Genomic DNA, 72,089 nt, shown 5'->3' on the forward strand with positions numbered 1-72,089 from the left:
TTTGTACAAGTTGTAGAAGATATTCAGCAGTGTGAGGTTTCCCTGATGTGTCTATTGTATCAACTAAATAAATCTGACTAGTGGATGGTGTTAGAGTGACACATATTATGGGCTCATTATGGATGTTAGACCACCCATCAATTGAAAGACATACAGTTTCATTATTTAGGTCATCTGCACACTTTTTATATTCCTTTTCATACACAAGATCCAAGTACTTATCAACAATATCTTTTCTGGATGGAGGAATATAACCTGGCCTCTGATTCTGAACCATCTTGAGAAACTGAGGATGATGAACTAGACGAAATGGTGAATTTATAGCAAATATAATTCTTGCAACTTCTTTGTCGAGATTTTCCTTTTGAGAGGCTGAAGTTTTTATGATAAACCTGTCCAGAGATGTTGATGACTTTCTTTTAGATAAAAATGATTTAGCAGAAGTGGCGCCTGTGGAGGAGTCTGATAGTGACCTTTTTAATGGTGGAGTCAGGTTTGCAGATAATTCAAGTGGAGCCGATGATGAAGGGATTGAAGCTGTTGATGCAGATCCTGAAATAGAAACAGAAAATTTTAGTATATTGCATAATTTATAAATGAGTAAATAAATGAATAAATACAGTGTGATTTAGGCTACTTATGAGTACAGTATTTATTTTTTTAGATAATGATCATATTCACACAAGCCACTAAATTGTTTGGAAATAATTAACAGGATATGAAATAGGTGGGCTTGGAATTCAGCCCACACAGGATTCAGTCCACTTTTGAATTCATTAAAAATAATGGGTTAGTTGGGTTAGGCTAGGCTAAATCCCTTTGGGCTGAATCCCATGTGTGCTGAATTCCAATGGAACCTATGAAATATATTACACAATGTTGAATGAAATGAATATCAATCATCTAGGCCCCAAAGTTGAGTGGATACAGTATATTATAGGAATATAGTCATTACCCAAATTTAGACGTAATGAAGTTGAATTATCATCCCTTTAGTCCTTCACATTTTATTGCACATGCTCTCCATTGTTCACCAAATTTATATAGTTGCGTATGAAAAGGGAGAAATGCACATAATATAAGTAAAATTATTTACCTAGGTCATCAATTTCTTCTGTATGCTGTGGGTGACCTTGGCATTTATCTCCTTGAGATTTTAATCTTGACACAATGCCCTATAGTTCCTGGCTGCAGTCATTGCATTTAGCTTGGTACCCTTAGCCAGAGGTTGTTAGTAGTTTTTCAAAATTATTCCAGACAGGATCATTTTTTATGCCTGAAGTAACCACTCTGCCAGGTACAGAAGACATCCTTCTTGGTTGATTCCAAAGCAGCAACTGACTCAGTGAGAAGCTGCTTACTTAGAACAAGTTTCAATAAGAATCTTGTTGAAACTTGTTGTGGGATGCACAGTGATATGTATACTACATGTAGGCTTATACCGTTCCTTGTATACTTGTGTTAAGTCTATATAACACTGCTCCTTATATTGATATGCTAAAAATGTCCTATAGCAATCAGATCGCATATCAGATAGCAATCCTACAATATCTAAAATCTATATAAAAAAATCTATTTAAATCAAATAAATCTGTTTTAAATTAAAAAAAATCGAATATGATTTTAATAAAAAAAATCGAATTTCTATATTCTTTAAAAAGATAAAAAAAAAAATCGCCAACACTGGTGTCCACTAACCTCATACAATAATACCTGTTAAGTCTGGATAAAATTGGCATTTCAAAGCATAATACTGCCTTAAAAATAGTTTCTTATTTCATAATAAAAGTTTATATTAACTTATACTGCATTGAATAAGTCAATAGTTGATATATTTGTCCTATATACAATGTTAGGTTTCTAGTTTTTATATATTTGTCCAATATGAAATGTCAGGTTACAAAGAAAGCAATGGCCTCCGCTGGCGGACCCAGGGATCTGGGTGCGTATGTCCTGTGTAATAGTAGTCCTTGATGTATATATATATATATATATATATATATATATATATACATATATATACATGTATATATGTATATATGTATCCATACATACATACACACACACACACACACACACACACACACATATATATATATATATATATATATATATGTGTGTGTGTGTGTGTGTGTGTGTTCACTTATGCAAAGTAGACCGCTTGGAAAAAAGAAACTAACGAAGCAGAGCGCTTTCGTATATTACATCTTCAGTGCAACAAGTACATAGTGATAGGAATACATAGACAATATATACATGATACAAAGGAACAAGGACAGTTTGAATAAGCGTAGCGACCAATTACCCCCTGGAGAGCGGAAGGTCATTGTCAATTATCCTACGATGGTCGGGCGACATCAGGTCACAGTCGCCAAGGGTCACTGTTTCTACTAATTATATAGGGCGATATTAAGTCAATTCGTTGGATTACATTTTACCTGATATTATCTTACTAATTTCTTGACAAATGAAATTATCAAGTTTGTACAAGCCTTTATGTAGGTTGGTATTTTGATTACTGGTGTTATGAATCAAACTGCACTCTATTAAATTTCTTGCTATTATGTTGTTGGTATAATAGATTGCCTGGGCATTACCCCAATCAACTGGATGATTATTTAATTCAATATACTTGAATATACCACTAGAATGATTGCCATCCCTAACATTTTTCTTGTGTTGTTCAATTCTAATGTTTAAGGGTTTGGCAGTTTGACCTATGTAAAATTGATTACACATTTTGCAAGGAATTTTATAAATGCATCCTTTTTTAATTTCAATACTATTATTGATAAGTTTATGTTTTACTGTACTATCATGTTTAAAAACTACCTTTACGTTAAATCTTTTTAATAATTCTGTGATACTTAACAAATTTTCTTGAAATGGTAAGATTAAAACATTATGATAATTGAAAGGTGATTTAGGCTGAGGAGTTAAAAATGATTTCCTTGCAAAATTGTAAGCAATATCAAGGAATTGCTTAGAGTATTTAAATTCTAGCCCAATGTTAAAAACATTTCTGATTTCTTCATCAATAAATTCAGGACTACAAATACGAAAAACTCTTAAATACATTGAGGTAAATACTGTACGTTTAATATTATTTGGATGAGAAGAATAATAATGAATATATGAACTTACATTGGTTGGTTTACGATATACTTTAAATTTAAGGCTATTGTCATGACGTAGGATAGCGCAATCTCATCCAAATAATATTAAACGTACAGTATTTGCCTCAATGTATTTAAGAGTTTTTCGTATTTGTAGTCCTGAATTTATTGATGAAGAAATCAGAAATGTTTTTAACATTGGGCTAGAATTAAAATACCCTAAGCAATTCCTTGATATTGCTTACAATTTTGCAAGGAAATCATTTTTAACTCCTCAGCCTAAATCACCTTTCAATTATCATAATGTTTTAATCTTACCATTTCAAGAAAATTTGTTAAGTATCACAGAATTATTAAAAAGATTTAACGTAAAGGTAGTTTTTAAACATGATAGTACAGTAAAACATAAACTTATCAACAATAGTATTGAAATTAAAAAAGGATGCATTTATAAAATTCCTTGCAAAATGTGTAATCAATTTTACATAGGTCAAACTGCCAAACCCTTAAACATTAGAATTGAACAACACAAGAAAAATATTAGGAATGGCAATCATTCTAGTGGTATATTCAAGCATATTGAATTAAATAATCATCCAGTTGATTGGGGTAATGCCCAGGCAATCTATTATACCAACAACATAATAGCAAGAAATTTAATAGAGTGCAGTTTGATTCATAACACCAGTAATCAAAATACCAACCTACATAAAGGCTTGTACAAACTTGATAATTTCATTTGTCAAGAAATTAGTAAGATAATATCAGGTAAAATGTAATCCAACGAATTGACTTAATGTCGCCCTATATAATTAGTAGAAACAGTGACCCTTGGCGACTGTGACCTGATGTCGCCCGACCATCGTAGGATAATTGACAATGACCTTCCGCTCTCCAGGGGGTAATTGGTCGCTACGCTTATTCAAACTGTCCTTGTTCCTTTGTATCATGTATATATTGTCTATGTATTCCTATCACTATGCACTTGTTGCACTGAAGATGTAATATACGAAAGCGCTCTGCTTCGTTAGTTTCTTTTTTCCAAGTGGTCTACTTTGCATATATATATATATATATATATATATATATATGTATAAGTATATATATATATACATATATATATATATATTCATATATATATTCATATATATATTATATATATATATATATGTATATATATATTCATATATATATTCATATATATATATATGTATATATATATATGTATATGCATATGTATATATATATATTGACTATATTATGACAAATAAAATTGAAGGTGAAAGAAGTTGATGAGGAGAAATGGGAGAATTTTACGCCTTAACGTTTCGACCCGCAGGGTCTTGGTCACAAAGCTTTGTGACCAAGACCCTGCGGGTCGAAACGTTAAGGCGTAAAATTCTCCCATTTCTCCTCATCAACTTCTTTCACCTTCAATTTTATATATATATATATATATATATATATATATATACATATATATGCATATATATATATATAGATATATATGTATATATATATATATATATATATATATATATATATATGTATATATATACACCCTATATTCCCAAGAAATACTCGTTAAGATCTGTCGACGAGGTTTTATATATCCTTAACAGTACAACACCCCCAAGGAATCATGTCACCTCTCGATATCAGTCCTTATTTACCCATGTCCCAATCCTTCCTACGATATATACCATTATAGATAATGTTTACCACCACCCCGCGAATATATATATATATATATATGTGTGTGTGTATATATTTATATATATATATGTTTATATATATATATATATATATATATATATGTATATATATCAAAGACTACTATTACACAGGACGTGCGCACCCAGATCCCTATGTCCGCTAGCGGAGGCCATTGCTTTCTTTGTAACCTAACATTTTATATTGGACAAATATATCAAAACTAGAAACCTAATATTGTACATGGGACAAATATATCAACTATTGACTTATTCAATGCAGTATAAGTTAATATAAACTTTTATTGTGAAATAAGAAACTATTTTTAAGGCAGTGTTATGCTTTGAAATGCCAATTTTAGCCGGACTTAACAGGTATTATTGTATGAGGTTAGTGGACACCAGGGTTGGCGATTTTTTTCATCTTTTTAAAGAATATAGAAATTCCATTTTTTTTATTCAAATAATATTTGATTTAAATATATTTTTTATAGATTTTAAATATTGTTGGATTGCTATCTGATATGCGATCTGATTGCTATAGGACATTTTTAGCATATCAATATAAGGAGCAGTATTATATAGACTTACCACAAGTATACAAGGAATGGTATAAGCCTACATTTAGTATATATCACTGGCAGCCCACAACAAGTATCAACAAGATTCTTGTTGAAACTTGTTCTAGGTAAGCAGCTTCTCACTGAGTTAGTTGCTGTTTTAGAATCAACCAGGAAGGATGTCTTCTGGACCTGGCAGAGTAGTTCCTTCAGGCAAAAAAAATATTCGTTCTGGAATTATTTTGAAAAACTACTAACAACTTCTGGCTAAGGGTACCAAGCTAAATGCAATGACTGCAGCCAGGAACTATAGGGCATTGTGTCAAGATTAAAATCTCAAGGAGATAAATGCCAAGGTCACCCACAGCATACAGAAGAAATTGATGACCCAGGTAAATAATTTTACTTATATTATGTGCATTTCTCCCTTTTCATAAGCAACTATATAAATTTGGTGAACAATGGAGAGCATGTGCAATAAAATGTGAAGGACTAAAGGGATGATAATTCAACTTCATTACGTCTAAATTTGGGTAATGACTATATTCCTATAATATACTGTATCCACTCAACTTTGGGGCCTAGATGATTGATATTCATTTCATTCAACATTGTGTAATATATTTCATAGGTTCCATTGGAATTCAGCACACATGGGATTCAGCCCAAAGGGATTTAGCCTAGCCTAACCCAACTAACCCATTATTTTTAATGAATTCAAAAGTGGACTGAATCCTGTGTGGGCTGAATTCCAAGCCCACCTATTTCATATCCTGTTAATTATTTCCAAACAATTTAGTGGCTTGTGTGAATATGATCATTATCTAAAAAAATAAATACTGTACTCATAAGTAGCCTAAATCACACTGTATTTATTCATTTATTTACTCATTTATAAATTATGCAATATGCTAAAATTTTCTGTTTCCATTTCAGGATCTGCATCAACAGCTTCAATCCCTTCATCATCGGCTCCACTTGAATTATCTGCAAACCTGACTCCACCATTAAAAAGGTCACTATCAGACTCCTCCACAGGCGCCACTTCTGTTAAATAATTTTCATCTAAAAGAAAGTCATCAACATCTCTGGACAGGTTTATCATAAAAACTTCAGCCTCTCAAAAGGAAAATCTCGACAAAGAAGTTGCAAGAATTATATTTGCTATAAATTCACCATTTCGTCTAGTTCATCCTCAGTTTCTCAAGATGGTTCAGAATCTGAGGCCAGGTTATATTCCTCCATCCAGAAAAGATATTGCTGATAAGTACTTGGATCTTGTGTATGAAAAGGAATATAAAAAGTGTGCAGATGACCTGAATAATGAAACTGTATGTCTTTCAATTGATGGGTGGTCTAACATCCATAATGAGCCCATAATATGTGTCACTCTAACACCATCTACTGGTCAGATTTATTTAGTTGATACAATAGACACATCAGGGAAACCTCACACTGCTAAATATCTTCTACAACTTGTACAAAATTCGATCAAGAAGGCTGAACAAGATTTTGGTTGTCACATTGGAAGTGTTGTGACAGACAATGCAGCAAATGTCACCAAGATGAGAAAACTCTTGGAGGAATCGAGTGAACCTGAGCATACTGTCCTCACATACGGCTTATGCCGTTCCTTGTATACTTGTGGTAAGTCTATATAACACTGCTCCTAATATTGATGTCCTAAAAATGTCCTTCAGCAATCAGATCGCATATCAGATAGCAATCCAACAATATTTAAAATCTATAAAAAAAAAAATTTAAATCAAATCTGATTTAATTAAAAATATATATTTTTTGTGTTTAAAAGATAAAAAAAATTCGCCAACCCTGGTGTCCACTAACCTCATACAATAATACCTGTTAAGTCTGGCTAAAATTGGCATTTCAAAGCATTACACTGCCTTAAAAATAGTTTCTTATTTCACTATAAAAGGATATATTAACTTATACTTCATTGAATAAGTCAATAGTTGATATATTTGTCCTATATACAACGTTAGGTTTCTAGTTTTGATATATTTGTCCAATATAAAATGTTAGGTTGCAAAGAAAGCAATGCCCTCCGCTAACGGACCCAGGGATCTGGGTGCGCACGCCCTGTGTAATAGTAGTCCTTGATATATATATATATATAGAAGACAACACCGTCATTCTCGCCAAGGAATCAGAAAAGTCTAGACTTTTCTTCCTGGAAACACTTATTATACGAGATATACAACCAACTATTAACAGACAAGTGGAAGCCCCTACATTACTCCCCAGCTTGAAGCCCCTCCCTAGGACTAGTAGCCCTCTCAACCACAACAACACACCTTCCAATCACACCGACACCCAAGTCCCTCTCCGACGTTCCGCCAGACTGATAGAGAGGACACTTGGCCCTCAACGGACATCTGCCCCACAGCAACAAAATCCTACACATGTATGTGACCTCTCCCCGTGTCTTACGTCGTGACCTCCCTCCGTGTCTTACGTTGTGACCTCTCCCAGAGTTTTCTTTCTATGTTTTTTATGTCCTGTACTCTCTGTCTCTATTACATTGAAAATGCTAACTGCGTTTAGCGAAACGTCTGTACATTCTTTCTCAACTAAAGTTCCTAATGTCTACTGGAAATCTATTATTCCGTCTGTCCTGCGATAACCAGAAATCCACGTTCAGAAGACTTGAAAGTCTACCTAAGAAGCTTTGTAGCGCCGAATGCGCAGTTGTTTTTAACAAAACATGTTTAAAAGAAAACCTGCTGCCAAGATTCACATATATATATATGTGTGTGTGTGTGTGTGTGTGTGTGTGTGTGTGTGTGTGTGTGTGTGTGTGTGTGTGTGTGTGTGTGTGTGTGTGTGTGTGTGTGTGTGTGTGTGTGTGTGTGTGTGTGTGTGTGTGTGTTTACCTAGTTGTATTTTACGGGAAAGGGAGCTATGCTCGTGGTGTCCCGTCTTCATTTCTCATTTTATCTAAACTATTTTTAATTTCATGTATTGTTTTTGCACATACCACTTTCTCATCTAACTTGTTCCAACTGTCTATTACTCTGTGAGGAAATCTGTTCTTTTTCACATCTCTTCTATAGCTGTCTTTCTTGATTTTCTTTCCGTGTCCTCTTGTATTTCTATCATCTCATTTTATCAGATTCTTTCTATCAATAATTTCTATGCCTTTCATGATTCTGTAAATAGCTATCAAATCTCCTCTCTCTCTTCTTTGCTCTAGTGTCTAGTTCAAGTTTTGTTAGTCTCTCTTCATATGATAGTTTTGAGAGTGTCGGTGACAATTTTGTAATTGTTCTTTGTATTCTTTCAAGTTTTGTTGTACATTTTTTTGTACTTGGTGACCACATCGTTGCTGCATATTCCAATCTTGGTCATATCAGAGTGATTAGAATTTTCTTCGCCATTGCTTCATCCAGGTATGTAAATGCCACTTTGATTGTTCTTATTAAATTATAAGTTTCTCCAAAAATCTTATCTATATGTTTTTCAGGTGACATATTATTCATAACAATGACTCCCAGGTCCTTCTCATTTTCTATTTTTTTTTTTTTTTTTTTTATTATTCCTTCTCCCAATTTATATGATCTTGTTATTCTGTTTTTGCTTTTTCCAAATTCCATTATACTACACTTTTTAGTGTTGAACTCCATCTCCCACTTCCTACTCCATTCCCATACCTTATTTAGATCACTCTGTAGTGACTCACAATCTTCTTCCGTGTTCACTTTTTTTAATAGTTTTGCATCATCAGCAAAGAAGCTCATATAACTTTCAACTTCTTCATCCATATCATTTATATATGTAGCAAACATTATTGGGGCCAGAATTGTTCCCTGTGGAACACCGCTTATTACTTCATCCCATTTTGAGTGTTTGTCTCTTATCACTACTCTCATTTTTCTTTCTTGCAAAAAGTCTTCCATCCATTTAAGCAGTTTGCCCTGTATTCCTCCTTCAGTTTCTAATTTCTTAAGCAACTTCTTATGTGGTACTTTGTCAAAAGCTTTTTTTAGGTCTAGAAATGCACAATCAGCTCATCCATCTCTTTCTTGTATTATATCTATTAGCCTTGAACAGAAACATATTAAATTGGTGACGCATGATCGTCCTTGTCTGAATCCAAATTGCCTTGGATTTAGCATGCTGTTTTTTTTTTTTTTTTTTTTTTTTTTTTTTTTTTTTTTTTTTTTTTTTTTTTTTTTTTTTTTTTTTTTTTTTTTTTTTTTTTTTTTTTTTTTTTACCATCTACTTTTGATCATTCTTTCACAAATTTTTGCTATTGTACTTGTTAGAGAAACTGGTCTATAGTTGGTAGGGTCTTCTTTATTTCCCCCTCTATATATAGGTATTATATTTGCTTTTTTCCAATCTTCTGGAACTTTTCCTTCCTTCAAGGAACTATTTATTATGCTATGTATTTTGTCTGCCAGTTCATTCCTGCATTCTTTCAAAATCCAGTTTGCTATTTCATCTGGTCCATGCGATTTTCTAACATCAAGATTACTCAAGTGTTTCATTATTTCATTCTTTGTTACTTCTATTTCTTTCATGGGGGGGGGGACTTTCTCTTCCGGTTGTATGTTCTCCCTTGTAAACACTGATTTAAAATGCTTGTTCATAATTTCCGCCATTTCTATTTCCTCTGTGTATTCAACTCCTCCTTGTCTTAATTTCTCCAAATCTTGTTTGTTTTTCAGTTTGTTGTTTACAAATCTGTAGAATAGTTTTGGTTGATCTTTACATTTTTCTATGACATTTTTTCATGTTTTCTCTTTTCCTCTCTGCACGCTTGTACATATTCATTTCTATAACAAGTATATATATATTTTCCATTTTTCAGGTCTTTTGTCTTTCTTCAATTTGGTCCAAGCTTTGCCTCTTTTGTCTTTTAACTCCCTACAACTTTTGTTGTACCAGCACTTTACATATTCTTTTTCTTGTTTTTGTCTTGGGACATACTTTTCCACTCCTTTTTTATAAATTTTCGTCAAAATATTCCATTTCTCTTCTACTGTTGTATCTTCTTTGTGTATTCTTTCCCAGTTTTCAATTTGAAAGAATTCTCTTATTTTATAAAAAAAAAAATTGCATACATCAATCTTCCCTTTCTATATTGTTCATTTCTTTTCATGTATTTTTTCTCATTTAGTTCTAGTTCAATCAATATGTGGTCACTTTTACTTATTGGTGCCTGGTATTCTATCTTTTCCACTATTTCAGGTTCTGATGTGATTATTAGGTCTAGTCTCGATGGTTCTTCTTCATTTCTATACCTACTGTTCTCTTGAATCCATTGTGTCATTGTGTGGTCAATAATCATCTCAAGTAGAACATTTCCCCATGCGTCTTCTCCACCCTTTACGGTCAACTCTTCCCAGCAGACTTCTTTGCAATTAAAGTCGCCCATCATAATTATTCTTCCTCCATCTTTCATTACCTTGTTTAATGTTATTCTTGTGTTTTCTAACATACTTTTATGTTCACTCTCTTCCCACGAGGCTGTTTTGGGGGCACGTAGTTTATTACAAACTTTCTGCTCTTCTTATCTCTGTCTTCTACTTCTATCATAATCATCTCTACTCTATTCTCTCCATATGTGACACTCTTCACGTTTATATCCTTCTTAGTCAGGAACATAACTCCACCCCCTTGTTTTATCTCTCTGTTTCTAATCCAATAATTATATGCATTGTGTCCCATGCTGTTGGATGGTAGTGGACCTTTTAATATTGTCTCTACAATTCCCATTATGTCCGGTTCTTTTTCCTTCAGATACTCGTTCAGTTCATTCAGTCCTGTTATTAACCCATCTATATTTGTGTAGGACACTCTTAACTTTCTGTTATTTCCATTGTATTTTCTGTTTCTTTTTTGTTTCTCTCTGTTATGGTCCATTTCCTCACTTTCATATTCACTACTCTCCAGTAAAATTCTTCTTTTTCTGACCCCGTTCTAGTCTCGTTTTTTTTTTTTTTTTAGCTTCTTTCCTTTTAATTTTTTCTTCCTCTCTTTCCTCTTTATTCATATCACTTTTTATCCATACCTTTTTATATTGTTCACTTGTTGCTAGCTTCCCTGTTTTTGCTAAGATATACTCTGCTGTTGTTTGTGACCTGAATTTAATCTTAATTGGTCTGGTTTTATCTGTACTATATTTTCCGAGCCTAAATATCTCTTCAATTTGTTTCATTATTTCAGGTTTATCTACCTGAACTAATTCTAGTAAACTGTTTACTTTTTCTTTTTCCTCTTTAATTCTTGTGGTTCTATTTTGGTTAAATTTCTCTTCCATTCCTAATATAATTATACATTTCCTTTTGTCAGCTAAGTCTCTTACTATATTCTCCTTCTGTCTCATCATTTTAATAACTGAGTCTTCAGTTTGTTCTTTCATTTGTTGTTTAATTATGTCAGTAAATGCAACTTTACTGTTTTCTTGGATTTTTTTACAGCCCTGTGCTTCCTTTGCTATGGCCTCTTTATTGTCTTTATTATTCCTCTTTAATTCCTCATTCTCTTCTTTGACTTCTTTTAACTGTCTTTTTAATTCTTCTATTTCTAGAGTTAAGTTTTTGTTCGCCTTCTCTAGTTCTTTCAATCTTTCAACTCTTTGTGCAATTTTGGCTACCTTACCGAACTTGTTTTCCCCAATGCTCGGTCATCTTATCAAATTTCTCCTCTAGTCTTGTCAATCGGGGGAGGTTGGTATCCCCCCCCACCCTCTTTAAATCCCTGGAAGCTATTATCATCACCTTCCACTGTGCTGCTCTTATCTATACTTCTAATCTTTACAATTTTGTTGATCCCGTCCTCTCCAAAGTCATTATCTTCAGTTCGCCTTTTGTTTACAAATCTCCTGGCCTCCTGGACCATGTCTCCCTCTTCCTCATTTCCCTCCATTTCCCTCAATATCCCTTCCCTTCTCCTTCTTTATCACTCCCCCACTACTCCACGAGCACTTCCCTTCCCTATAAATACAATAAGGCACTTCCTGGACGTTGAGATCCACGTAGATTTTCCTTTTTCTTCGGTACACCAATTCTCGCCGTCCATTCGACGAAAGTTTGTGTGTGTGTGTGTGTGTGTGTGTGTGTGTGTGTGTGTGTGTGTGTGTGTGTGTGTGTGTGTGTGTGTGTGTGTGTGTGTGTGTGTGTGTGTGTGTGTATGTGTTTGTATATATATATATATATATATATATATATGTACATATGTATATACATAAATATACAGTATATATATATATATATATATATATATATATATATATATATATATATATACGTGTGGTATGGATGTTTTTGGGGCTTTTATGCATCAGGAAAAGTCTTACGAAAGGGTAGACAGGAAGGCACTGTGGGAGGTACTGCAGATATATGGGATAGGAGGAAAGCTGTTAAGAGCAGTTAAGATTTTTACAAGAGTAGTAGAGCTCGTGTTAGGATTTGAAATGGAGAGAGTGAATGGTTTGAAGTAAAGGTGGGACTTCGTCAGGGATGTGTTATGTCGCCCTGGCTGTTCAATCTATACATGGATGGGGTGGTGCGAGAGGTAAATGCAAGGGTAGTGGGTCAGGGGTTGGAGATAGTTAAAGAAAATGGAGAAAAGTGGGAAATAAGCCAGCTGTTGTTTGCTGACGACACTGTGCTTGTGGCAGGATCAGAGGAGGGATTGAAAAATTTAGTGACAGAGTTTGAGAAGGTGTGTCAAAAGAGGAAGCTGAAGATAAATGTGGGCAAAAGTAAGGTGATGAGATATACAAGGGGAGAGAGTGACAGCAGACTGGAAGTGAGCATTAAGGGTGAGAGACTGGAGGAAGTGGATAGTTTTACATATTTGGGTGTGAATGTCGCAGGAAAGGGAGGAGTGGGGGTGGAGGTAGAATGTAGGTTGAGAGAAGCGAGTAAATGCCTTTGTGGATTAAAAAGTGTAATGAGAAATAGACATCTGGGAATGGATGCCAAGAGGACGTTATATGAAGGAGTGATCGTGCCGACAGCACTGTACGGGGCAGAAACATGGAACATAAGAGAGGAAGAGAGAAGGAGTTTGAATGTGTTTGAGATTAAATGTCTGACAAGTATGATAGGGGTTACTAGGCTAGATAGAGTAAGAAATGAGGAGGTGAGGAGGAGAACAGGGGTGGAAAGGGAGTTGGGAGATAGGGTTGATGAAAGAGTATTAGGATGGTTTGGACACATGGAAATAATGAGTGAAGAAAGATTAGTAAAAGAGGTGTGGAAGGCAGAGGTGGAAGGAGTGAATATGAGGGGGTGTCCTAGGATGAGGTGGATGGATGGGGTGAAAGGGGCATTACAAAAGAGAGGAATGTCTGTTGAGGAAGGACGGGAGAGGACAGAAGACAGGGGTGAATGGAGAAGGGTTGTGTATGGATGATGCTGTGATGCATGAGGGGGGGTGGTTGGGGGATGGGTGGTGAGGAAGTATGTATGAGAAAAAAAAAATTGACACAGCCCGAAGGGATTTCTCCCCGTCTTCTCATGTTCTGCATGAAGGGACGGAGAGGGGGGTCGCCGAATTTATGGAGCGGCCTTGCTGTGGATGTGCTGTGTCTTGAGACACTGCTTCTGACCCAGGGCAGTGTACAGGATCTATCTCCCTTCTTAAAAACAGGAACAACGTTTGCCTGCCTCCAAGCAGTTGGCACAAAACCAGTGTCTACCGATTTATTTAATATTTCAATTAACTGGTCGCAGGTTTCAAACTTACACTCCTTAAGCATTCTCGGAAAAAAAATCGTCTGGACCCAGGAATTTTGTAGCTTTAAGTCTTTCAGTCTGATTGACTACTTCTACTTTACTAATGCTGATACTAGATAGACCCCTTTCTTCATCCCCACTGAAAACCGGATCGCAATCAGGTACTTTATCTAACCTCTCATTATTAAACACCGAGAGAAAATATTTGTTAAACTCCTCACTCATTTTTCCCTCCGATTCTATCATGGCATTTTCATCGTTTTTAATTGGTCCTATTCCTTCTTTATTTTTTGTTCTATAGAGATGAAAGAAACCCTTTGGGTTGGATCTTGCTTGATTGGCAACCTTAATTTCATAATCACGTTTTGCTGTACGTGTATTCATTTTAACCAGCTTTGCCATTTCGTTATATCTTGAACTAAGGTGTGTCCCCCCCCCCTTTTTTTTTTAAGTAAAGTCCTCTTTTTATTTCGATCTCATGTTTCAATCTGTCCGTCATTCATTTGGGAGTATTACTATTCTTCCGTGTTGACTTCAGAGGGATAAATGTATTTTGTGCTTTAATAATCAAATCAGTTAGATTGCTATACATTTCATCCAAATCGCTGACCTGTCTGTTGAGCCCCCTCCCCCAAGTGACCTGGCCCAAGGTATGCATATTACCCTCCGTGACCCGACCCCTGGTCATGTACCGAGACCTGACTGCGCCGATAATGTCCGAAACGTCCGTAACGTCTGTATGACATTTCATATTCAATTTCAAATAGGTTTTTATATTGTCAAATTTTGCTCTCCTGAAGTCTGGTACTTGGACGTTATTCGTACTTTTTAATTCTTCCCAAATAATATTAAATCTTATTTCTTGGTGATCGCTAGAGCCTAGACCATCTCCCACTTTTTCGTTACTCATTAGGTGCTCCTTATTAGTTAAAACTAAGTCCAGAGTATTTACTCCTCTCGTAGGATCGGTAATCACTTCTTTTAGGAAATTGTCCTGCACCACATCTAGGAATTTCTTTGTTTCCTGATCTCCTATTAAAGTTTCCCAGTCAATGTTTCTATTATTAAAATCTCCCATGATCACATCGTTTTTGTACTGGGACGCTCTGTGAATTTCTTAAATCAGGGGGTCAGTCTGCTCAATGCTGAGGTTAGGAGGTCTGTACAAGACGCCAATAATAACTTTCTTATTCTTGCCTATAATCTCTACCCAAATGGATTCCGTACAGTCCTCTTCCTTAATCGAATTGTTGATAATACAGTTTATTGTATTTTAACGAAAAGTGCTACACCTCCCCTACTCCTGCCAACCCTATCCTTGTGAAAAACGTATATCCTTCTATTTCGATTTCCGGAAGGAAATGTTTATCAGCCATGTTGATCCAGGACTCAGTAATAGCTATGATATCGAAGTTCTCTACGCGTGCTTTACTTCGCAGCAATCAATTTTGTTAATTATGCTTCTGCTATTTGTAAACTTTAAGTTTATCTTCCCTCCACCTACTTTAGTGATTCTTTTCACAGTCCTTCTCTGAGTTGTTTCTATTGCCTAAACTATATTCCGATAATCCCCCTCCCCCATACTCCCACGTAATCTACCCGAAAAAAAACTATAGGATGCCTACTTCTCGCTCAAAGGATTCAGCAAGGAACCGAAATCCTCTGGGCGACAAGTGCACCCCGTCCCATGTATATAGATGATTCTTAAACAACGTTTTTGTACTGGGACGTTCTGTGAATTTCATGAATCAAGGGATCAGTCTGCTCAATGCTGAGGTTAGGATGTCTGTACAAGACGCCAATAATAACTTTCTTATTCTTGCCTATAATCTCTACCCAAATGGATCCCGTACAGTCCTCTTCCTTAATCAAATTGTTGATAATACAGTTTATTGTATTTTTAACGAAAAGTGCTACACCTCCCCCACTCCTGCCAACCCTATCCTTGTGAAAAAAAATATATCCTTCTATTTCGATTTCCGGAAGGAAATGTTTATCAGCAATGTTGATCCAGGATTCAGTAATGGCTATAATATCGAATTTCTCTACGCATGCTTTACATCGCAGCAAATCAATTTTGTTAATTATGCTTCTGCTATTTGTATAGTAAACTTTAAGTTTATCTTCCCTCCATCTGCTTTGGTGATTCTTTTCACAGTCCCTCTCTAAGTTGTTTCTATTGCCTAAACTATATTCCGATACCCCCCCCCTACTCCCACGTAATCTACCCGAAAAAAACCTGTAGGATGCCTACATCTCGCTCAAGGGATTCAGCAAGGAACCGAAATCCTCTGGGCGACAAGTGCACCCCGGCCCTTGTATATTGATGGTTCCTGCCGTAAAAGCTATCCCAGTTGTCGACAAATGCCCATCCATTGGCCTTACAATGTTTTGCCAGGCTGCAATTCATTGCAATAACCCTGGAATGCCACATGCCTCCAACTCTACGCCTCGGAAGGATTCCACATACAACAGGAACACCTCCTCTATTTCTAATCTTGTCTAGCGCATCCCGGAACCGCGCAAACAATTCCTCACTCCCTAACTTATCTATGTCATTGCCTCCGGCACTTAAGCAAACTACAGTGTCTTTACCTTCCCCTACTAAACACTCTTCAATCCTATCTCAAACATCTCCTATCCCCGCACCGGGGAAACACACCTGCGTCCAATGTTTCCTATCTTAATCGCAGAAAGCCCTGTCTAAGTACCTCACTTGACTGTCTCCTACAACAAAAATCTTACCTGTGGGCAGGGATCCAGCGTCTGCCCTTCCCTTCTCTTGAGTTTCATTTGCTTCTTCTTCCTGCAGATTCGCTAGAACTTCAAACGAGTTCTTGCAAGCGAGCGGGGCTGGTGAGGACTTTTTTCCACTAATCCGCAAAAAGGACTGGATCATTCGGTGCAGACGGCGTGAGTCATGGAAACCTGGATTGAAAGCAAAACTCTGTTCGAAACATTTTGAAAAAAAAAAATACACTCGGGACGCTGGCTTTGCCGAGTCACTAGGAATTAGCATGAAGCCCATTCTAAAAGAAGATGCAACATCGACAATTTTTGTCATCAAGTCAGGTTCGGCAAGCAAGCGCCGTCAAAGGAGCACTGTTATTGAAAAAAGACAACACTTGGAGGTAGGTGTATCAGTCTGTATCATGTGCAAAGCCCTTACATGCCTAAGTGCAGCCCCGGAGCAAAGTTCTCAGTGACGTCCCTCACTCCCCCATCACCACTTCCCACCTCCACCATCCCTTACAGACTGTTTTACTGATTGGCTTGCGAAATAATTTAAAATATATATATATATATTCAATGTCCCCACTGCAGAGAGGATAAGGTAAAATGTTTCATACTCTGTTAATTCTAATTCAAAATTCGTATATTACGGTAAAATATTCAGGACTCCTTTTATTTTTATTCTTTATTTTTATTTTTTTATCATTATGATTATTTTGACAGCTTTGTGGGTGGCATGTCCAGACTAGAATTGCCGCCCCCCTAAATAATATGCCGCCCCAGGGTATATGACCCCCCACTCCCATGTAAGGGCCCTGATCATGTGTATAGGTAGGCATGTGTTATCTACGCTGTCACTGACAATCGTTAACAAATCCGATCAATCTTCTTCACTCGATGTGACTCTCGTATTGCGTGGTCATCATGTTGAAGATTGTAAACAGCAGTCGTTACGTCATCAGTTGCCCTAACGGTGGAAAATGTAACTACGACATTGAAAAGTTCGTCTGCTATCAGACACTTTGATCCTGCTATTTGGATAAAACCAAGACTATAGAATGCTAGAAACGTACATTCTAATGTTCTAACTTCTAAGTTATATTTTCATACATGAAATAACAAAAAATAAAAAGTCCAAAATCTTTTCAGTTGACCTTTAAGGACAGACAAGGAGAACGACAAGAGAGCTAGTGAAAAATATTGTGGAGGACATAAATGAGTAGAATTTTAACTGAGCAGGGAACGTAGCCAGAAAGATGATGGGAAAAGGAGCAATTGTGTCATTGAATGGAAACCGCGAGATGTGAAGCGTGGTAGGAAACCAAGGAGACGTATTCGTGCAAACTAAGGAAATAATCAGGAGAAATCTTAAATCGGTAGTGGACTATGAATGGCTGATTGATATATTGAATGCGTTGTATTTTTATTAGTAAGAGTGGTTCAGCATCAAATGATTGATGGATTCGAATCTTTATTTACATCCTGACAGGTAACACAGGAACACGTTTGTTTACTTTCAAACTTCGAAAAGGAGTGTGTCTTCTGTTGTAAACGCGGAGAGGGAAATGGTAATAACTCCTATAATTTTCCATGGTATGATTTATGTATACTTAAAGTGGCGTAATTTATTACCGAGTAATTTTCAGAAGTCTGATTTTATGTAGACAGTATGAGTATTTGCCGTATGATAATCCCTATCAATTATAAAGTATATCACTTCGTCTTCGTAAGTAACAAATGTTTATTTTTGTCGTATGTCATGCTGTTACATATACACATAAGATTTACAACCATACAAAAGTATACTTGTGGAGAAAATAGAGTGGTTTTATTCTTCAGGTACTAGATTGACATTATGATCATCATCATGATTATGGTGATGCACTTTTGTGACTAGGCTTTTATTTTTAATGTACATTCTTAAAACTAGCATTCATAGGATGATAGGTACTGTCTTTTAAAATCCAAAGACAAAGTCCAAAGATCTATTTTGACAGATGTATAAGATATATAGTAGGGACCAATAATTGGATCTAGCAGGTGATGGGGACAATTTATGGATTCACACAAAAATACAACCGATTACCTGGCTCATCTGTTCCTGTGAACAATGTTGTGATATGAACGATGGTGTATTTCATTTCCTTCGGAAGTGTGTAGTTTTATAGATATTAATTGATAAAGTAATGAACTTTGGCCTACCTCTCTGGTCCTGTAGGGTAGACATAAGAGAATCATCTCCCAGGCCCAGCTGATCATCATCTGGTTCTTGGCTGGCAGTCAGCATTACTCCATTAGCAAAACTATAACAATGTTTATGTGTCATATGTGTACTGACTGGTATTACTCATGATTGTCTCTGGTCCCCTTAACCCCCTACATGTGTTGTCTGTGTAACTTAGTGTAGAATAACAATCTAATGACCACAATGGAAATAAGCGTTCATGCTTTTTTGTTATCCTCGGCAATTTGCAATTATTTCGAACCAAGTTACTATGTGTTCTTGTCATTATGTGCACTTCATGTATATTGATTCTATGCCAAATAATTTTTTTATTATCATAGCCTCTACTTAAAGTGCAGTCTCACTAATTACCAACTAAGGACGGTTTTTGCTCAAATGCACAATTTTATATAAAAAAAATTAGCATATGGTTACATTATTTGACTTATTTTCTTTAAAATTGTGATTTTCATGTAATTCGATCAAAGAGAAGTTATGTTTTTATCCTCTGGAAAATTACCGACCACATCCCGCTATGAGTACCGTCCAGTCTGCCATCTATGATCACTGGTGGTATGGATCAAACTATACTGTATTAAGTTTCTTACTATTATTAGTGTAATAGATTGCATATAGTTGAATTATTTGAACCATTTTCTTTAAAATGTGTGATTTTTCATGTAATTTGTTTACTTACCTGGTAGGGCCACCACTCAGCAACACAATTGGTACTGGATCAGCAGCTCAGCTTATAAATTTAAGATTCCAGCCAGGTTTAGAGATAGATTTTTCGGTAGTTTGATGTAATGGGGTTTGTAGTGTGTGTTGGATATGAGATCTTGGCTTTGTGTTATTATATGTAGGGTAGTAAATTTAATTTTGTGTAAGTTCAGATCAAGGAGTAATGAAGGTGTTGTGAAGGTTTTTGGTAAGTAGGGTCTTGAATTTAGTTAGAGAGGAGGCAATGTGAGGTGGTATAGAGTTCTAAGTGTGAATGATTCAGCTCGAGAATCACATGCAAGCTTCAGTATGAGTATGCGGCACAAATGTTTTGTATGTTTCCTCTGGTGTAGATTGCATATAGGTGTCCAGGCCTAAAATATAAAATCTCTCAGTTACAATTATCCCTCTGCCACATTTTTATATAAGTAGAGTTGACCATCAGTGACTGGCCCCCCACCTTTTCCTAGTTCTAACCCTCTATGGAGTATTGACTGCATAACTTTAATGCAGTCATTATTCTAATGACTAGTAACATTAGTTATACAGTGCTCTTTTATGATTAGAGGCTAATCTCCTCTCAAAAAAGAATTTAAGTCTCTTTTAATTTCTGCTGACCTGTCCTGTTACCCTCCATGCATCTTTCTTTTACCACTTCTTTGGTACAATATTGTCCCCAGTGATAGAAATATTGATTATTGCCAATGAAGTACTAATCCATTCACTAGCTGGTGACAGAAACCAACCCAGTCCAATACAGTACAAACAACAGTCCAGTGTTTTAATGTTTCTTCTTGGAGAGATACATGATTGGACCTGGGGACCACTGCTGACTGTTGCAGGGTTGTAGGTTTTCAGTTATTGAAACTCAAGGCAATAGTTTTCATGAGATATAATGTATATACATTTATTAACTGGTAGGGTAATTTGGATTCCATACCTGACCAACACCCTGTCTTTAACCACTTCAGTACAATGACACCTACATAGATCTCATGAGGCATGAGTGGGTACATGAGGATGCCAGTCTTGGCATCTTGATTATATATTTTCATTTGTAGTTGTACATGAGTTACCCCCAGATTGTGTGAACTGGTTTGATCATGTTTTCTGTGTTTATTATTACTCAGAGTAAAAGAGAATGAGTAATACAGCAGTGACTTTATATTTTATAATGCAAGCAGTGTAATGCAAATTACATATGGCACCTGATGCTGCACATGAGAAAAAAAAATATAAAGGCTTTTCAAAAATATAAACCTAATTTGGTTAGCTTGAATTGTATTATGGTATATAAAATTACATTAGGTTAGGTTGAATTATAAATAAATTATGATAGTGTTACTACTACAATGTGAATAATATGCCATGTTCACACACTAGTAGGATCTGCCATAATTTCATCCTATAACTGAGTGACCTTCTCCCTCCTGTCCTCTGGTGCATAAAAAGAGAAATATATACTCTAACCTAACCAGAGAAACAAACCTGATCTAACCTAACCAAATGACCTCATAAAATTCTCAAAAACACACAAACTACATATTCAACAAATGGAGGATGACTAATGCATGTCAGAACTCACCAGGTTTGAGTTTCAACAGTGAGATATTGAAGAATATTTATTAAAAAGGGGGCTAGAACTTCAGGCATGCCAGTTCATGTAGGATACGATTGTAGTGCAAGTAAATAGAGTACTGGTATGTAAAAAAAAACTGGATTGTGTGCCATATGCAATATATCTAGGTCTTTTAATCTAACACTTCCAACCACCTCTTGTGAAGACATTTGACCCCAGGACATAAATCCACTTCAGGAATTGGCCCAGGACATAAAACACCAATTCCCGAAGTAGGTTTGTCCTGGGCCCAAACATCCACACAAGTAGTGGTTGGTAAATATTGGATTAAGAGACCTAGGTGTATGTGTATACTTATTAGTTATGAATACTTGCACAACAGATTCCCAAGGTGGTTATAGAGGGGTGAGTAGAAAGTGACAATTCATAGCTCTGTTAAGTATGGAATTCCAGAGCCTTATTGTCCTTACTAAGAAAAATCTACATCTGACTTCTGTGTTATTGTAAAAAGCAAGTAATTTGTAATTGTATCCTCTGGTGAAGCGAGTCCTGTAGAGTTCAAACATCAGATATACACATTAGCTAGTGTGTATTTGCAGGTCCAGAAATAGCCAAACCGTACCTTATGATGTATGCTTTTGTCAGTTATACTGTAATTGCAATTGAAATCCTTGAACAACTCCTCCACTTAAAGAAATGTAAGCTCTATACTGAAAACTAGCAAGAAAAACATTCCTAGAAGCTACAGAAAATAATACAGCTCCAGTCAACCCTCCAGCCCTCCGGCACTCCGCCCTATTCCAGACAAACACCAAACAACCTCACCAGCCAGTCCAACATCACTGTACTTCCTTTTTTCAGACACCCTGCATGACACCCATCCAACCCAGGTGCCTTACCTGCTCTTATCATTTCAACAACCACTCCTACCTCATCCTTCCCCATTTCTCCTCCACTTTCCCCACTCACCACTGTCATTTTCCCAGCGCCTCCCACCGCATCCACCCATCCCTCCCCATCCTCCCCCAAACTTAGCAATTCCCCAAAATACTCTGCCCATCCTCCCCTCACTGCTGCCTCTTCCATAAACAACTCTCCATCTGCAACCCCAGCCTCTTTTTCTCTACTTGATTTGCCTCCCCCTCCTCTCTGAATTTCCTTCCAAAATATTTTTCCCCCTTACATGGGAGGTAGCCAAAAGAAAATGTCATAGAAACCACTCCCACCCATTCCATCCCCTACATACTCCTCTCCCCTCCATCCTCTTCCATCCCTCTTATCTTGGCACCTCGTGGATAACGGGTCATCCCTGCATCTTGTCCACTGCCCTGGGTCAGAAGCAGTGTCGCAAGACACAGCACATCCACAGTAAGGCCACTTCATTAATTCGGCAACCCCCCCTCTCTGTCCCCTCATGCAGAAAATGAGAAGACGGCGAGAAATCCCTTTGGGCTGCGTCAATTTATTACTTTTAAAAAATTCTGTCACATTCTCACCCCATTTCACATCTCTTCTCTTGGCCTCCTATATCTTATGCTTTACTTCTCTTCTTCCCTCTGTGCGCCTCTCACATAATTCTCTTGTCCTATTTTGTAACCAAACTGTAAATGCTCATTTCTTCTCTTCTACAACCTTTGCTTCATCCTCCCACCACTCACTACCCCTCCCCCAATTTCCCCCTGTCCTCCTCATTCCACACACCATCCCTGCACACCCTGTGACTCCCTCCTTGAAACATCCCCACTCCTCTCTCAGCTTTGTCTTGTATTCTTTTTCTTTCTCATTTAAGCAGTCCACTCCAAGCACCCCCTTCCATCCATCTTCCATTCCCAATACATCTTCCACCAAAAAATTATCCAACAAGAGGATAGGGAGGGAAAGGTAGTTGCACTAGGAAGCACTAAGAAAATGACTGTGATGAGTGAGGAAAATGGAGGACAAATAGGGAAAGATGAAGTGAAAGCAGCTGTTAAGATGATGAGAGCAGGTAAGCCACCTGGGTTGGATGGATGCCATGCAGAATGTCTGAAGAAAGGAGGTACAGTTATGGTGGACTGGCTGGTGAGGTTATTTAATGTTTGTTTAAGAGAGGATAGAGTCCCGGAGGACAGGAGGAGTGCCTGTATAGTTCTGCTTTACAAGGGAAAGGGGGACAAGTGTGAGTGTAGTGGTTTCAGAGGGATTTGTTGAGTGTAGTTGGGAAGGCTTATGGGAGGGTCTTGATTGAGAGGATTAGGAGAGGAACAAAGGGAGCAATTGGTGAGGAACAGTGTGCGTTTAGGACAGATAAGGGTTGTGTAGATCAGATTTTTGTGGTAAGACAGATATGTGAGAAAGCTATAGGAAAATGTAAGGATGTTTTTTGGGCTTTTATGGATTTGGAAAAGGTTTACGACAGGGTAGACAGGAAGGCACTGTGGGAGGTAATGCAGATATATGGGATAGGAGGAAAGCTGTTAAGAGCAGTCAAGAATTTTTATGAGAGTAGTAGAGCTTGTGTTAGGATTAGAAATGGAGAGAGTGAATGGCTTGAGGTAAAGGTGGGACTTCATCAGGGCTGTGTTATGTCGCCCTGGCTGTTCAATCTATACATGGATGGGGTGGTTTAAGAGGTGAATGCAAGGGTAGTGGGTCAGGGAATGGAGATGGTTAAAGAAAATGGAGAAAATTGGGAAAAAAGCCAGTTGTAGTTTGCTGATGACACTGTGCTTGTTGCAGGATCAGAGGAGGGATTGAGGAAGTTAATGACAGAGTTTGAGAAGGTGTGTGAAAAAAGGAAGCTGAAGATAAATGTGGGTAAAAGTAAGGTGATGAGATGTACAAGGGGAGAGAGTGACAGCAGGCTGGAAGTGAGCATTAAGAGAGAGAGACTGGAGGAATTGGATAGTTTTAGATACTTGGGTACGAATGTGGCAGGGAAGGAAGGAGTGGGGATGGAGGTAGAATGTAGATTGAGAGAAGTGAGTAAATGCCTTTGTGGATTAAAAAGTGTAATGAAAAATAGACATCTTGGAATGGATGCTAAGAGGAGGTTATATGAAGGAGTGCTTGTGCCAACAGCAATGTATGGGGCAGAAACATGGAACATGAGAGAGGAAGAGAGAAGGAGTTTGAATGTGTTTGAGATTAAATGTCTGAGAAGTATGATACGGGTTACTAGGCTAGATAGAGTGAGAAATGAGGTGAGGAGAACAGTGGTGGAAAGGGAGCTGGGAGATAGGGTTGATGAAAGAGTATATGGGTGGTTTGGACACATGGAAAGAATGATTGAAGAAAGATTAGTAAAAGAGGTGTGGAAGGCAGAGGTGGAAGGAGTGAATATGAGGGGGCATCCTATGATGAGATGGATTGATGGGGTGAAAGGGGCATTACAAAAGAGAGGAATGTCTGTTGAGGAAGGGTGGGAGAGGACAGAAGATAGGGGTGAATGGAGAAGGGTTGTGTATGGATGATGCTGTGATGCATGAGGGGGAGTGGGTGGGGGATGGGGGGTGAGGAAGTATGTATGAGAAATACTTTGACGCAGCCCACAGGGATTTCTCCCTGTCTTCTCCTTTTCTGTATGAGGGGATGGAGAGGGGGGGTGGTCACCAAAATAATGAAGCGGCCTTGCTGTAGATGTGCTGTGTCTTGCAACAATGCTTCTGACCCAGGGGAGTGGACAGGATGTAGGGATGACCCATCATCCAGGAGGTGCCAAGATGAGAGGGAGGGTGGAGGGGAGTGAAATATGTATGGGATGGAAAGGGTGGGAGTGGTTTCTATGCCTTTTTCTTTTTGGCTACCCCCTGTATAATGGGGAAAAAAGCTTTTGGTATATGTATGTATGTAATATTATTATTATTATTATGATTTTAGTTATCAATAGTGTTATTATCATCATTAGGATTGTTATAATTTTTGTTGTTGATATTGTTTCAGTTCTTTAATGTAGTTTTTGTTTGGTCTCATAAATCACTTAGGGTAATTCTAAACTACCATTTACCTAATTATATTATTGTATTATACAGGAAGGGAGCTATGCTCGTGGTGACCCGTCTTTGTATCTTTCAGCATCAAGTTTTTTCTTAAAATCTTAAATAGTGTTTGCACACACTGTTTCTTTATCTAATTTGTTCCAGGTATCTATCACTCTGTTGAAAGCTTTTTTTTTCTCTCTCTCTCCAGATCTCTCCTGTAATTATCTTTTTTGAGTTTCTTTCCGTGTTCTCTTGTTTTTCTGTTGTCCCATTTCAATATATCATTCATATCTAAGATTTCCATTCCTTTCATAATTCTATAGATAGTAGGTCTCCTCTTTCCCTTCTTTGTTCTAGAGTTGGTAATTCTAATTTGGATAGTCTTTGTTCATATGTCATTTTTGGAAGAGTTGGTGCCAGTTTTGTTGTTGCTCTTTGCATTCTTTCTAACTCTTTTATATTCTTTTTGGTACTGGGTGTCCATAGTGTTGCTACGTATTCGAGTGTTGGTCTTATTAATATAATTTTTTTTTTTACCATTTCCTCATCCAAATAGACAAACGCCACTTTTATTGACCTCAATAAATTGTAGGTTTCTCTGACTATTTTATTAATATGTTTGTAAAGGTGTCATGTCTTTGCTGATCATCACTCCAAGGTCTTTTTCCGAGTTTACTTTTTTGACCTCTTCACCAATTTTATAATCTCTCGATATTCTGTTTTTACTTTTTCCAAATTCCATTATACTACATTTCTTGATATTGAATTTCACTTCCCACTTTTGAGTCCATTTCCAGATCTTGTTCAAGTCTTGTTGTAATGAGTTGCAATCCTCCTCCATTCTTACTTTCTTTAGTATTTTTGCATCGTCTGGAAAGAAATTCATGTAACACTCTACTCCTTCATCCATGTCATTTATGTACAGTGAGACCTCTCATTAACAGACGTTAATTAGCTGTGTTTGCTGTGTTTTTGCTGTGTTTTCAGTGTTTTGGAGTGTTTTTTGGGTGGCATAGTGATTGCACGCACTAGACAACAGCACCAAAAACACTGAAAACACCGCAAACACAGCTAATTAACGTCCGTTAATGAGAGGTCTCACTGTATGTGGCAAACATGATTGGGGCCAGTACTGATCCCTGCGGGACACCACTAATCATTTTTTTTCCCAATTTGAGAATTTATCTTTGATTACTACTCTCATTTTCCTCCCAGTCAGGAAGTCTTTCATCCATTCCAACAATTTTCCTCTGATGCTACCTACTCTATTTTCCTTATTAGTTTCTTGTGTGGTACCTTATCAAATGACTTTTGTATGTCCAGAAAGGCACAGTCTGCCCAACCATCTCTCTCTTGTATTATATCTATTAATCTCGAGTAGAAGCAGATCAAGTTTGTTGTACATGATCTTCTTTGTCTGAATCCAAATTGATTTGGATTCAGTATAGTTTTTTCTTCCCACCTATTCACATCTTTTTTCTTCCCATCTATTTTATTGTCATAGTTTTTGTGTTTGTGGCAATTTGCATATAGTTTGTTTTGTTTCAAGTATGGTAATTGCTATTTACTCTGCATTACTATATCCCTAACCATGTTGAATTATATATTCTATCCATGCTTTCATAGTTGTGTAAAATCATAGAAAACCTTCAGCATTAGAAAATTACTCATGAGAGTAGAAACATTGTACTTTTATAGTTACACAGTTTTCCAAAATGGATCTTGGAATTTGTTTTATAATCTTCCAACTACTAAAGAAAGGTTTTTAGCTTGTTAAATTGAAAGGTTGTATAAGAAGCTTATATATATATATATATATATATATATACAAATATATATCATAAAATGATTATGAAAATTGGTTAACTCCATATTAACATGCAACCTATACCCCAGGTGAGGGTAATGTAATAGTAATGATAATAAATAATGTAATAGTAATAAAGTAAATATTCTTGATTCCCAAGGAATGTAATAGTTTGGACCAATGAAGGCAAGATCAGTGAAATGAAACGGCTAGAGGATGGCCTCTGATTGGTATAAAGGTAAGTCCAAGTGATACATGTTTCATCTCTACATTCTCTTTGCCTGTTTCTCTGCCTGTCTGAGAAGTCTCTTTAGGTCATGTCAATTTACCATCCCATCACAACCACTCTTCACTCACACCTGTCTCTTGCCCAGTTCCTTCCCTGCTTAACAGAAACTAAATTAATCCTGAATATTTAGGTCCTTGCACTCAAGCTAGGGGTGCTTTGAGAGAATATCAAATAAACAGCTTTCTTGCCATTTGTTTCAGACCTTGTGACCTTCTTTTTAGTAGTTACTGTGATTGGTATAGTGTCTGCTGAAATAACTGAGCATTCCAGTAACTGGAATGGAGAAGAAATTCAAACTGGAAATGACAAGATTAAGGAAGAAATAGTTGAAGAGAATGTTGAAGATAGGTCAGAGGACATTGTCACTGATGAAATTACATTGTCAGAAAGTGTTTTAGATTCATCAAAAGAAGAATTCGATGAAGAGGCACAAGATGAAGGCCAAGAAACTGTTGGGCACAGTGGCATGAATTTACGTCAAATATTACGACAGATCAAGGTAAGAAGACATTAGGGATTTATTTGAAAAAGTATTGATGCATTTCAGTAGCTATAGTTGTGCATCCTCCTCAGAGCATTTAAAGAATTGAAATTTATTTTCTTTTGACTTAAAAGATACAAATTAAATGAGTAACTTTTGTAGGTTTGGTGTCATTTAGTTACTGAATTAGGAAATTGTATATATATTTTTCATATTTGTAGTTTTCCTATTAACAGGCTGATGGATTCCATGATGAGGAGGAAATGGATGAAGCAGAGTTACAGGCCACAGACTCACTAGAAGAGCAGCAGCAGTCACAACCAGAAGAGGAGGTAGGACATACTTATTGTGCACCATTTATTTTTAGTGTAGCATTTTGGTCAGACTAATAACTTTCATAATTACTATTTGTATAATAGATTAGTTTTCTTTATTTGTTGGATAAATGGTAGACTAGATTGTCAAAGGCGAGAACCAGAAATTGTGGGTCTCACTTTTGGTACATGGCTTTCAGCCCACACATCAAAGATCTGACCGTGAAAATTAAAAATAAAATAAAAATATTAAAATAAATTGTAAGCACAGGCTTAAAGGGTCATTTACATGGTCAAACAATTTGTCCAACTCAGTTGTCCACTCTATTTGTTAAGAGGTTTGAAGAGGTGTCAGACAGTCAAACCAAACATACATCCAACCTCTGTGTTACTCATGCAGTTATTAAACAAAGATACCTCCTGACCAAGACACATTAATTGCCATTGGTTTAGCAGTGGCATACATACATATACCAAAGGCTTTTTCCCCAAAAAACAAAGGTATAAATCCACTCCCACCCATTCCATCCCCACATACTCCACTCCCATTCACCTACTTCCCCCCGCCCTCTTCTCTTGGCTCCTCCTGGATGGTGGGTCATCCCTGCATCACGCTCACTGCCCTGGAACAGAAGGAGTGTACCAAGACACAACACATCCACCGCAAGGCCACTTCATTTAATCTGCAACCCCCCCTTACCGTCCCCTCATGAGGAAAAAGAGAAGACAGGGAGAAATCCCTTCAGGCTGCATCAATTTATTATTCACACATACTCCTTCACCCCTCATCCCCCATCCCCTCCCTTCCATGCATCACAGCATCATCCATACCCAACCATTCTCCATTTACCCCTATCTACTGTCTTCTCCCTTCCTTCCTCAACAGACATTCCCCTCTTTCCCAATGCCCCTTTTATCCCATCCATCCATCTCATCCTTGGTCACCCCCCTTATGTTCACTCCTTCTACCTCTTCCTTCCACACCTCTTTTACTTATCTTCCTTCACTCATTCTTTCCATGTATCCAAATCATCCCAATACTCTTTCATCAACCCTATCTCCCAACTCCTTTTCCACCCCCCATTCTCCTCCTCACCTCCTCATTTCTCACTCTGTCCAGCCTAGTAACCTCTATCATACTTCTCAGGCACCTCATCAGATGTATAACAAAACAGACTTTGGGAAATTTAGAAATTTCTTTCAAAAAGCAAGTTGGGAAAAATTCTACAACAAAGAAACACAAGTGAAAGAGAAATGGAGTAATTTTGAAGTAAATCTATAATGAAGGAATGGATAAATATGTACCAAGACAAAAACAGGAAAAGGTGTATATTTAGTGCTGGTTTAACAGAAGGTGCAATGAAGTAAAAGATAGAAGAGATAAAGCTTGGGAAAGTGGCAAATATATGTCAATCTAAGGAACGAATATGTAAAAGTATGCAGGGAGGAAAAAAGAAACTATGAAAAAGACATAATAGAAAAATGTAAGGACCAACCAAAATTATTCTATAGATACATGAACAGTAAACTAAAACTTAAAAAAAAAAACAGGAAATAGTAAAATTATGCCAAGGGAATATAGAATACATAGAAGTAATAAAAAAAAAAAATTGGAGAGAAACTAAGAGAGGAAGAGGAGGCAAATCAAGTAGAAAAGAAAAGATAAAAGGTGTAGATGGAGAGATAATAATGAAAGAGAAAGCAGTAAGAGGAAGATGGGCAGAGTATTTTAGGGAATTGCTAAATGTGAAGGAGAATAGGGAGGGGAAGGTAGTTGTAGTGGGAAGCGCTGAGAAAATGACAGTAATGAGTGAGGAAAATGAAGAAGAAATAAGGAAAGATGAAGTGAAGGCAGTTCTTAAGATGATGAGAGCAGGTAAAACACCTGGTCTGGATGGGTGTCATGCAGAATGTCTAAAAGAGGGAGGTACATTGATGGTGGACTGGCTGGTGAGGTTATTTAATGTTTGTTTAAGAGAGGGTAGTCAGAGTACTGGAGGAATGCCTGTAAAGTTCCACTTTACAAGGGAAAAGGGGACAAGTGTGAGTGTAGTTGTTTCAGAGGGGTCACTTTGTTAAGTGTAGTTTAGAAGGGTTTTCATTGAGAGGATTAGGAGAGGAACAGAGGGAGTAATTGGTGAGGAACAGTGTGGGTTTAGGACAGGTAGGGGTTGCATGGATCAAATTTTTGTGGTAAGACAGATATGTGAGAACACTTTAGGAAAAGGTAAGGATGTTTTTTGGGCTTTTATGGATTTGGAAAAGGCTTATGACAGGGTAGACAGGAAGGCACTGTTGGAGGTATTGCCAATATATGGGATAGGCCAAAGTTTTTACGAGAGTAGTAGAGGATAGATGGAGAAAGAGGAAAGGGACAAAAGGTAGGGAGGTTCTTAGAGTCTCTTTGAATGAAAAGGGAAAGGAGAAGGAGTACGAAAAGAAGCTGAAGGAGGAGTGGGAGGGAGTAAAGGATAGAGTGGAGCTGGGTGTGGAGGAGGAATGGGGATGGTTCAAGGAGGGAGTCATAAAGTGTGCAAGGATGGTGTGTGGAACAAGAAGGACAGGGGGAAATAGAAGAAAGGGTAGTGAATGGTGGGATGAGGAAACAAAGAAGGTTGTAGAAGAGAAGAAGCGAACTTTCACAGATTGGTTACAAAACAGGACAAGGGAGTCATATGAGAGGCACAAAGAAAAGAAAAGAGAAGTAAAGCAAAAGGTAAAGGAGGCAAAGAGGAAAGCAGATGTGAAATGGGGTAAGAGTATGACAGAAAATTTTGAAAGTAATAAAAAGATGTTTTGGAAAGAAATTAAGAGAGGAAGAGGAGGCGAGTCAAGTAGAGAAGAAAAGGTAAAAGGTGCAGATGGAGAGATGATAATGGAAGAGAAGGCAGTAAGGGGAAGATGGGCAGAATATTTTAGGGAGCTGCTAAATGTGAAGGAGGATAGGGAGGGAAAGATAGCTGCAGTGGGAAATGCAAAGAAAATGAGAGTGAGGAGAATGGAGGAGAAATAAGGAAGGATGAGGTGAAGGCAGTTGTTAAAATGATGAAAGCAGGTAAGGCACCTGGTCTGGATGGATGACATGCAGAATGTCTGAAAAAGGGAGGTACAGTGAAGGTGGACTGGCTGGTGAGGTTATTTAATGTTTGCTGGAGAGAGGGTAGAGTGCCGGAGGACTGGAGGAGTGCCTGTATAGTTCCTCTTTACAAGGGAAAAGGGGACAAGTGTGAATGTAGTAGTTTCAAAGGGATTAGCTTGTTAAGTGTAGTTGGGAAGGCTTATGGGAGGATCTTGATTGAGAGGATTAGGAGAGGAACAGGAGTAATTGGTGAGGAACAGTGTGGATTTAGGACAGGTAGGGGTTGTGTAGATCAGATCTTTGTGGTAAGACAGATATGTGAGAAAGCTATAGGAAAGGGGAAGGATGTTTTTTTGGCTTTTATGGATCTGGAAAAGGCTTATGATAGGGTAGACAGAAAGGCACTGTGGGAGGTTATGCAGATATACGGGATAGGAGGAAAGCTTCTGGGAGCTGTCAAGAGTTTTTATGAGAGTAGTAGAGCTTGTGTCAGGATTAGAAATGGAGAGAGTGAGTGGTTCGAGGTAAAGGTGGGACTTCGTCAAGGATGCGTTATGTCGCCCTGGCTGTTCAACTTATACATGGATGGGGTGGTGCGAGAGGTAAATGCAAGGGTAGTGGGCAAGGGATTGGAGATGGTTAAAGAAAATGGAGAAAAGTGGGAGGTGAGCCAGCTGTTGTTTGCGGACGACACTGCGCTTGTGGCAGGATCGGAGGAGGGATTGAGGAAGTTGGTGGCAGAGTTTGGGAGAGTATGTGATAGAAGAAAGCTAAAGATAAATGTGGGTAAAAGTAAGGTGATGAGATGTACAAGAGGTGAAAGTGGCAGTAGACTGGAAGTGAGCATTAAGGGAGAGCGACTGGAGGAAGTGGATAGTTTTAGATACTTGGGTGCAAATGTGTCAGGAAAAGGTGGAGTGAAGGTGGAGGTAGAATGTAGATTGAGAGAAGCGAGTGAATGCCTTGGTGGATTAAAGAATGAGAAAAAGACATTTGGGAATGGATGCTAAGAGGAGACTGTATGAAGGAGTGATTGTGCCAACAGCACTGTATGGGGCAGAAACATGGAACATAAGAGAGAAGGAGTTTGAATGTGTTTGAGATGAGGTGTCTGAGAAGTATGATGGGGGTTACTAGGCTAGATAGAGTGAGAAATGAGGAGGTGAGGAGGAGAACAGGGGTGGAAAGGGAGCTGGAAGATAGGGTTGATGAAAGAATACTAGAATGGTTTGGACACATGGAAAGAATGAGTGAAGAAAGACTAGTAAAAGAGGTATGGAAGGCAGATGTGGAGGGAGTGAACATGAGGGGACGTCCTAGGATGAGGTGGATGGATGGGGTGAAGGGGGCTTTGGGGAAGAGGGGAATGTCTGTTGAAGAAGGACGGGAGAGGACAGAAGACGGGTGAATGGAGAATGGTTGTATATGGATGATGTGATTGCATGAGGTGGAATGGGCAGGGGGATGGGGAGTGAGGTAGTATGTGTGAGCAAAATTTGACGCAGCCCCAAGGGATTTCTCCCTGTCCTCTCCCTTTATGCAATGGGGGGGACGGAGAGGGTGGGGTCGCCGATTTAATGAAGCAGCCTTGCTGTGGATGTGCTGTCTTGCAACACTGCTTCTGCCCCAGGGCAGTGGACAAGGTGCAGGGATGACCCGTCATCCAGGAGGTGCTCAGATAAGAGGGAGGGTGGAGAGGTGTGGAGTGTATTCAGGGATGGAATGGGTGGAAATGATTTTATGCCTTTCCCTTTTTGGCTACCTCCCTTGTAAGGGGGAAAAAGCCTTGGTATATGTATGTATGTAGTAGAGCTTGTGTTAGAATCAGAAAAAGAGAGTGAATGAACACTGCACTTGTAGCAGGATCAGAGGAGTTGAGGAGGCTAGTGACAGAGTTTGGGAAGGTGTACAAAAGAAGAAAGTTGAAGATAAATGTAGGTAAAAGTAAGATAATGGGATGCACAAGAGGAAAAAGTGGCAGCAGACTGGAAGTGAGTATTAAGGGTGAGAGACTGGAGGAAGTGGATAATTTTAGATACTTGGGTGTGAATATGGTGGGAAAGGGAGGAGTGGAGGTGGAGGTAGAATGTAGATTGAGAGAAGCAATTAAATGCCTTGGTGGATTAAAGAATGTAATGAGAAATAGACATTTGGGAATGGATGCTAAGAGGAAATTGTATGAAGGAGTGATTGTGCCGACAACACTGTATGGGAGGGTCACCGATTAAAGGAAGTGGCCTTGCTGTGGATATGTTGTGTCTTGCAACACTGCCTCTGACCCAGGGCAGTGGGCAAGATCCAGGGATGACTCTGTCATCCAGGAGGAGCCAAGAAAAAGGGGAGGGAGAGGGGTGGAGTGTGTGGGGATAGAATGGGTGGGAATGGTTTTTATGCTTTTGTTTTTTGGCTACCTCCCATGTAAGGGGAAAAAGCCTTTGGTATATGTATGTATAATCTAAAAGTCAATTAGGAAAATTTGGGTTTGAAAATTGTGATCTGCTTATCCTTTATATATTAATCCTGTGGCTGCTGTTAGTTACCAACTGTGGGTCTCCTGGATGAGAAATCTGGGTAACATGAGGAATCAGTGAAGGATACCTGTAAGAGGTGGTTCTGCAAGATAGACAGTAAAACTGGCCATTTTCAAAACCTGTCAACCCCCTCATTTCCATCAGGAGGGTATGGCTCAAAGGGGCTGGCACTCATTTTCTGTACTGGGTCCAAGGTCTCTCTTTATCAACTTCAAACGTATATCTTATACTTTTTCACATATGGGCTGACAACTGGCAACTGTTCTTCTCTACCAAACACTTAGCCATTAATATAGAAACAGGACCACCCTGATACAACACAGACAACAATTGTGTGTTTTCCATTTAATGAAACTTGAGGCAACAATTGATTGATCAATTCAAAACTCTTCAATGCTGTCACCTCCATCCAGAGGTCCAGCCCCAAGGAAGTGACACTTAGTTACCAGATTGTGCCCAAGATCTCTGCATCAAATTTTTATTTCCTTTTTACATAAGGAGAGCTGAGAACTGGCAGCTGGTCATCTCCTGCTCCAACTGTAATCCAGTGACATTAAAGTAGTCCCACACTAATACAACATAGACATTAGTTGAAGGTGTCTTTCCAGAGAGGCTTATCTGAAGGTCTATGAACCATGACCAGCCAAGTTACCAGTTTCCAGTCTAATAAAACTGACTGGCAGAAAGAAGAATAAAGGTGTAACTTGTAAATGTTGTAAAATGCAATTTATTTAATTATTATTATTCCATTTCTCATTATTCAGCTTGAAGAACAGCTAGTCTCATCAGCAGACACTGGAGAAATACATAATGTTACAGAAGGAAATGTTACAGCCTTAAATGTGACAAACAATGTTACTACAAGCAAGAAAGCAGTTTGTCTTGAGATTAAGGAACGAGAAGCAATTACAAATGTTGAAGTAAGTTTTTACAAATATTCTTGTACCATGATGAAAATAAAGTATTTATTACAGGTTAAACAGTATTATAAGTAGTGTGTCAGGAGGCAAAGCAACACTATCCCCAAGTACTGAGTTGGGAGGGGTGATTAGATAATTCTTTCTTATTTTTTTCCTTCTTCCTGTCTTTCCTAGCTCTTCTTCATCATTATCTTCTTCTACTTCTTCTATTTCTACTTCTACTTTTACTTCTACTTCTTCTTTTTCTCCTTTATTTTCTTCTTTGTTTTCTTCTTCCTCTTTATCTTTTTTTTTTTTTCGTCATCTTTTTCTTCTTCGTCTTCTTGATCTTCATCATCCTCTTAAAAAAGGGGCCCTATCATAGAAGTTATGTTGGTACCTCTGTAATTTTTTCTGGTTGTTTCAATATCATGGCCACATGGCTTGGGGAAAATGGAGTGAGACAAGAAGCAGTAAAACAAAAGAAGATTCCAAACAAGCTAGAAATGACTACTAGAATTTGCAGGGAGGAAGAAAACAATTTTGAAAGAGGCATAGAAGATAGATGCAAAGATGAACCAAAACTATTTTACAGGCTTATAAAAGGTAAATTGAGACAGAGAATCACCAAGTTAATAGTGAATGGCAAGGTCTTTGAAGAGACTTCAGCTGAGGCAGAGATAATGAATGAAAGGGTCCAATCATTCTTCACAAAAGAGAGCAGTTTTTTGGAGGAAAGCTACAGGAACAAAAAAAAACAGGTTTTGAAGATATAAATGTAGAAATAAGGGAAGTACTCAATCTCTTAGGATCATTGGATATGACAAAAGCTTCAGGCTCTAACAGGATCTCAAAATAGATACTTAAAGAATGTAGGGATAACTAGTGGACAAGATTCACAGCCTTATTACATGTTTGTTGAAAGAAGGCATTGTGCCACTTGATTGGAAAAGGGCAAATGTGGTGCCAATTCACAAAGGTGGCAATCAGGAGATAACACTAAATTATAAGCCAGTATCACTGACCAGCACAATAGAGAAATTATGTGAAAGGATTGTGAAAGATCAGTGGACCAGATATCTTGAGGGATGAACAATCTGACAGACAGTTTGGTTTCAGACCTGGAAGGTCATGTGTGTCAAACCTTTTATGCTTTTACTCAAGAGTGATAGATGCACTGCAAGAGAAAGAGGGGTGGGTGGACTGCATGTACCTGGACCTAGAGAAGGCATTTGATAAAGTTCCACATAGTTTGTGTGGAAATTGGAGCACATTGGATGACTGAGAGGCAGACTACTAGTATAGATAAGAGATTTTTGTAAGGAAAGATACATGAGGACAGTAGTAAAGAATAAGATGTGGAGATGGAGAGCAGTAATGAGTGGAGTTCCACAAGGTTCAGTGCTTGCACCAATAATGTTTTTCATCTATATTAGTGACATGATGGAAGGAACAAGCCAACATGTTTGTAGATGATACAAAAGTCATGAGAAGAGTGAAAAATGAGGACAGTAGACTATTGCAAAAAATATAGACAGTATTTTTACATGGAGCCAAGAATGGGAAAAGAAGTTCATTACCAAAAAACTGCAAAGTACTGGAAATGGGCAGTAGTGGCAAAAGCCCACCCTTAAACTATTTTTTGGGAAGTGAACACATTACAAAAGCAAAAGAGGACTAAGATTTGGGAATGTTGATAAAAGACAACATGTCACCTGACAGACATATCAGTAAGATTGTGGGAAAGACATATGGACTACTGCAGAAGATTAAAGTGGCATTTCACTGGATGCATGAAGAGATGGTTAGAAAAAAAAAAAAAAGTCCTCAAAACCCTGCTCTGTCCAAAACTGGAAAATGGTTCAATAGTATGGTCCTAACACAAAGTGAATAATGATATAAGTAAGATTGAGAGAATACAAAAGGCAGCAACCAAATGGTTCCCCAGCCAGGCAAGTAAACCATATGAGGACAGACTAAAAGCACTAAGTCTGCCAACTTTGAAAGATCGAAGAGAAAGAGGTAATATGATTACAGTATTCAGGTCACTAAAAGGGATAGATTGCATTGACAGAAGTGTCCTCCTGATTAAAGATGGGATGGGTGTAAGAGGTCACAGGAACAAATCATAAAGACCACATGTTCAAAGGATGTGAAGAAATATAGTTTTCCATGTAGATGCATGGATACATGGAATAGCTTAGGTGTTATAGCCAAAGCTCAAATAATACAAAAGTTCAAATCTAAATATGATCATCGGAAATCAAGGAGATAGATTACATTGGAAATGTACATGAATTTGAGGCTGGTTTGATAAAAAAAAAAAAAAAAATAGAGAATTGGGGATGGGACCCAACAAGTATTGCTCCTTTCCTGTATACTATAATTAGGTAAGTACATAAGGTTCACAAGTGTTTAGAAACTGAACACAAAATGGATACAATTTGTTACACAACTGAATATGCTTATAGCAAAGGACTTATAATGATCACATGTAGGGTTACAGTGTTGTCCCATACCAGAAGGTGCAGAGTTAATATGACCACAACAACTACCTGGCTCACTATTAGCTGAGTTGGAAATCAGCCTTCAGTTCATCCAGAAGAATAATGTAATTTACTCCAATATGCTGTGCTTTCACTACAGACTAACCCCACCTCTTCTGGTACAACAATGCTTTCAGCCCCAAATGTGATCACGTATCTTTTGCTGCAAGTATATTCAGTTTGTGTTTAGTTTGTGAACATATGTGCGTGGGGCTGCCATACTGAAACAGCTGAAGGGAGCTACAGAGGGGCACCAGCATACCCAGAAGTGTGGGATGCATTGCCCCAACAGCCCCCAAAATCTGCTAATGATTGGATGCACATGGTATGTTGCTTGAGCAGGAAAAATAAGTCCAAAAGAAATAAATTTTTGGAAGGTGGTTGTGAAAGGAATATTCCCTCACATGTGCTTTATTTGAGTAGATAGTGGGTATATGGTGAAGCAGAAAAGCTGTGGAAGAGCTGTGACTGGCTATTTGACCCAAACCTTGTGTAGGGAAACCTCTCGTCCCTGAAATGCTATGATGTAGGAGAGATTTAGGTGAGTGGGTCTCATGGTGTGGGTGTATGCTTTGACTCGCCTGTCCCCTGTATAAATGGGTGAAAGCAGTATATATACGTACAATTTAGTTACTGTTTGAACAAAGCTAGGAAGTTTGATTAGAAATCTGCCCTTGAAAATTCCATTGTTTTATTGTTTTCAGATAGAGTAAGGATTACAAATATTTATTGAAGATATTGACAACAGTATGTATAGTCATGATTTGTATCATTTGCAGATAATAAATGGAACTGCCTTAACTACACTACTGCATAACAATCCTAATGTCACATCACGCACAATGCCAGCCAGTTGTGTGCTGGTGTACTTCTTCAGCTACCATTGTCCATTCAGTGTTGTGGGTTCTCCCTATGTTAATGCATTTGCAAGATCAGTACCCAATATACCCATTGTTGGACTTGACAGTGTGGAATATCACAGGTAAGTCAGTATGATTTTGCTTTCTCTTTTTCTCTTTCTCTTTTTCTCTCTTTATCTTTCTTTTCCTCTCTTTTTCTCTCCCTCTCCTTTCATCCTTCCTTCAGTGTTTCTGACCTGAGCAGTGTGATAGGGGACAGGAATAACACATATGTAATTATTTTATTGTTGCCTCAAGTTTCCCTAAATGGGAAACCCAGTCCCACAGTGGCTGCCAATGGATTGTTGGGCCTTCCCAGATATCTCTCTAGGAAGAAAATTTGGACTGTTGTCAGTCTTGTATTAGTACGAGTTCAAGTTTTTTAGAAATTTTAGGCCCAGTCTAAAGACCAAGTGCTGCACCTCCTGATGTAGGTGAAAGGGTTGATGGGTTTTGAAAATGGGCAGCTTTGCAGGACCACCACATGCAGGTACCCCTCATTGGTCCTGGGATGACCGTTCATTCATGAAGTGTTAAGATTGGGAGAACAACAAATGGTTTTTGGATGGGTGTAGAGTGTGTGTATACTTTGATTCAGCCACATTTCTTCTAAGGGGGACAAGGCCTTTTTGGTATATGTATGTAATATGTAACATTTTATTCAGTGAGGGATCTCACTGTAGTGAAGGGGTAAGGCATATCTCTTAAAGCATTAGAGTAATAAAGGTAATCATGGTAACAAAATATTCTTTGCCATGTAACTATTGTAAAGGGAAAAGATGACAATTGTTTGCAGATATAAGTGAGTAATTTTAATGGAAAAATTGTAAGTTTTGGTAGCAAATTTCACTCAGAATAGGTAGAAATTAGATTAGAACCATAAGAATTGTAATAAAGCCATAAATGTAGCTGTAGAATACAAATATAAAATACCTGTTTAGATAAAAAATTGGAATACAGTATAAAAAAAAAAAAAAAAAAATTAAAGACAAAATAGTGAGAGTATCTCAAATTCATGCAGCCTTTTTATGATTTCAGTGTGAATGCACGCTATGGAGTTATGGGAACTCCAACTCTTCTCTTGTTCCACAATGGTAATGTGGCTGGGCGCTACAACTCTTCAGACTATAACACAGCCAACCTTATGTCATTCATCAACCACTTCTCTGATCAAAATGTGAATTCAATCAATGTTACCTCTTCAGATTTTAGAGTAAGTGACCATTTCTTAATAGCACTAATACTGACTTATTCTGATGGAAACATTGAAAGGTTTAGAGTGAAAAGAGTGGGAGTAGAACATAAGGAGAGCAAGGCCAAGAGAATGCTGAAACGGTTTGTGCAAATGGAAAGAATGAGTGAAGAAAGACTAGCAAAAAGTGTGTGAGTGTATGGAAAACAAGTGGATGGAGGGAACTTAAGGAAAGACCAAAAATGAGATGGATGAATAGGATGAAAGGGACATTGAATGCCAAAGGATCAAATTTTTGTGGTGAGAAAGCTATAGGAAAAGGTAATGATGATTTTTGGGCTTTTATGGATCTGGAAAAAGCTTTTAACAGGGTAGACAGGAAGGCACTGTGGTAGGTACTGCAAATATACAGAATAGGAGGAAAGCTTCTAGGAGCTGTCAAGAGTTATTACAAGAGTAGTAGAGCATGTGTCAGGATTAGAAATGGAGAGAGTGAGTGGTTCAAGGTAAAGGTGGGACTTCATCAGGGATGTGTTATGTCGCCCTGGCTGTTCAACTTATACATGGATGGGGTGGTGTGAGAGGTAAATGCAAGGGTGGTGGGTCAGGGATTGGAGATATTTATAGAAAATGGAGAAAAGTGGGAAGTGAGCCAGCTGTTGTTTGCAGATGACACTGTACTTGTAGCAAGATCAGAGGAGGGATTGAAGAAGTTGGTGACAGAGTTTGGGAGAGTTTGTGAAAGAAAGTTGAAGATAAATGTGGGTAAAAGTAAGGTGATAAGATGTACAAGGGGTGGAAGTGGCAGTAGACAGGAAGTGAACATTAAGAGAGAGCAACTGGAGGAAGTGGATAGTAGTAGATACTTGGGTGCAAATGTGGCAGGAAAGGGTGGAGTGTAGGTGGAGGTAGAATGTAGATTGAGAGTAGCGAGTAGATACCTTGATGGATTAAAAAATGTAATGAGGAATATACATTTGGGAATGGATGTTAAGAGGAGATTGAAGGAGTGATTGTGCCAACAGCACTGTATGGGGCAGAAACATGGAACATATGAGAGGAAGAGAAGGAGTTTAAATGTGTTTGAGATGAGGTGTCTGAGATGTATGATAGGGGTTACTAGGCTGGATAGAGTGAGAAATGAGGAGGTGAGGAGGAGAACGGGTGGTAAGGGAGTTGGGAGATAGGGTGGATGAAAGAGTATTAGGGGTGGTTTGGACACACGGAAAGAATGAGTGAAGAAAGACTAGTAAAAGAGGTATCGAAGGCAGATGTGGAGGGAATGAACATGATGGGGTGACCTAGGATGAGATGGATGGATGGGGTGAAGGGGGCTTTGGGGAAGAGGGGAATGTCTGTTGAGGAAAGACAGGAGAGGACAGAAGACAGGGGTGAATGGAGAATGGTTGTATATGGATGATGCTGTGATGCATGAGGTGGAATGGATGGGGGGTGAGGTAGTATGTGTGAGAAAAATTTGATGCAGCCCAAAGGAATTTCTCTCCATCTTGTCCTTTTCTATATAAGGGGATGGAGAGGGGGGGTCGCCGATTTAATGAAGCAGCCTTGCTATGGATGTGCTGTGTCTTGCAACACTGCCTCTGACCCAAGGCAGTGGACAAGATGCAGGGATGACCCATCATCCAGTAGCTGCCAAGATAAGAGAGAGGGTGGAGGGGAGTGGAGTGTATTTAGGGATGGAATGGGTGGGAATGGTTTTTATGCCTTTTTCTTTTTGGCTACCTCCCTTGTACATACATACATATACCAAGGCTTTTTCCCCCTTACAAGGGGGGTAGCCAAAAAGAAAAAGGCATAAAATCATTCCCACCCATTCCATCCCTGAATACACTCCACACCCCTCTACCCTCCCTCTTTTCTTAGCACCTCCTGAATGACGGGTCATCCCTGCACCTTGTCCACTGCCCTGGGTCAGAAGCAGTGTCGCAAGACACAGCACATCCACAGCAAGGCCGCTTCATTAAATCGGCGACCCCCCCTCTCCATCCCCCCATCGCATAAAATGAGAGGACCGGGAGAAATCCCTTTGGGCTGCGTCAAATTTTGCTCACACATACTACCTCACCCCCCATCCCCCTGCCCATTCCACCTCATGCAATCACAACATCATCCATATACAACCATCCTCCATTCACCCCTGTCTTCTGTCCTCTCCCGTCCTTCCTCAACAGACATTCCCCTCTTCCCCAAAGCCCCCTTCACCCCATCCATCCACCTCATCCTAGGACGTCCCCTCATGTTCACTCCCTCCACATCTGCCTTCCATAACACTTTTACTAGTCTTTCTTCACTCATTCTTTCCATGTGTCCAAACCATCCTAATACTCTTTGATCAACCCTATCTCCCAACCCCCTTTACCCCCCCGTTCTCCTCTTCACCTCCTCATTTCTCACTTTATCCAGCCTAGTAACCCCCATCATACTTCTCAGACACCTCATCTCAAACACATTCAAACTCCTTCTCTCTTCTTCTCTTATGTTCCATGTTTCTGCCCCATACAGTGCTGTTGGCACAATCACTCCTTCATATAGTCTACTCTTAGCATCCATTCCCAAATGTATTCCTCATTACACTTTTTAATCCACCAAGGCATTTACTCACTTCTCTCAATCTACATTCTACCTCCACCTTCACTCCACCTTTTCCTGCCACATTTGCACCCAAGTATCTAAAACTATCCACCTCCTCCAGTCGCTCTCCCTTAATGCTCACTTCCAGACTACTGCCACTTTCACCCCTTGTACATCTCATCACCTTACTTTTACCCACATTTATCTTTAGCTTTCTTCTATCACACACTCTCCCAAACTCTGTCACCAACTTCCTCAATCCCTCCTCTAATCCTGCCACAACCACAGTGTCGTCTGCAAACAACAGCTGGCTCACCTCCCACTTTTCTCCATTTTCTTTAACCATCTCCAATCCCTGACACACTACCCTTGTATTTACCTCTCACACTACCCCATCCATGTATAAGTTGAACAGCCAGGGCGACATAACGCATCCTTGACGAATTCCCACCTTTACCTCGAACCACTCACTCTCTCCATTTCTAATCCTGACACAAGCTCTACTACTCTCATAAAAACTCTTGACAGCTCCTAGAAGCTTTCCTCCTATCCCGTATATCCTCAAAACCTCCCACAGTGCCTTTCTGTCTACCCTGTCGTAAGCCTTTTCCAGGTCCATCAAGGCCCAAAAAACATCCTTCCCCTTTCCTATAGCTTTCTCACATATCTGTCTTACCACAAAAATCTGATCTACACAACCTCTACCCATCCTAAATCCACACTGTTCCTCACCAATTACTCCCTCTGTTCCTCTCCTAATCCTCTCAATCAAGATCCTCCCATAAGCCTTCCCAACTACACTTAACAAGCTAATCCCTCTGAAACTAGATAGATGAGATCTGAAGAAAAAAATAAATAGAAAATAATTTCCCACACAGAGTGGTAGATATCTGGAACAAATTGAATGAGGCAACAGTGTGTGCAAAAACTATACAAGGATTTAAGAACAAACTAGATGCTGAAAGATACAAAGACGGATCACTACGAGCATAGCTCTCTTCCCATATAATACAACTAGGTAAATACACACTCCAAAGAGCAACTATGAAGATGGCCCCCACACTTTCAGAACTGTCATACAAAGATTGTCAAAACTAGAGTTACCAACCCATGAGAGGTTGGATATGAGAAATACAAGGGGATGTGGAAGGAATCTCTCAAAGGACATTTATAGAAGAGACCTGAAAAAGAACAGCTTTCCCAACAGAGTGGTGGATGTATGGAACAAACTGGATGAAATGATAGTGTGTGCAAAGCCCATACACAAATGTAAGAATAATTTAGACACTGCAAGATACAGAAGCGGGACACCACAAGCGTAGCTTCCCTTCCCATAATATACAACTAGATAAATACACACATATGCATGAAGAGATGATGAAAAAACTCATTGAAACCCTGATATGTCCAAGACTGGAATATCCATCAGTAGTATGGTCCCCACATAGAGTGAAGGATATAAACAAGATTAATAGAGTACAAATGGTAGCAACCAAACTGGTCCCCAGCCTGACAGATAAACCATATAAGGAAAGACATAAAGTATTGGATCTACCAACTTTGAAAGATCGAAGAGAAAGAGGTGACATGATTACAGTGTTCAGGTCACTAAAGAGGATAGATTGCATTGATAGAAGAGATCTGATTAAAGATGGAGAGGCTTTAAGAGGCCATGGAAATAAATTAAGACAGACCACATGTCAAAATGATGTGAAGAAATACAATTTTCCATATAGATGTATAAATATGTGGAATAGCTTAGGTCACTGGTTCCCAAACTGGGGGTAAATTAACCCTTACGGGTAATTTAACAATTTGTCAGGGGTAATGGAGGGATAATAATAAAAGTTAAGAATTCTGAAAATCAAGAAAACATTGTGGTACCTGGCATTAGGATTAATGTTAACTTAGTATTAAAATGTAAAGTTGTAAAGTAAACTTATTATAATTATGTAGTAAAGTTAAACTGAATAACAGTAAACATAAAAAATTAATACACAGTATTAGAAAAAAAGAAATTTACCTAGTTGTATTTTGCAGGAAGGGGAGCTACACTCGTGGTGTCCCGCCTTTGTATCTTGCAGTGTATAGTTTGCTTTTAAACTCATGAATGGTTTTTGCGCACACTATTTCTTTGTCCAGTATGTTCCAAGTATCTACCACTCTATGTGGAAAACTTTTTCTTCAGATCTCTTCTGTAGCTATGTTTTTTTATTTTCTTTCCATGTCCTCTTGTGCTTCTCCTGTCCCAGTTTAACAAGTCCTCTCTATCAAGTATTTCTGTGCCTTTCATGATTCTGTAGATGGTCAGTAGGTCACCTCTCTTCTTTGCTTCAGAGTCGGTAAATCTAGTTTAGCCAATCTCTCCTCATATGACAAGTTTGCGAGTGCAGGTGCCATTTTTGTTGCTGCTCTCTGGATTTTTTCTATTTTCTTTATATTCTTTATGGTACTTGGTGACCACAATGTCACCACATACTCTAGTCTAGGCCTTATCAGTATGACCAATATTTTTTTAATCATTTCGTCCAAATATGTAAATGCCACTTTTATTGATCTTAGCAAGTTGTAGGATTCTCCAACAATTTTGTTTATCTGTTTGTCATAGGACAAGTCGTTTGAGATGATTAAACCCAGATCTTTTTTCTTTATATTCTTTATGGTACTGGGTGACCACAATGTCGCAACATATTCTAGTCTAGGCCTTATCAGTGTGACCAATATTTTTTTAATGATTTCTTCGTCCAAATATGTAAATGCCACTTTTATTGATCTTAGCAAGTTGTAGGATTCTCCAACAATTTTGTTTATCTGTTTGTCATAGGACAAGTCGTTTGAGATGATTACACCCAGATCTTTTTTGGATCCCTCCTTCTTTACCTCCTTGGTTCCAATTTTATGTTGTCCTGATATTCTGTTTTTGCTTTTACCAAAATCCATTATGCTACTCTTCTTAATATTGAAGTCCACCTCCCATTTCTGACTCCAGTTCCATACTTTATTCAGGTCTTCCTGCAGTGATTCACAATCCTCTTCAGTTTTTACTTTCATTAACAGTTTGGCATTGTCTGCAAAGAAGCTCATGTAACATTTCACATCCTCATCCATGTCATTCACATAAATAGCAAACATTATTAGAGCTAGTACAGATCCTTTTGGTACTCCACTGATCACCTCTTTCCAATCTGAATATTTTTCTCCGAGGACTACTCTCATCTTTCTACCAATCAGGAAGTCCTCCAACCATTTTAGTAGGTTCCCTTGTATGCCTCCTATATGTTCGAGTTTTTTAATAATTTTTTGTGTGGTACTTTGTCAACTTGCTGTGGATGTGCTGTGTCTTGCGACGCTGCTTCTGACCCGGGGCGGTGGGCAGGGTGCGGGAATGACCTGTCATCCGGGAGGTGCTCAGATGGGAGGAGGGGTGGGAGGGATGTGGGGTGTATTTGGGGGTGAAATGGGTGGGAGTGTTTTTATGCCTTTCCCTTTTTGGCTACCTCCCTTGGAAGGGGGAAAAAGCCTTGGTATATGTATGTATGTACTTTGTCAAAAGCTTTTTGTAAGTCCAGGAAGGCACAGTCAGCCCATCCATTCCTTTCTTGCACTATGTCTATTAATCTTGAGTAGAAACATATTACTTTTTCATTTAGGAATGTCCCCTGTGGGAGTACAAGGAGAAGGATGCCTAGTCCCAATCCCCGTCCCTTTCTTCTCGCCTCTTACGATCCAAGTGGGAATACTTGGTGGCAGTATTCTTTTCCCCCACCACAGAAAAAGAATACTCAGAGAAATGGTACAGGACAGCAACAAGGGGTTGGGGGACAGCATAACGGAGGGACAGTCGTAGTATAAAAGTGTCATCATTTCTCTATGAACAGAGTTTTCCTCTATCATAGACAAAATGATGTGTGGCTCTGGTCCGTAGGGGCGCCCCATATAGACCCTAAAGTATCAACTGCATGCTACTTTGCCACAATAACAAGCAGCCAATACCCCAGTTTGTGGTACATGATCTTCCTTATCTGAACCCAAATTGCCTTGGGTTTATTATATTGTTGTCTTCCAGGTGTTTTACCCATCTATTCTTGATGATTTTCTCACAAATTTTGGCTATAGTGCTTGTTAGTGAGACTGGCCTATAGTTAGTTGGTTCTTACTTGTTTCCTCCTTATATATTGGTACAATGTCAGCATTTTTCCAGTCTTTTGGTATTTTTCCTTCTTTGAGTGAGCAATTTATTATGTTATGTATTTTGTCCGTTAGTTCTTCTTTGCATTCTTTTAGAATCCAATTTGCAATTCCATCCGGGCCATGTGATTTCCTGACGTCAAGGTTTGATAGATGTTCTAATATTTCTTTTTGTACTTTTATTATGTTGCTCATGGGGGGAGATTGCCTTTCATTACCTTCGTTCCAATATTGTGTTTTCTCTCTAGTGAAGACAGAATTAAAGTGATTTTTCATGATTTCGGCCATTTCTAAATCTTCTGTGTATTCTATATTTCCTTGGCATAGTTTCACCATTTCTTGCTTGTTTTTAAGTTTACCATTCACATATCGATAGAATAGTTTGGGTTGCTCTTTGCATTTATCTATAATATCCTTTTCATGGTTCCTTTTTTCCTCTCTTCTCACTTTAACATACTCATTTCTATACTTTATATAGACTTACCATTTTCCAGATTTTTTATCTTTTCTCCACTTTTTCCAAGCTCTGTCCCTTCTGTCTTTTGCCTCAGTGCATCTTTTGTTGAACCAGCATTTAATGTACACTCTCTCTTGCTTCTGTCTTGGTACGTGCTTATTTACCCCTTCATTGTAATTATCCATCAAGACATTCCATTTCTCTTCCATGTAAAATTTTTCCCAGTTTGCATTCTGGAAGAATTTCTTTAGTTTTGCAAAGTCCGTTTTGTTGTACATCAATCTTCCTTTCCTATGCTTTTCATTTCTCTCCATGTATATTTCTTCCTTTAGTTCAGTTTCAATGAGTATATGGTCACTCTTTCCAATTGGTGTCTTGTATTGGATTTTATCCACAATTTCAGGTTCTGTTGTAAAAATTAAATCTAGTTTCGATGGCTCTTCGTTGTTTCTGTATCTGGTGTTTTCACTGACCCACTGAGTCATTGTGTATTCCATGGTCATATCTAGTAGTACATTACCCCACAAGTTGTCTCCTCCTCGCACTGTCATGTTCTCCCAACAAACTTGTTTGCAATTGAAGTCCCCCATAATTACCAGATTACCCCCTCCCATTAGTATCTCGTTTAATGATTGCCTTGTATCCTCTAACATTTTCGTTTGTGCATTCTCTTTCCAAGCGTTTGTTTTTGGGGGCACACAAGTCACCACAAACTTTCTACTTTTCATGTTCTTTTCTTCGACTTTTATCATGATTAGTTCTACATTACCTTTGCCCTCCGCTATTTTTTTCATATTCAAGTTTTTTTTTGGCCAAGAACATGATTCCTCCTCCCTGTTTCTTGTCTCTCTTTTTAATCCAGTAATTATATAGTCCATTTCCAACATCGATGGATGGTATTTCGCCCCTTAGTTTAGTCTCCACAATTCCCATTATGTCTGGCTTTTCTTCTAGTAGGTAATCATTAAGTTCGTTCAGTCCTGGAATTAATCTGTCGATGTTGGTATAGGCCACTTTCAATTTTCTTCTCTCCAGTGGAATTCCTTGCTTTCTGTCTCCGTTCTTTTCGCGTTTTTTCCTTTTGCTTCATCTCTTAGTGTCTTTTGTTTTTCTAATTCCTCAGTACTCATTTCCCTTTTTATTCATATCTTATTGTATTTTTCACTCCTTGCCAAGTTAACTACTTTTTCAAATATGTCTTCTACTGCCATTTGTGATCTTAGTTTTATCTTTAGGGGTCAGTTTCTATCCTTAGAATAGCGACCGATCCTATATGTTTCTTCAAAGCCTTTACCTACATCTTGCGCTCCCTCATGAACTTCTTTTAAGATTTCTGTTGCCATCTCCTTTTCTTCTTTTTCTCTCATGAATCTCATCAAACCATGTTTTTCTTTTAGCCCATATACCACAATACATTTTTTCCTATCCACTGTGTCCCTGCCCCAATTTGCTTTTTCATTAATTACTTGGATAATTGTGTCTTTTGCATTATCCTGCATTTGTTGTTGGATTATTTCTTTGAAAGCAGTTTCTGTATTTTCAATGTTTTCCTTCCATTTCTTAATCTTTTGGATACTTTCCTCACCTAAGTTCTCTTCGATTTTTTCAGTTATTTCCTGTGTTTTGTTATTTACATCTGTTTTTAAGTTTTCACTATTGGTAGTATAATTAATTCACTTCTTTTCATTATCACTCTTCAGCTCTCTTATTTCCTTTTTCAATCCCTTAATGTCGTTTCTCAGGTCAGAGATATCAACGTTTGCTTGCGCTAGGCAGTCCATTAATCCAACAATTTCGTTTCTTAATTCCATAATTTCGTTCTCCCACCATATCCTATTCTTGCTCATTTCCCACTCTATCTCTAAGGTACAACTTAGACTCCTGCTTTCATACTTATTAAATCCAGAAAAAGCATCTTTGTGATGGTCCCGAGTCGTGGTCGGTGTGATGAAATGTTTGTTTATATCGGGGTTCGTCATGTCGTTACCAAGTGGCTCTGCTTTACAGTTTCCTTTCGAGTCGGACTTTTCGTTATTTTCCTTCATTTTTGCGAATTATTCCTACAATTAACTAACACTGCGGAGATATCATTACGGACACTCACGATTTCTCCTCTCCCCTACAATACAAACCAGGTTTCCTTTTTCGTCGTTTATCCTCTTCTTTGGGGCCCAGCGACGACAAAGGTGTTCATACTCTGCATCCTCGTCTTATTGATGATAAGAGTAAATTCCACAGCTATTTCAGAATGAACAAAGGAACATTTGAGAAAATACTATCCAAAATTGAGGATGACCTGAAATGTACCAGAAGATGCTGCACTTCCTGGCATTGATGTGCTTGCACCATACGTTATAGTTGGAGATGAGGCTTTCCCGCTGAAGAGAAATTTGATGAGACCCTACCCAGGTTCACAGACTGAACATAATGTAGAGAAAAGGATTTTTGATCATAGATTATCTAGAGCCAGGAGGATAGTTGAGTGCACATTTGGTATTCTAGTGCAAACCTTCAGAATATATTTAAGGAAACTTAAAGCTATGCCTTCTAACGCTAATGCAATCATTACAACAACATGCATACTTCACAATCTGATACACCCAAATGCTGTTGCATTACCAGATACTGTTGTCATGCCTCCATCAAACACAGTACGTCCAATGAGAGGAAGAGGGGGAAATGCTACAAGGGAGGCTTTTGGCATAAGAGAAACACTGAAAGATTGTTTCAGCTCCCCAGCTGGTTCAATGCCTTGGCAAAATGATAAAATATAAGTAGACAAACAAACTTGTGTAGGAATATTTGTTGAGTGAGCTAAGGAGATGCATTTCCGCAGTGGATAATAGGCTGTTATTACACATATGGAATTTCTTTCTTCGGTTAATAATGTGTATTTTTTTTTTTCTCTCAGTACCTTGGCAATATGATAAGTATGCAAACATTATTGTATAGGAAAATTGTTTAGTGAGGATAGGAAATGCATTTCCACAGTGGACATTAGGCAATTGTATGGAATTTCTTACCTTCACAACCCAGCTGCCTGCTTATTTCAACAGAGCTTCTTTTCGCCACATTATCACTGTAGTGCAGCAAAGTCAGGTCATACAGCTCTGATTTACCTTTTGACTAATTCCATTAGCATTTCATCTGAATCCACAAAATTAAAGTAAGTTTTGTAGGTTATATTTTATTCAGTTGGTGCTTATATGTATCCTAGCTGTACGCATTGTCATTGTATCAGTGATAAATAAAAAGAAAACGTATTTTTATCATTTATCTAACTTTCTCATGATCCCATTGTGGTGTTTTCTTTGGATTATCCATGGTTTGGTAGGACAGAAGGTAACACTACTTGCTTATATAAAGACTGAATCTCGACTGGAGTGGAGTAGGAGGAGCAGGACCATGGCAACTGAGTTCACACTGGCGCTCACGGTCCGCTCTCGCTCCAGTAAAAATATTTTTTGACGGAACCGTCACCAGAGCGAAACCGGAGCAAGAGCAGAGCGAGAGCGCCAGTGTGAATGCTTCCACTGAAATTAATTGGACCGGACCGAGAGCGGAGCGGGAGCAGAGCACGACTGGACCGATAGTGTGAATCAAGCCTTACTGAATGATGACCACCCCCTACCTCTTTTACCTCCTCCCTCTTTCATTTCCCCCACTTTGTGTGTATGTGTGTCTATCTCTCTCTTTTAATGTTTTATTACTTTTGTACACAGGCAAATCTACCCATAAAGGTGACTCCCCCACGCCCATATGTGGTGTGGGCTGCCTGGCTCTTCCTCATCGCTTGTGCCACTTGGCTGTTTGTCACCTCAACACTCTTCTCACACCTAACTGAAGCGGTTCTCAACAACTGGAGGGAAGCTGAAGCACAACATGACCATCAAGATTGAAGATATCTTTCATTTTCATTGTGTACTTTTAAAAATTTTGCCCTAATGACTTGTTTTGCACATGCCAGGCAACTTTATACAGCTGAAGGAAGAACCCTGTGTTCAAGGGGTTAATTCCATCTAACCTCATCAGCTTATTGATTCCCTCTTCAGATTTTGTTCAAATTGGCATCAGAATATTTTATTTGGCAGATGAATAGAAGCTAGGCTGAAGAAATTTATCATATATATCTTGTCAGTTGTTAAAACCATAAATTATGACTTTCAATGAATATATGTTTGTGTGTGTTTTTCCTGGAGGTGCTGAGATGGGGGGGAGGGGGAGGGGAGTGGAATATATGGGAAATGAAATGGGTAGGAGTTATTTCTATGCCTTTTTCTTTTTGTAACACAGAAGGAAATCAGTGACCAAATAAAAAACCTTGGATGTCAGAAAATCACATGGTCCGGATGGAATTGCAAATTGGATACTGAAAGAATGCATAGAGGAGTTAACAGACAAAATATACAATATAATTAAATACTCAAAGAAGGAAAGGTACAGACTGGTCTCCCTAACAAGCACAGTAGCAAAAATATGTGAAAATATTATCAAAAATAGATGGGTTAAACATCTGGAAGAAAAAACTACACTGAATCCAAATCAATTTGGATTTAGACAAGGAAGATCATGTACAACAAACCTGATCTGCTTCTATTTGAGACAAATAGAAATAATACAAAAGAGGGATGGATGGGCAGACTGTGCCCCTCCTAGACCTACAAAAAGCATTTGATAAGGTACCACATCAGAAACTAATAAGAAAAATAGAATCAATAGGTGGCATCAGAGGAAAATTATTGGAATGGATGGAAGACTTCCTGACTGGGAGAAAAACGAGGGTAGTAATTAGAGATGAATATTGGAATTGGGAAGAAATGACAAGTGGTGTCCCGCAAGGTTCAGTACTGGCTCCAATCATGTTTGCCATATATATAAATGACATGGATAAAGGAGTAGAGTGTTATATGAATTTCTTCACAGAAGACACAAAAATACTAAAAATAAGAACAGAGGAGGATTGCAAATCATTACATTTAGACCTGGACAAAATCTGGAAATGGACTCAAAAGTGGGAAGTGAACAGAATATCAGGAAGTTATAAAATTAGGGAAGAAGTCAGAAAAGTGAACTCGGAAAGAGACCTTGGAGTAATAATCTGGAAAGACATGACACCGGACAAACATATTAATAAAGTAGTCGGAGAAACCTTCAACCTATAAAGGTCAATGAAAGTGGCATTTGACTACTTGGATGAGGAAATATTGAAAAAATATTAATTACACTAATAAGACCAAAACTGGATTATGCAGCAACATTATGGACATCCAGTACTAAAAAGAATATAAAGAAAATAGAAAGAATACAATGAGCAACAACAAAGTTGGCACCAACTCTTTCCAAATTAACATACGAACAAAGATTGTCCAAATTGAAATTACCAACTCTGGAACAAAGAAGAAAAAGAGGAGATCTGCTGACTATAGAATCATGAAAGGAATGGAAATTCTAGATAGGAATGATTTACTGAAATGAGGCAATGGAAAAACAAGAGGACATGAAAAGAAACTCAAAAAGGATAACAATAGAAGAGATCTGAAAAAGAATAGCTTCCCACACAGAGTACTGGATACCTGGAATAGTCTAGATAAAGAAACAGTGTGCAAACACTATTCAAGATTTTAAGATAAAACTTGATGCTGAAAGAAACAAAGACGGGTCACCACGAGCATAGCTCCCTTTCCGTATAATACAACTAGGTAAATATACAACTAACTGAAAGAAGAAGAAAAAAAACATGCTACTTCAGCATAACCTGCCACCTGTAGAGCACACCCACATTCAGATTGCAAAACAGGCACTTCATTACTGTCTGCCAAGCACCCCAATCCTTCAGATCACTTTAAACATTAGTCCTACAGAAAAATCCCTCCCTGGATGAAAAAGAGCCACATTAACGTGATTCCATTCAGCATTAGAACATTACCATTACTTCACCTTGCTGGAGCCAATGACAAGTACTGGCATGTGGTGGTCCTGCAAGATGGCACTGGAGCTGCCCATTTTTTAAAACCTCTCAACCTCACATCAGTAGGTGCAGCCCTGAGGGGCTGACACTCTGGCTCTAGACTGGGTCCTGGATCTCTCTATATCAACTTCAACTATATTTATTATATCTTTTCACTCCTGTAGAGCTGACAACCAGTGACTGCTCCCATCCTCCTACTACTTTCAGCTGGTGACATGGAAATAGTCCCACACCAATACAACACAGAAAACAATCCAAAGTTTCTTCACAGAGAGATCTGCAGAAGGGTCTGAGGACCAATGCCAGCCACAGTTGGGCTGCAAATTTTTTACTGAGTGACACTTGAGGCTACTATTATTATTGTATCAGGTAACTTTGGTGTTTACCTGTTATATGGAAGAGAATGATTCCTTTGTTTATTGTGTAAATCTGTCATCCTAATAAAACCCAAATGGCCTATTTATATTCATTTCATCATTACTTGTTTGTGCTAACTCAGATGTATGTTTTTTTATTTAGTTATAGAATGGAATCTAATGAATGTAAGCATATATCAACTGAAAGTTGTCACCTTTATTCTATGTGCTTGGATTGTTGGGGCAGGTAACAGTCACTGCTGGGAATTGGAAGGAATTGCAGGACTCAAACCCACAACAAGGAAAATATGAAAGTTTTAAAAAATGTGAAAGAACATTATTTCTGGTCATTTCTGGTACAGTTGTATGTACTTGCTCTTGGTTTCCAGTATACAAATAAGAAGTTTGATATGACATGTTGCCTAGGTAAATATTTTGTATTCATGGTAACTGTGGAATAGAGGCAACTGAATTTGTTAAAGATGTACATCAATTAAATATAGCAATAATATCTAATAAAATACATAAACTTGATTAGAGCTTTTCATGATCCTAAGGGAATATGGATTGAGGATAAATTTCTGTTCTTTATGAAGTATTTTTTACTTTACCTCATTCAAATTTTGATGCTGGTGAGTTAATTCATGCCCATCTAGAACTCAATCATTGCCCCTCCCATTTTAGCATCTTGTGGATGAAGGGTTATCCCTGTTTCCTGGTACACCATTTAGGTTGAAGGCAATGCGGAGAAACGTCTCCACAGAAGGGCCCAACAGCCAGAGCTGGTTTATCCCTACTGTATCACTATATGGAGGCCTCCCTCCCTTCATCCACTTCAAAAATCTATGGAGGAGATACAAAGAAAATCCCTTCAGGCTGTGATAGGTACCTGTATGTGATCTTGCAAGGAGACCAAAGATTCCCATTTTCAAAATCTGTTTACCTCCTTGCCTCTATTAGTAACTGCAGCCTTGAGGGTTTGACACTCAATCTCTGGACCAGCCCCAAGCTATCTCTAACAACTTCAAATCTATGTCTCACACATGTAGTGCTGACCATTGATAGCTACCCTCACCTACTGCTTTCAGATGGTGGTACAAATAAATCCTACACTTATATACCAATGGAATTTTCCACCTTACAAGGGAGGTAGCCAAAGTTAAAGGCATAAGTCCCATCCATTTCGTCCTCACATACTCCACTCCCATTCACCACCCCTTCCTCCCTCTTTTCTCAGCTCCTGGATGATGGGTCATTTCTGCATCTCACCCACTATCCTGGATCAGAAGCAATGTAGCCAGACACAGTATGGTAAAGTGGTACCGAAGGTGAGGCTAAATACAACCACAGGGGCTCTGTGTTTCCTTTATTTGTAATTATGATTGTGGTGGAACTGAATAGTTATTTGTGAACTAGGGGAGGACGGATTACTTTGTCTGCAGGAGTGAATGCACTGCATTCATGGAGACTGAATTTCATCTCTGGAGGTGCCACATAGAATGAATCAACTCCAACCTGCTGCTTGCTGGGCCACTTGGGCACCCTGGCCAATTATCTCCCAGTGCAGCAATCACATGACCCAGCCTGCGTAGCATGGGGGCGGAGCCAACATGGCTGGGGGATGCTGCCTGGCAGCTTGGCACTGCGCAACCCACAATGCCAACCAAGGCCCACTTGGGTGGAACGCATGGTGGGACAGAGGGGCAAAACAACTAAGCATGTCAACTCACCACAACCCCTACCCCATCAACAAACAACCAATGCTCCCACCAAAATTAAAGAAAAAAAATTAGCGAGTGAGAAAATTCTGTGCAAGCACGTGGAGAGCCGACAGCTCATGTGAGTAGCCCCCTTAGGACAGCAATCACACCAATGAAAAAACCCTTCACCTGGAACACAGAAAGTGAAAAGTTATGTGGGGGTGGACAATGACACTCGCTCATCCCCCTCAAGGGTATTAGTGCTGTCCTGCTCTCAGCTGATGCTCAGCTCCGTCTTCCTCACCAGTGATGTGGGGAACCAGCTGCATGCCCTCAGCCTGTAGCTCTGTGCTGTTCCAGAAGGTCCTACAATAATTTGAGAAAAAAAGACAACAAATTTACATTCTGTAGATTTAAGCAAAGTAGTTTTACTGTTGCTACTATCAATATTTCAAAATATCATATTGAACTGTATGAAAAAAGACAATCTCCTTCCACTTGCCATGGTGCTCCGCGCCAGTACTCCAGCTCTCAGCTTGCCACAGTACTTTGCACTGGTGGCCTGTTCCTAGTAGACCTGTAAAATTCAACAGCAGCAGAATCCTTGCACAGAGGGGAGTTAGTAGATCACGCCCATAAGAGTGTCCTCTGTATACAATATTATCATAAATATCAACAACAACTATGAAGGTAGAGTCAGAAATATCCAGTGATGGTAGGTTTGAGTTCCTTCTCATGTGTGAGAAATGCCCTTGCATTCATATTTTTGCACACAGGTTACTTAACTTTTGATTAATGTTAATGGTACATTTAGAATCACTACCCATGAAGTAGGTATACATGCATACATACATATACCAAAGGCTTTTTCCCCCTTACATGGAGAGTAGCCAAAAAGAAAAAGGCGTAGAAACCACTCCCACCCATTCCATTCCCCACACACTCCACTCCCCTCCAGATCCATAAAAGCCCAAAAAACATCCTTACCTTTTCCTATAGCTTTCTCACATATCTGTCTTACCACAAAAATTTGATCTACAAAACCCCTACCTGTCCTAAAACCACACTGTTCCTCACCAATTACTTCCTCTATTCCTCTCCTAATCCTCTCAATCAAGACCCTCCCATAAGCTTTCCCAACTACACTCAACAAACTGATCCCTCTGAAACTACTACACTCACACCAGTCCCCCATTTCCTTGTAAAGCAGAACTATACAGGCACTCCTCCAGTCCTCCGGCACTCTACCCTCTCTTAAACAAACATTAAATAACCTCACCAGCCAGTCCATCATAACTGTACCTCCTTTCTTCAGACATTCTGCATGGCATCCATCCAACCCAGGTGCCTTACCTGCTCTAATCATTTTAATTGCTGCTTTCACTTCATCTTTCCCTATTTCTCCTCCATTTTCCTCAATCATCACTCTCATTTTCTTAGCGCTTCCCACTGCAACTACCTTTCCTTCCCTATCCTCCTTCACATTTAGCAACTCCCTAAAATACTCTGCCCACCTTCCTCTCACTGCCTTTTCTTCCATTATCATCTCTCCATCTGTACCTTTTACTTTTTCTTCTCTACCTGATTCGCCCCCTCTTCCTCTTTTAATTTCTTTCCAAAACATCTTTGTATTACTTTCAAAATTTTCTGTCATACTCTTTCCCCATTTTACATCTGCTCTCCTCTTTGTTTCCTTTATCTTATGCTTAACTTCCCTTCTCTTAACTTTGTACCTCTCATACGATTCCCCCGTCCTAATTTGTAGCCAATCTATGAAAGCCTGCTTCTTTGCTTCCTCATCCCACCACTCACTACTCTTCCTTCTATTTCCTCCTGCCCTCCTTGTTCCACACACCATCTTTGCACACCTTATGACTCCCTTCTTGAACCATCCCCATTCCTCCTCCACTCCTAGTTCTACTCTATCCTTCACTCCCTCACACTCCTCTCTCAGCTTCTTATACTCATTCTCCTTTTTTTTTCTCTCATTTAAGTAGTTCACTCTAAGTACCTCCCTTCCTTCTGCCCTTTTCCTCTTTCTCCACCTATTCTCCACTCTCAATTTACCTTCCACCAGAAAATTATCTGATATTCCCCCACTCTCTCCCCTTAGAACATGTGCATCCTTAACTCTTCCTACCATACTTCTGGTCACCACTTTATGGTCAATTAACGCTCTATCTGCCACCCTTCCATCCACCACCCTCTCCCATGTGTACTTATGCTTGACTTTCTTCCTATACACTGTATTTGCTCTATCATCAACTCTCAAGACACATCTCCACCATCAATTCTCCACTACGATTTTTACCTGGAACTCCATACTTCCCAATCACTCCGTCTATTGGTTCGTTTCCTACCCTAGTATTAAGGTCTCCCAATACAACTACATTGACATTTCTCCCCAATCCCTCTATGCACTCACTTATATCTAGCCAAAATGCCTCCCTTTCCTCTACGCTCTTCACACTACCAGGCTCATACGCATTTACAAAAACCCACATCTCCCCAGCTTCACCTTCATCTAGTAGGTCTGAGGATCCTTCACGTGTGGGGAACACTCTCCTTCCTCTTTTTCACACACTTGTTTGATCTTGTCTATGTGGACACAGAATTCCTGGGTTAAGCAGATATACTTAATGCAGTAGACAACGTCTCTAACTCTTTTAATCACCCTATAAGGGCCTTGGTACAAAGGCTGGAGCTTCTACACCACCCCTTGCTTGGGCCTGGCGGTGACATATACTTTGTCTCCTAGTGCAATTTGTTTTAATCTTGCCCTTGGTCTCTTTGTGTGTCTGTCGCTGCTTCGAGGAACTTTTGACAAGGCTCGAAGCAAGTATTAGCTATCCCCATGTGTAAGAGGTTCATAGATATAGGTAGTTGGTGAGGATTTCATTCTTATTGGATCGTCTGTTTTGTAAACAACAGTTCGCTCTCAGGGTTATGTTTTTGAACAGGGGTTTGGGGACTCGATTTTATTACCTTATATTTTGCCGATGTATACAATATGTAAACTAAGTGTGCAGTGAATTCGAGATTGCTTGAGTATGTAGTATTGCATGCGGAATTGTAACAGCGGGTCTGATTGGAGGAAGAGAAAAATCAATTGGTTCACAATTGTAAGATCACGCCCTTAGGGGAGGTTCTTAAATATAAAATTAAAGATCATTGGACTAAAGAAATCATGACGTCATTGTAGAACTGACCTGGGACCCAAATTGAGTGTTCTCGAGGGGAATCCCATGATGTACCTGAGAGAATCACGTTGTAGAAGAATTTGTGAAGAAAATCAAGGAAATATCTCCACCATTTCCTCTCTTCTACATATGATAATACTAAGTGCCCTGCAAACATGATTTAGTGGGCCAACATTGGCCCTAGGTTGGCGTATATTAGTAGCAAATGGGCCAACTTAGGGCCAGTGTTGGCCCACTAAATCATGTTTGTAGGGTGGAACTTGACTAAGTCGGATGATCGGAGGCACAGGGCCTTCCGACTAAGACTGTGAGTGACTTATCATATGTAACAAAGACAGTGGTGAAGGGAAAATAGAAAATGAAAGACTTGATAAACGAAAATAAAAGCAGGTAAGACGGCAACAGAGTGGTGACAGACTGCCACAGATGGCGGCAAGCTAGGGACGAAACATATGAAACTCAACGCTACTACCGAAGAGACTGGTAATTGAAATTAGTGCAAAATACTACATCTAAAGGACTTAAGGCAAAATACGGCTATGAGTATACAAGTACATCAATCTACAGGAATACGCAGTGCACGCAACCACATAGTGCACACAACCACCCAGTGTATACAACCACGTAGTGCATGTAGCCATGCAGTGCACACAGCCACGTGCGTGGTGACTACTAGAGGGACTACTACGAGTGAACGAGAGACGACGGGCTAATGAACGAGGGGACTACTAGGAAGACGAGGTTGACGTATGTGTGAGGTATGCGCCGTATGCGTGAGGACGACTACATAGGAAGTAATCGACTCAAATCGACTTTTAACAATTGAAGGCATGACTATAGAAGTTTTACGACATGAATTTGTTACCTTCCAAACATCCCCAAATTTTCAGGGGAAGAAAATATAGTGGGAGTCAATAGGTTTCTCAATCTGATCGACACTTTGTCACTAAAAACATAACACGTGAAAAAGGAAAAAGAAATCTCAAAAGAAAATGTAGATCCTGAGAAGGGTAGGGCTAGACTTATAATAAATTTCCAGCAATAGGTTTCTCAATCTGATCGACACTTTGTCACTAAAAACATAACAAATGAAAAAAGGAAAATAGAAATTTTAAAAGAAAATGTAGATCCTGAGAAGAGTAGGGCTAGACTTATAATAAATTTCCAGCAAATGGAAGATATCAACCAATATGAAGCTTGTAAGAAGGCATTCATTAAACATTTTAAGTCAAAGTGTGATCGGGATCCTATCAGGTCTTTGATTAAGATGATAAAGTAAAAACAATGAATCAAGCACAGAATACTTAGCAAAATTAGATAGTCTAAGGACATGATATCTATGTTGAAGGATTCAGATTGGATAGAAAGATCTAGTGATAAAATAAAAGTTTCTGAGGTTACTAAATTAATAGGATTTGCATTATGATACATATTTTTTATTAAATAACTGCAGAAAATTTGTACAAAGAGTTCAAACAATGGATTTAGGGGAAACTGATTACCTTCAAGGTTATAGTGAAAATATAACAATTAGTCCATATGTGATGACAGTGGAAATGCAACAACAGAAAGAGACTAGGAACTCTAGGAGTGATCACAGAAACAGAGGATCTGAACATAGAGTTAGAAGCACATCAAGGAATGGTAAAATTGAATGTTACAATTGTAATAAATGGGGACAAAACACAAGAATGTTATTATGAAACTATTTGTAGAAAGTGCATATAAGAGGGTCATGATGAGTATCATTGTAGAAACCCACCTTTCTGTTTGTATCACCAGACTCGGAAGCAGAACACAGGATTGTAGAACAATGCCAAATTTTCGTATTTACCCAGAAACAAGAGGAAAACCTTGAGACACTAAATGAAACAACACTACAGATCTAACTATAGAAATACAAATAAATATTACTGTGTTAGGGACAAGAGCGATAGAAGGGTGGAAGACAACACCAACATCAAAGACAATTGTAAACTGACTATAACAATTGGAAGGACTTCTGCAAGACCCCTCATTGCAGGTAGTGTTTTCAATAAACCTATTCAAATATTTATTGATACAGGACATGTCATTAATGTTATAACTAGCAAAGTTTAAAATCAATTGAAACCGGGAGTGAAAATCTTGGAACTAATTCCTTACTCATTGCAAGGAGTAACTGGAAATTAACAAATGGTAATGTTGAATTAGAGGTCATCTTATATAAAAATGAGCATTTGCATATTCCAGTGATAGTAGTAGAAGAATCTGTTTTCTCGGGAGATTTATTGATGGGATTTGCAAATATGAGAAAAGAAAGCATGATCATATGTCCTGCTGAGTTAGGGATCTTAGTGAAAACACAGTTAATCTCATTTTTTAATTAACCAGACTTAGAGCCAGTATCTGTAATAAGAGAATCACTTGAAATAGGGAATGTAACAATGCCTGATTGGATGATAGCAGGGCAGAGCGGTCCAGACTAACGGAAAATAAAGTCTCGTACAGTGAACCCAACTCAGGTGTTCAAGAAATCCCAGAAAGTACTCATTCATCAACTTCAAAAGAGGCTTTGCTAATTGTGGAAGGTGATGTGATAAAGTTGACATTATTACATTCCAGAGCAATTAACAGGGTTGTAGTGCAGTTGAAAGGAGTCACTGTAGACTCTGAAATTTTAACCATCCCAGAATCAATTAGAATGAAAGGTCTGAAATTGGACTCAGGTATTTATAAGACAAGAACATTATAGAAATATTAGTGATTGTAACCCTCACTAACCATCACCAACCATGCACATGATCCACATACATACGAGATAGTACTCGTCTTTAGCGAGACCTCCAAATATTGCAGACCTCACAAATTATTCAATCGCAAAACAACTTGACTCAGCAGTGCAACGTAAAACATGACATTTTCGGGCCATTCCCAACACGAAATGCCTGATATCACCAGACAGATCCATTGAACCCTTTTTCATACCTACCCCAATTACATTACTTGTAAGTTCAATACATACGCCATATCTAGCCACGTCCGCCAATCATATAACTAAACCCCATACAAATGAACTTACACCCATATATATGTTTAATGTCTAACACATTTACCATACGGGAACCTACACTAACATGTTTACTTAAGCACTTCACTTTATTAACGAACGGCTCCGCCCGTTGTAGATAGGACTGTCTAGGTCAAGGAACTGACAGAAGGCCAGCCTAGATCAAGGACCTATTCAGTAGAAGTAGAAAGACCCTCTCCCTTTATCTCTCTTTATATTTTTTCGTACTTGATAATAAATAGAGGAAAAAAACACACCCCTTTTCAAGGAACCCATCCTTAGAAACTCTGCCCCATATGTAGCCCCTGCTAGTGATTAGTACTTTGAATAAAGACATAGCCTTACGAAAATATACACAAATAGGATATTTTCAAGTTTGTACAAAACCCATTAAGATTTTAAAGGAGAGTACTGAGGAGGTGGAATAACCAATATCATAAATCTGATCAATTCAGGAGGAAACAGATTTGGGAGAGAAATACAAGAATCATCTAGAACCTATTAGTTGTCCTGAGTTGGATGAAAGCTTAAATGCATTGCTCTTGAAGCACAATAAAGCAATTACTTTGCCGGGGGACGCCTTGGGCAAAACAACTATTTTAAAGCATCAGATCAAATTAAAACCAGGGACTCAACCTATCTTTATACCTGCCTACTGATTATAATATTCCAAACTAGCCATTATAGATAAATTGATCACTGAAATGTTATTGGAAAATATTATTGAACATAGTAAAAGTGAATGGAATTTTCCTTTGGTTCTGGTGCCAAAATCAGGTGGTACCATGCGTCCAGTTATTGATTATAGGGAATCGAATCAAAATCTGTATCCGATAGGTTACCATTACCGGTAATAGGAAATAAACGTAGGAGTTTGGGAACCAAGAATGGATATTTTAGCACGATAGATATCAAGTCTGCGTTCTGGCAGATCGAGTTACATGAAGACTCAGGAGAATTCATAGCCTTTACCACACCAATGGGGCAGTATGCATTGAAACAAATGCCATTCGGGTACATTAACTTACATAAGATTGATAAATACAGCTCTAGATGGATTGTCATGAAACACTGCCAGTATTTCTCGATATTTTAATAGTTTACCAAACAGCGGTAGAGCACTCTAAGAGATTAGATTTGGTATTCTTAAGACTAGTTGAAGCAGGATTGAAATTGAAACTTGAAAAATGTCAGCTTTTTGCAGGACAGTGGTATTTATTTGGGACATAAAATAGACAGGCATGGAATTAGTACAGTAAATTCCAAGGAAAAGCAGTAAAGAACTATCCAGTTCCGAACAGTGTAGAAAACGTTAGAGGTTTCTTGTGGTTAACAGGATATTATAGGAAATTTGTCCAGGGATATGCAGACATAGGTAATCCATTAAGTTATTTGTTGGGGAAAGATTCAAAGTTCATTTGGGGACCTGCACAACAGCAAGCTTTTGACAAGTTGAAAGATAAACTTACTAGTTCTCCAGTTCTCATATTTACTGATTATGATAAGAAGTTCATTCTTTGTACTGATGCGTCTAACATAGGGTTAGGAGGTATACTGATGCAAGAGAGAAATGGAACGTTGAAACCGATAGCTTACACATCGAGACTTTGTAATAATGCAGAGAAACTACTCCATTACAGAAAGAGAAAAATTAGCAGTGATATATCCAACCAGAGTGTGGACTGATCATAAAGCTATTCAAAATTTATTTAAGTATAAGAATCTTAGGGGCAGATTAGCCAGGTGGTTTACTACAGTTCAGTGTTATGAGGTTAAGTCTGAATATTTTGAATATGTTGCAGCAGATGGACTATCTAGACATATTAGCCAACCAACGTCAGGGTTGATAAATTTCATCCGTAGTATAGATGAACTAGTAACATTAGATGGGGGAAATGAAAATAAGGGATCAAAGAAAATATAAAACTTGGGGAAAAAAAGTAGCCCAGAATTTGAACCCAGGAGGTAATCCTCCAAAACTACCAAAAGGGTATAAGATATTAGATTCATTTGATCATTGGACTTTTGTAGAAAAACAATTGAAAGTGGGAAGGATATTTCTAGGGGCCCAGTGAATCAGTTCGTAATTCCAGAAACTCTTGTACAAGAGGTATTAAAGTTACCTCATGATAGTGACTAGTTCACATTCAGGAAAAGATAAAACTTATAAACAAGCACAACTTAAATACTTTTGGCAAGGTATAAAGAAATATATAATTATGTAACGACCCGAACCGAGCCGTACAATGAATTATTTCTGGTAGCTCGTGTGGTATGTGGTCCGAGGTCCTCAAGTTTGATTTTTTCTTTTGGAGATAGTTATCTCTATTATAATTAACGATGGTAAACTAATGGGCGTCGTGTTCCAACCCGACCAGGGAAAAAAAAAATGGTTGCCCGTGCTACTCCTATTCTCCAGGACGGGAAAAGAAAAAAATATACATACACACACACACACACACACACACACACACACACACACACACACACACACACACACACACACACCACACACACACACACACACATATATATATATATATATATATATATATATTTATATATATATGTATGTATATATAAATATATATATATATATATTTATATAGATACATATATATATATATATATATATGTATATATATATATATATTGTTACGGATCTCTGCAATTAGACTCACATTTTCTACCGCCCCCATCCCCCCAACGCTCCTCATCAGAGCCCGGAAGAATATTATATCGCAGGTCGGTGTACATTCCGTTCGTAGATAACGTGCTGTCTGAATTAAGATATCGTTTCGGCGAAAAAAGTGTGGCTGTAACACTTCAGATAAAGGAACTCCTCAAAGGTCCGGACACAAACGCAGCAGCTGTTCTACAAGTTGCAGAGTTGTATCAAACAGATATTGAATCACTGCCTCTTGTAAAAGCAGAAATAGAACGTTGGACAATATGTTCCCCAACGTTCAGTTCTCTGATGGACGCGCAAGTGCACGCGAGTGCGAACATGTTTCCCAACATATCATGCCTTTTGAAAGTTGTGTTAACGCAACCGGTGTCAAATGTTCAAGCTGAGGGGTCTTTTTCAGCACTTAAAAGACTGAAACATATCTTAGAAGCACAGTTGGGCAGGAACGCATAAATGGTCCTGCATTGCTCTCAGTGCATAATACCATTCCCATTTCCATGGAGCAAATCCTGAACAAATTCTCGAAAAAGAACCGCCGTTTACTTTTCACTTGATATGTTGTTGCGTTGTGTTGTTGTATATTGGTGTCAATGGTGTATTACTGTTGTATTATGGTACCAAAACACCATTATTATCAATGGTGTGCTGTATTATATGACGGTAATTGAGTAGTGAGCACACATTTATGTTTTGCAGAGCGCGATCTAATGTCATGTTATTTTCATTAATAATATAATTTTTTCACTCATCTCGAGTTTGATTCTCCTTGGATAAACACTTTTTAGTGCGAATTTATTATTTGAATTATATATGATTTTACATACAATTACGAGCAAAACAGACTTAGGTTTCTGGACCAATCTCCAAACCAACAGCATCATTCTTGGGGTTAAAATATCGGCGTGTTTCAAGTATCGGTTCCCCCCCCCCCCAATAAAATTTCTTGATCCACGCTTGGGCACATGGGCCGTGATCCTGGAATCACGAGTGATGGAAGATTCTTGCATACAATTGTCCGGGTCAGGGAAAGGCAGTAGTGTCACTTTCTTCACTTTATTCTGACTAACGAATAGGAGGATTGACACTTGTGTTTATCACTGGGTCTAAGCTTGCACTCAGTAGCTATTCGGGGTGTGGCGGGTGACGCCGGGACCCCCCCTGGCGTCCCCCCACACATACCCTCGCTACATACCCCTTGCTTCCTCTCCGAATCACGCATCAATCATACGTTACAAATCACGTCACGTCCATACTAACCATCCAGTCGCAATATGCAAGATTCATTCATGCTCTTTTGCCACATTATCCCCCTCTATAAAGACTTAACAAAATATTTTGTATCAAAAATAAAACATCACTTCTTCATTAGGAAAACATTACATATAAAAAGAACACAATCACATCAAATGTCAATCACATAGTCCGTTAACTACGCTGGTAGCTTATTTCTGGGAAGTCGACCAGGTCTCTGGTCTCTCTACTTCATCTTCACTTTCTTTCTCCGAGTCTTCATGTGTTACACCTTCATCACTCTCAGTGTCACTATCACTATCATATTCACGTTCAACACCAGGACTATGATCACCATCATCACAACTACTACTACCACTGTCACTGTCTTTCGAATCTACATCACGTTCACCCCAGGTAAATTCTCCCTCGCCTGGGTGTTTCCATAACCGATCGACATGAACGATTTTACTCGCCCGTTTTCTGCCAGGCATTTCTAGTCGGATATTACTTCCGTCATTTTATATGGTCCTCCCAGTCTGATTGGAGTTTCGGTGACTTGCCAGGCTTTCTCTGTGGATTATGCACCCAGACCAAGTCGCCGGGTTGATGTTCTGCATTTCTGGCACGACCTTGGTACTGCCTCCACATAGCCTGACGTGACACTCGCAGATGCTGCCTCGCACAGCGGGAAGCCTCCTCCAGGCGCCACTGCATCGTCATCACGTAATCACTATAGGTATGTGGGAGTCTGCCCGGTGGTCGACCGGTACAGAGGTCGACTGGCAGACGAATTTCCCTGCCAAACATTAACTTGGTTGGCGTGAATCCCGTGGCCTCATGCTCAGCTGAACGATAGGCCATGAGAACGTACGGCACCCACAAGTCCCAATCGCGCTGGTCCTCCTGACAGTACTTGGCCAGCTGCTGGACGATGGTCACGTTAAATCTTTCCACCATACCATCGCTCTGGGGTCTCAGGGGAGAAGTATGAGGCTTACTGATGCCGAGCAGACTGCAGCATTCCTTAAAGACCCGCGACTCAAACTCTCGTCCTTGGTCTGAGTGCAGTTCCCCTGGAACTCCATAGCGCACGAACAACTCTTCTACGAGGAACTGAGCCACAGTCTCTGCCTCGTGGTTAGGTAGAGCACAGACTTCCGGCCACTTCGTGAAGTAGTCCATTACCACGCACAGGTACTTGTTTCCCCTCTCTGTGCACGGGAAAGGGCCGGCGTTATCCACAGCCAGGCGTTCCATCGGCGCCCCGGTGTGATATACTCGCAGGGAGGCGCGAGTCTTGTGGGCGGGGCCTTTCTTGGCGGCGCACACACGGCAAGTCTTGCACCACTCCTGAATGTCTCGTCGCAGGCCCACCCAGTATACTCTCTGCCTCAACTTTTCGAGAGTGCGTTTCACTCCCAGGTGGACGCTGATATTTCCTTCGTGCATCTCTTTCAGCAGCTCCTGTCGCCGAGAGCATGGCACTACTACTAGCCAGCTTACCTCTCCTGTTCGTGCGTGCGTCCAACGCCGGTGTAAGATTCCCCCTCGCAGACTCAGTGCCTCCCACTGGTCAACAAGGCACTTGGTAGCAGGACTCTCGGGTGATACTGTCTCTTTGGGAGGCCTTTCGCTGCTGGCCTCCTCTCGTTGGTCCATCTTCCTCTTCTCGTCTGCCTCGGTGGTGCTGTGAGCGACGGCCACCTCAGGCTCCCGCCGTGAGCAATGCACACACTCAGGTGGGCAGGGACGGCGACTTAGGCTGTCGGCGTTGTTATGCACCGGCCAGGTCCGTGCTCGATCTCAGTTATACTGCTCCAGTTTTCCAATCCACCTGGCCAGCTGTCCTTCCGGTTCCTTCATCCTCTTCAACCATCTCAGGGCGGCGTGATCCGTACGAATGGTGAGGCGCGTGCCATACAGGTAGTGATGGAAGTGGGCGAGTGCTTTCATCACCGCTGCCAAATCCTTCCGTGTGACGCAGTAGTTTCTTTCCGCCTTGCTAAACTTAGCACTGTAGTAACCCACGACATATTCCTTCCCATCACGAAGCTGTGACAACACGGCTCCCACACCCTCTTGGCTCGCGTCCGTGTCCACAATGTACGGCAAGCCCATCTGGGGGAAAGGAAGCACTGGCGCTTCCACCAACGCTCGCTTCAGTGCCACGAAAGCTTGCTGGCACTCCTCGCTCCACTCGAAAGCTGCTCCCTTCCTCGCCAGATCGTGCAGTGGGGTGGCGATGGTGGCGAACCCTGCCACAAACCTCCGGTAATACGTGCACAAGCCCAGGAAACTGCGTAGTTCCGAGACATTCTGAGGGACTGGCCATCCTTCCACAGCGGTGACTTTGAGTGAGTCCGTCCTCACACCTTCCCTGCCGACGACATGTCCCAAGAACGGCACTTCTGACTTGAATGAAGTGCACTTCTTTGGATTCAGCTTCAGGCCAGCCTTCCTCTTGCGGCCGAACACTTCTGTGAGCCTAGCCAGCTCCTCGAAGCTGTTTCCAAACACCAACACGTCGTCTAGGTAGACGACTGCCACCTTCCATTGCATACCGTCGAGTACACGCTCCATGAGACGCTCAAAGACTCCAGGGGCGTTCATGAGGCCAAAGAGCATCACGTTCCAGTGCCACAGGCCTTGCCCAATCGAGAAGGCTGTCTTCTTTTTATCCTCAGGCGCCATCTCGACTTGATGATATCCTGACTTCAAGTCCAGCGTGGAGAACCACTGGACCCCACTGAGAGCGTCTAGCGTCTCGTCGATGCGGGGGAGAGGGTAAGCGTCAGGGACAGTGACGGCGTTCAGCGACCGGTAATCTATGCAGAACCTCCGGCTTCCGTCCTTCTTCGTCACTAGGACTACCGGTGAGCACCACGGGCTGTCTGACCGCTCAATCACTCCCGTTGCTGCCAACTCTTGGACCAGCTTCTCCATTTCTTCTCTCTTCGCTGGTGGGACCCGACGAGGGGCCTGCTTGATGGGAGGACTATCTCTGTTATAGATGCTGTGTTGAGCCAATGACGTGCGACCCAAGTCCATGTCTCCACTGCTGAACACGTCACGGTACTGTGCAAGTAATGCCTTCACTCTACTCGCCTGTTCAGCTGTCAGCTGCGTAATGCTCCTCTCCGCCAAGTCTTCCAAGTACTCAGGCAGGCCCTCTGGTCGGTCCTTCTGTATCTTCTCCTCCTTCGGTGTCTCCATCTTGCTGTTAGTGGTGGTGATAGTGGTGGATGCGGTGCGGTCCAAGGTCGTAGTAGCAGAGGTGCGGGCCACTCTTCCCTTCCGCGCTTTACCTTGGCTGGGTGACTTGACGGCCTGAGATCTCTGCCCTCTGGATTCCATTACTTCATCCCTTGTGGCGAGCTCTCCATTAGGATTCAAAGGCACTTCATAGCCTCTCACTGACATCCTACCCTCCTGGAGATCAACACACGCCCCCACGCGATTAAGGAAATCCAACCCCAACAGGCATTCATCTTCCATCTCTGTCACAAGTACAGGCAGGCGTTCAGTCACCCTGCCTACGGCCAGATTCATCCACACCGGTCCCTTCACCGGTACACAGTCTCCTGTAACTCCGCACAGTTGCTGACCCACGTACTTCACACCACGTTCCGGTGGGACTCCCTCGCGTACGGAGGTCCTCTCTGCCCCCGTATCCACTACCATCTCACTTGGCGCCCATTGATACTCCCCGCCACCTTGATGGCGTCGGACGCCGCCACCTGACGACACCTTAGATGGCTTGGGGCGCCCGAATGCTCTGCTGGGAAGGTGCCCCGGCCCCCAGCCCCCAGCTGCTTCAAGTTTCCCGCCGACGGCGTCACCCCCTTGGGCTGGCGGCACTCAGAGGAACTGTGTCCTCGTATTCCACAACTCCAGCAACAGGGCTCGAACACCGGTCGCATTCCGTCCTCCAGCGACCGTGCCCTCCTCTTGCAGTCGTGCTTTTTGTGACCTACCTGACCACAGTTGAAGCACGATCCTTTGAAAGGCTTGAGCTCACCTTCCCACCAGGTTGGGATGTCTTGCCACTTGCCTGCGCACGCCGGGCCCAAGCACGGCTCGGGAGACGCAAGATCTATATACACCATATATATATATATATATATATATATATATATATATATATATATATATATATATATATATATCTTGGGGAGACGCTTCCACCATGACGTGTCGCTGGGAGGTGGGAGAGCAGCAGGGCTGACGCTCATGAGAAAGGCTTCAAACTCCGCTGCCCTTGCCAAAGCCTCTCGCACGTTCTTGGGCGCAGCCTGCTTAACGTGGATCTGTAACTGCCGATCGTGAAGGGCGTCCACGAAGCAGTCCTTGGCCAACATATCCACGGTGTACTCCGTGGCCATGGGGTAAGCGCCCCTCACTAGCGCCTCCACGTCCTGCGCTAGTAAGGGAAGGGCCTCGTCCTTCCCTCGCCTCCTCGTCTTCAGTTGAGCCCGGAAGCACTCACGTCAAACATGAGGCAAACCCGTGTGCGTTTCTCGCTGTGTACGTGTTACTGCCAGTCAACAGTTGCCAGATGTCGCTAGCCATTTATAGAATCGTCCTGTTTTCAAAAAAGGATGTGTTTGTTGGATAATCATTTCACTTTGTGTTAAATTAATAATTAACAATTAGACTCTATAGGTAACGTTTATTCTAGTTCTAGTTAGGTATATAATTTCAAATATGATAATGATGCCATAAGAGAGCGCTGTGCAGGATTTTGCAAATAAGTACGTGTATCTGCAAACATATAGTCACGTGCTGAGAGGTTGGTACGATGCATTGCATGTAGCTAGATAATGTAGGCCCTTGTGGACACTTAGTTGTAAGCCGAGGTATTTAATATATACTATAATAAGGAGCAATGTGCCTCTGTGTATACTTCTTTCTGTGTGTGGTTGTGTACGTAATGTCTGACAAATAAGATACGCCGGAAAAACGATCTTCTAGAAAAAGTGAAGATGAAAATAGTGTGATTCAAAACTTAAACATTAAAAAAGACTAGGTAATAAAATCCTTATATGTCATTTGACAGTGACTAGGATGCGCTTTTGGTTTAAAATATAACAATTGAAAATGTTATATCAAAAGTAATCGCCTAAGCAACGAAATGATAAATTTATTTCGAAAAAATGTGCATTTTGATTTATTAATAAATAGTTAAAGGAGATCGAAATCGAATAACACGCAAATGAAATTACTGTAATAGCAAGCTATAAATGATGGAATTATTTGGAAGTTAAGAGAAATCAGAATCCCGTGATTTTCAGGAGCGTTTACACTAGTATTTCATAATCTTCCTAAATAATAAATAAAAATGTAACTGTATTCTAAAATAAAGGCAATTACCTAGAGAACATTTATTTGAATGCCTCATGCTAAATTGTTTTCATTAATTATTAGTTAGTATTTATTTGTGATTGATTTGAAATAAGTTAGGTATAGGAAATGAAACAGTAATATGGAAACATCAATGTATTTTAGCATTTGGTACATTTTTAATATGTTTAAGGCTAAATTCCTTTTCCTTTTTGTTATCTTGCCTTTCAGTAAGGCAGCTTTGCCTCTTGGTTGGCCAAACTGACGCCTAGCAATGGTCGTTGGCTGACGAGGAATTTTTCTCTTTGCCGCCTCCGATGCCTTAAAAATAGTGCAACCTGCAGTCAGAAGGAAAGTAGTAACCTGCGCAGGATTTCTGCAGGCTTTCAGCCTCTGTTCAAATACCGCAAAGGAGCTGAGCATGCAGGTGCTTTTAGTTCTCTTTAATTCTCTATTGATCATGCTTGTGAACTCATCAATGCTGGTGTCAATTGATTGATTTTCATTTGTTGTCTCTGCGGAGGTCTCGATAACGACAGCTACATCTCCTTGCTCATCGTCACATGCAGCTGGTTCTTTATTACCATGAGATACTGCATTAACAGGTGTATCAGCAAATAAGCCATCTAAAAAATTTGATGTCGGCATCGGTTTGTCGCCGTATATCACCTTATACAAGACTTCTTTTTCAGCAACAGTGCAGGCGTATAGTTGTGGAAGGCGAACTGCGCTGTACTGCGACGCTGCTAATTGATGTTTGCAAACGCTTCCTGTGTTTCCACAGAGGCAGCTGCACATGCCGATTGAGAGGTCCACATTGTAACAAATGCCCTCTTGTGAAGCTGACTTAACCGTATAAACTGTTCCTCCAGCATGAGTGACAGCGCACATTGGAATGGTGCTGGTGGAAGGTTCGCAAGAACTGTCCTTTTTGAGGAGGACATCTGACAACCGTAGACGAAGGTAATTGTTGTAAACGTCAGCCATTACCAACAGCAGCTGTGCACCGTTGTGTGCCTTGTTCCTGTACACAATTAGGAAATAATCATTACAATTATGAATTTGTTAATTACAAGAATTCCTATTATTAAAAATTTACATTAAAATTACGCTCAAATCTAAGGCTAAAGTAAGTGGGTTGCATACATCAAATATCTGAAATCAAGTATACCCCTACCATACGGTACCGCACACGTAGGCGTCATGAGGAGCAAGTGGATTCGCGACGCTACCATATCGGAGTCTTGATTATATTTATTATAGTCGCCCCTGTGTTTTTACATTCTCCCTAATCTGCTCTTAATCACATTCTCTGTGGTTTTCAAAATTCACGGGTGAAAGAGAGAACGATAGATATAAGCGGTGACTATATTTTATGATGCGAGTATTATTACGACACGTCGTACGGCTGGCAGCTAATGCTGCCCACGATTTAAGTCCCGTAGTGAAGTGGAGTTGCTGCAAATGACATATAAGGATTTTATTACCTAGTCTTTTTTAATGTTTAAGTTTTGAATCACACTATTTTCATCTTCACTTTTTCTAGAAGATCGTTTTTCCGGCGTATCTTATTTGTCAGACATTACGTACACAACCACACACAGAAAGAAGTATACACAGAGGCACATTGCTCCTTATTATAGTATATATTAAATACCTCGGCTTACAACTAAGTGTCCACAAGGGCCTACATTATCTAGCTACATGCAATGCATCGTACCAACCTCCCAGCACGTGACTATATGTTTGCAGATACACGTACTTCCATTTGCAAAATCCTGCACAGCGCTCTCTTATGGCATCATTATCATATTTGAAATTATATACCTAACTAGAACTAGAATAAACGTTACCTATAGAGTCTAATTGTTAATTATTAATTTAACACAAAGTGAAATGATTATCCAACAAACACATCCTTTTTTGAAAACAGGACGATTCTATAAATGGCTAGCGACATCTGGCA

General features: G+C 39.5%; 1 protein-coding gene across 3 annotated transcripts; it reads left to right on the plus strand.

The window, feature by feature from the left end:
• The first annotated feature begins 18,321 nt into the window (after positions 1–18,321).
• bug (thioredoxin domain-containing protein bug) lies at positions 18,322–51,606 on the plus strand. Of its 3 annotated transcripts, none has more exons than XM_076203675.1 (8): positions 18,322–18,400; positions 27,282–27,359; positions 27,611–27,909; positions 28,128–28,223; positions 34,580–34,735; positions 38,040–38,242; positions 39,198–39,372; positions 50,311–51,606. In XM_076203675.1, the coding sequence occupies exons 2-8, from the start codon at positions 27,338–27,340 to the stop codon at positions 50,485–50,487; spliced, it is 1,128 nt and encodes a 375-aa protein (XP_076059790.1). In that variant the 5' UTR covers positions 18,322–18,400; positions 27,282–27,337; the 3' UTR covers positions 50,488–51,606. The 3 variants fall into 3 exon arrangements, with proteins under 3 accessions (XP_076059790.1, XP_076059793.1, XP_076059792.1); XM_076203678.1 differs by having other exon boundaries at positions 18,341–18,425; XM_076203677.1 differs by lacking the exon at positions 18,322–18,400 and adding an exon at positions 18,482–18,558.
• Positions 51,607–72,089: the final 20,483 nt, after the last annotated feature.

This window comes from Oratosquilla oratoria, chromosome 20 (genome assembly GCF_046742065.1).
Source record: "Oratosquilla oratoria isolate Oo_2021 chromosome 20, ASM4674206v1, whole genome shotgun sequence".
Taxonomy (NCBI): Eukaryota; Metazoa; Arthropoda; class Malacostraca; order Stomatopoda; family Squillidae; genus Oratosquilla; species Oratosquilla oratoria.

Excerpts from the sequence above, each read along its gene's own strand:
- bug (XM_076203675.1), top strand. The coding sequence starts at position 27,338 with ATGGCCTCTGATTGGTATAAAG. Across the intron at positions 27,360-27,610 it reads GGCCTCTGATTGGTATAAAG|ACCTTGTGACCTTCTTTTTA; the intron begins GTAAGTCCAAGT and ends CATTTGTTTCAG. Across the intron at positions 28,224-34,579 it reads AGTCACAACCAGAAGAGGAG|CTTGAAGAACAGCTAGTCTC; the intron begins GTAGGACATACT and ends CTCATTATTCAG.